We start from the raw sequence: 62,987 nt of genomic DNA, 5'->3' as shown, positions 1-62,987 counted from the left end.
AGAGCAGGGGAGGCGGTTTCTCCGAGCTAAAGTGCTCCCTCGACTGGGTCTTTAAACTGACGCAAGGTAGGACTGGGCTTAAAACAGGGGGATGCAGGTTGCTTACTCACAAGCAATTTATAGTGTGCTGAGTTTACTGTAGAATAAGCAGATTAAAGAGACATTTCAGAGGAGACAATGGGAGGATGGATGTCTTGAGGAGACATTTTTCTTCAGCCAACAGGGTGACATAAGCGAATCGTGGAAATACACCCTCACAATAGTACCTACAAAATGAAGCATGGTTTGGTAGATCACTAGAATAGACTAGGCTATTTCAGTTGGAAGGGACCTACAAGGATCATCTAGTCCAACTGCCTGACCACAAGTCAAAGCATATTTTTAAGGGTATTGTCCAAAAGTCTTGGACAGGCTTGGGGCATTGACCATCTCTATGAAGCCTGTTCCACTGTTTGACCGCCCTCTCGGTAAAGAAATGCTTCCTAGCATCCAGTGTAAGCCTCCCTGAGCGCAGCTTTGAACCATTTCCATGCGTCCTGTCACTGGACCCCAGGGGGAAGAGCTCAGCACCCCCCTCTCCACATCCCCTTCTCAGGAAGCTGTAGAGGGCAAGGAGGTCGCCCCTCATCCTCCTTCTTTCCAAACTAGACAAACCCAGAGACCTCAGCCACTCCTCACAGGAGATGTGTTCCAGCCCTTTCACCAGCTTTGTTGCCCTGCTCTGGATGCAGCCAAGGACCTTCACATCCTTCTCAAATTGTGGGGCCCAGAGCTGCACACAGTACTTGGGGTGAAGCTGCACCAACACTGAATACAACTGGATAATTGCCTCTTTTGACTGTCTGGTGATGCTGTGCTTGATGCCCCCCAGGATGCTGTTTGCCCTCCTGGCTGCCAGGGCACACTCCTGGCTCATATTGAGCCTGTTGTTGACCAGCACCCCCAGATCCCTTTCTGCAGGGCCGCTCTCCACCCGCTCCTCTCCCAATCTGTACTTGTGCCTGGCGTTACTCTGTCCCAGGTACAGAATCCAGCATTTTGACCTGTTAAATTTCATCCTATTAATCGTAGCCCAGTGCTCCAATCTATCTAGATCTCTCTGCAAGTCCTCCTGCCCCTCAAGAGAGTCAGCAGCACCTCCCAGTTTGGAATCATCATCAGACTTGCTAATGGTGCATTCAACCCCTGCATCGTATATTGAACAGAACTGGCCCCAGAGCTGAACCCTGAGGAATACTGCTGGTGACCAGTTGCCAGCCACTTGTAGTCACATTCACTACAGCACTTCAAGCCCTGCCTTTCAGCCAGTTCTCCGCACAGCGCACTGTGAACCTGCTCATCCCACAGCTGGACAACTTGTCCAGAAGGATGCTATGGGGGACAGCGTCAAAATCCTTACTAAAATCCAGAAAAAGACACATCCGCCACCTTCCTCATCCACTAGGCCAGTGACCTTGTCATAGAAGAGTATCAAATTAGTTAAACAAGACTTTCCCTTTGTGAACCCAATGCATTAGATCATCAAGTCATTGTTTTGTAGAGCACAAATGAATGAGCTTCTTTGGTAGATATGAGCACTTCTTCGTCAGAAACACTGGGGTGACAGTTGTCGATAAGGTTCTGAAGAGGAGCTTGACTGATGTTTCAGACAGAAGAGGCTGGCTGAACTATCTGAACTGGAAATAATATGTAGGTCTCATAGAGATGTGTAATTGAAAATTATGTCTATATGATGATTTTCAGTAGAGGGGAGGTTGGATTTTTCTTTCTGTTTTAAGTTTGCATTATAAAATGCACCATGTATTTTTCTTTGAATGGTATTAAGTTGCTCATGGCATATTAATTGCTCATACTAGATTTATTCTTGTTTAGGCACTGTCATTCAGGTTATGTTTTCATATGTTTAACATTGTGATTTGACTGTATTGTCACATTGTGTGTTTCTTACCAATGTTATTTGCCTAAAATTTTTATGCAACAAAAAAAAAGGCGCTTACAAAATTTCATTGCATTTTGGAGCCATAACTGAGGAAATAGCAAGTTATTACTTTCACTGCTGCTGTTACCAACTTGGTGGACAGCTTACCTAAGTTTCTATGCAGAACAGATGAATATCAGTTTCTCTTTTGCTTCTTGAGAAAGCTATAAGTAGCAATGAGAGACAGTTCTAGGCTGTATGATTGAAAAGGATCACCAGAAAGATTATTTTATTACATGCTCTTACTTTTACAATATAAAAATGAAAGTTCATAGTGGCTAGTTATAGATCATGTTTGAGTATAATATGAAATTCTTAGACAAGGTAAAAATTTGTAGGGTAGTGTTTTCCAGAATGTCTTTGCCGATTTATTATGATAATGATGTAGAAGCCTTTGAACAAAATGGATTTAAAAAAACAAAAGGAAGGAAAAAAAAAGAATGTTTTAGAGGAGATAGATTGGATGTTCATATGTAGTCTTTCACCTAGTACAAGACCATATAGTCATTCAGTGGTATTTAAAAAAGCAATGGATCTGAACTCAAATGAGAAAGTAACTATACAGTTGATTTGTGTAACTAAGTGGCATGGAACGTAAGTGGGACAAAAATTTAATGGGATTCAAAAATGTAACTTTTTTCAAAGTTTGAAAAGAGACAAGCAATTACAGAATCTCTAGGTATTTAGAAAAAAAACAAAGAGCCTTAATCTAGATCCGCAAGGTATGTTGTTTATATGAAAACAAAGCAATCTCAACCGGAAAGAGTCTAGTGTAGCAGAAGAAATACATCTTTTTTTCTGATACAGTCCTATAATGGTATGACATATTCTTTTGTCCTTCGTCCTGGTGGGGTGATAATCATACAAAAACTTTTCACAGTGGCTCACTCAGGGTTTTTCTCTTACAGAAAACAGAAGTAATTGAAGAAGCTTTTCCTGGGTGAGTATAATATTAGTTTATTTGTGCAAGACTTTCTGTCTCAATGTATTTTTCTACTTGTGCTCTCTCATTGGGCACTGTAATAACTAATGTTCTTATTTGTATTAGAATGTTTATGGACACTCCTGAAGATGAGAGAACCAAACTGATCAGCTGCCTGGGTGCTTTTAGACAGTTCTGGAGCAGTCTTTCCCAGGTTAACATTTAATTTGTTGCTTACGTGTACTTTGTGTACTTTTTAATATAATGATAACTTGTCTAGTAGCCAAACAGTTGAGCTTTAAGGTCTGTGTCCAGTCATATTCAGAATCAGGTTTCAGATATGATACTGGAAGGAATATAAGAAGACTTTGCAAGAAAAAAGACTAGTTTTGACATTTATAATGTTATATAATTGTTCAGTAGAGGTTGGTGTGAAGTGCAAACAAAGATAAGCAAATGCCAGTATGACAGTAAAGAAATAAACAAAAAAAGGTAGTTTATTACAGGATTTCTGTTAGAAGTGAATTAGTAGGAAAAAAGATAAGAAAATAGATGTTTATATTCAAAAACTACCTTCCAAAAGTTAGATACCTTTAGGTAGTCTTCTGTTATTGGAGAGCTGGTCGTCTTTGTTTTTACTGAATTTGATTGTAACTGTGAAAAAGAAAGTAATATAGAACAGTTCTGTTCACTTCAGTTGGACAACTGGATTTCTTCAAAGTAAGATCGAAAGACTTGTAGGTAAAACTGTATGTTGGACGACTGGATAACTTTTGCCACTCACAATTCTGTTCTTCTGTTAGTTTCATTTCTTTATGGTAGGATACTATATGAATTTTACAGTTTGTTTCACTACCTGTAAATACTTTCTTTCTTCTCTTTACTGCTTTTTCAGGAATCCCATGAACAGTGTGTCCAGTGGATTGTAAGATTCATTCATAGCCAACACAGTCCTAAAAGAATTTCATTTCTTTATGACTGTTTAGCAATGGCAGTAGAAACTGGACTTTTGCCACCCAGGTAGGCTATGTCGGAGTGAATTGATAAAAAGGATACATGGAAGTTGTAATATTGGAGGGTATTTTACAATGATGTTGTAAAATTATTGCTGGAGAACACGTACTTATTACCTGTCATTCATTCTTGTATTGTATCCTTCTGCTAGGATGGTTTGTGAATCTCTGATAAACTCCGATACACTTGAATGGGAAAGGACACAGTTGTGGGCATTAACATTTAAATTGGTCCGGAAGATTATTGGAGGTGTAGACTACAAGGTATCTTCCACCTATTCCTTTCTTTGTGCTAATACATGTTATTTTCAGGCTTTGTTTTTATGAGTTTGTGTCAGAGACATCCAATGTCTCAAAGTCTGCTTTGATTATGAAAAAAAATAAATTCAGTGAGGCCACTTCTAATGCATCTTCATAGTTGAGCTTTACCTTAATAGATAATTCTGTATGAAGGATGTAACTCTTCCTGCCGTTTTCTCTGTTACACAGTCATCTTTCATCCTTCTTTCGTTTAAAAGCTAAATTGCAGTTGCAGAAGTGGTACACATGGGAAGGAAATACTATCAAGCATTAAGACTGAAGTTCTGTCATCTGCTCTGACCCCTGTTGCTACGTAGGAAAAGATCCTGAAAGCTGAGTCTTTGGCGGGGTACAGCTCTTAACAGGAGGAGTAGGAACCATGCATGTCTTGCAGAGAATCACCTCACCAGCACTGGCGAGTGTGTTAGAGCAAAAACCATAAAATACAGCATTGTTCTTTGGTCAACTTGCACAAGTCATTGTGAGATGGATGTCTCTAGATGCACATCAAAATTTCAACGGTTATTTTCTCAACTGGGGTATCCTGAGATTGAGAAGTTCTGTAAGGAGTTTAATGTCATTAATATTCACATTCTCAGTAGCAATGTGTCTTCTGACACTTAGCAACAAACAACTAATTTGTCTGTCAAAATATTGTCTGACTGTATTGATTGTGTAATCTTTCTGCCAGAAATAAAGAATGTCTGGGAATGATAATTTTGTGTGCTTTCTTTTAGGGTGTGCGTGATCTCTTGAAAGTGATCCTAGAGAAAATCTTAACAATTCCAAACACTGTGAGTTCAGCTGTTGTACAGCAGCTTTTAGCAGCAAGAGAGGTAACTGTCTGGATTTTGTATGTTGTCACCATAGAGGAAGATAAGGCTCATTCTGCTGTTATTACTGAGTTTCTGATAGCTGGGATGGCTCTCTTTGAGAGTTGTGACAGTTCAAAAGCAAAGACTTACTCTTTGTGCGCTAATTCTTTGCTGTAATTGCATTTTATACAGTAAACCAAGAGCTTTTGGGGGATACTGTAGATAAGCACTAATATCCCTAACAGGAGAGTCAGACCCAGTGTTTGACTTGCCTAATGGAAGATGTATGAGATACAATATTGAGATTATGTTTTGCCACTTGACAGGATTAGCACAAAGGACACAGGCACCAAATTAAAAAAAAAAAGTAAACTTATTTTTACTTATGTTTGAAGTAATAAAATAATGAGGAAAATAATACAGTGAAAATGAATTAAAGCAAGATAAGGTAAAGCAGCAAAATAATAAGGGAACTACTATAGCAAGCATAAATGCACCGAATCATTGCTACATAGAGTTAGCGATAGTGATTAAGAAAGATACATCACCAATTGCCCTATTAATATGTTACCACCATCCAGATCCGCAGTCGCTGGGGAGCCTGTTTAAAGCAAAGGATTTGGAGAGTCCTTCCTGACAATTAGGAAATCTCTATACAATGCATCCACTGTATAGATGAGGCTTACAAATTTCCCTGCAAACGGTCCCCACTTTTATACAGTTAAATAAACAACTTTCTATCTTAAGCTGCAAAAAACATCTGGTGTAGTTTTTTTTTCCCTGTTAACTTTTTCCCGCGCTTGGCCAGAGCCCGAAAAAAAGAAGTAGAGGTAACTGGTTATCTTTGATTATGCGTCTCTAAACAAAGCCCGTCACCACACTGCTACCTTCTGTCACGTAGAGGTCTGTTTGAAGGTTTGAGATAGGTTTATCTCTCTTTGGCAAGTGGGGCTACTGTTACACAACTATTATCTTACAGCAAGCGTTACAGCAATTCTCTATAAGGGTTACAACAAAAGCTTTTATAAATTGGCATATATTCATAAGGTTATACATTGCATATGTGATCAATATTATACATATTAGGTATATTGTTAGGTTGTGGGGTTCTTCTAGAGGTCAACTTTGGTTCAGGGCCTTACTGCTCAGGCCCTAGTATTTCAGATTAATTTCTTTATTCTTTTCCTAGTGAATAAAAATAATAGTTGTTTTCAATACTTTGTAGGCAGACACAGAAGCATAGTTTTACTTGGGCTTAAACAGTCCAACTTACACTTGTGCAATTTAAAATGGGTTTTAAGTTAATGCAGTACTATCAGAATACAACTTAAGAAAAAGTATTTTAATTTTATCTATTTTCACGGACTACCTCAGACCAGTAGACAGACTACACCTTTGTTTAACTTTTCCAAAGTCTTTTACACTAATGTATTTTTTTATTTGTAGGTGGTAGCCTACATTTTGGAAAGAAATGCTTGTTTGTTACCTGCCTACTTTGCAGTTACAGAGATCAGAAAACTGTATCCTGAAGGAAAACTTTCCCATTGGGTAATGATATGATCATCAATGATAATGATATGAATCATGTAATCCGGAGTTTTGTTCCACACAAAACAAAATTACTTTTATCTTTTTAAAACAAAGTTTAAATGGAGATTTAAAATCTTCTGTTCAACAGTAAGCTCTATGTTTAGGCATGTAAATTAAGATACAGGCTTGGTGTGATTGAAGCAGCAGCTTCCTGTGCTCTTGCATGAAATTGATTACATAGTTTTGACATATAGCCTGATGTCCAAAACTCCTGAAGCACTGAGTGGGTTTTGTTGAATACCTTTGGAAATGCAGGTCATCCTTACCTACCAGTTTGTGCTTTCTCTACAGCTTCAAGATAAGAAAAATCGCTTTGAATAGCTGACCAGTGTTTTCTTTTTGTTTAAATTCAGTTATGCAAAAATGTTTGGGGCTCTGGTGCAATGTAAATGGTCATTGTTTCCAAAAAGAATGTAATGTTGATCCAGTTTTTAATTTTGTATTCTGTTAAAATAACTAGTGTCAGGAAAAGGATAAAATCCCGACACCCTTGAATTAGTGGGAAAACTGTTACTGGCTTCATTTAAGCCAAAATTTAAACCAGAGTTTACTAATCTCGGTCCTTTGTCTTTGTGGAATTTTTATTCAGAGGCAAACAGAGGTTTGTTATGAACAGAAATTCTAAAGTTTCTCTTTAATCATCTGTTACTAAATGCTGTGCACTGAAGTAGTATAGTATGCACAGGAGAAACAGTTATTACATAAACTCTTATTTGAGTGCAAACTGAAAAGAGTGCTTCCTGGCCCATCTTTATAAGGTCATGTTTTTCCTTATGTGGTTTTAGGTTCTGGATGATTTTTCTGACTTGTTGAAATGTGTAGGAAACAAGTTACTTTAGTAGATTCCTGTGTATTATATTAAAATGTGTGAACTAAATTTAAGTCTTATATATTCTTTATCAGTATCTGGAACTTAAACCCTTAACTTTAATTTTTTTTTTCTCCTCTTCTCACTCAGTTACTAGGTAATTTAGTATCTGATTTTGTGGATACCTTCAGACCTACAGCAAGAATAAATTCCATTTGTGGTAAGAATGACTTCATGAATGACTTAAAAATAAATTAATTTATTCTGAACTGTTTTGTTTCTTATAACCTTTTGGGGCATATATTCATTTAGGCAAAATTATTCCGAGCTTATGTTTATGTAGTATTATTACTCTTATCAGTTTGTTCTCAAACTTCTTCAGCTTTTGCTTTGAAGGGAAAAATTCATGTCAGTGAGATCAAAATAATTTTTTGCTACAATCTAGTGGTGGAAGTGTACTACTTGTTGCATGGCCATATAAGTTCTAACTACAGCAGACGTTAAGAAAACAATAGGTTTGCTATGCTGAAGGATTTTGAGTTGATACAGATCCACTGGTGTGTTGGTCACGGAGAGTTTTCTGACTTCAGCTTTCATTGGAGCTTTTGTAGCTGCTCAGCTGTATCCCAGTTGTTGTAGGCTTCTGTGTGAACATTTCCTAGCTCAGATGAGTACTGGCTCTTTTTCCGCGAGAGAAAAACTTGCCTTTATTTATTGATAGAAATCTGAAGATTAAAATTTGTCTGGTTTAATTGTGATGCCTGTTGCATCTTTCTTCAAAAAGATAAAAATGTCTTCTGTTTGCTTTGAGAATTAAGTAGCTTAGTAACAGCTGCGTTATTTCTTAGGTCTGAGCAAGGTTTGTTGCAGCTGAGCTTCTTCAGTGCAGAGACTAAGAATGTAAATTCATCTGTAATGCTCCAAAGTATTTTGTGTTTCAGAAGCATGGAGTTACTCTTCTACTGAAAGTGTGGCGTAGCTTTTGTGCTTATGACTTGCAGGGATCACACACAAATTTTTACAATCTTTTATGTGCAAATGACTTGTATAGATATGGTTGAAAGAAGGAAAGAAATATTTATTTACTTCTTGTTCTATTTGATAATAATATGGCCAGTTTGGACAGCAGAGCTCATGGAATTTGAACTGACAGTGAGATTTAGGTCAAAGTTGGAGTACCTAAATTTAGATGCTGATATACAGGTGTGCTTTGTTTAAGCAACTGAAATAAATCCCAAGTGTCTAATCTACACTATTAACACGTCTAAATTTACCCTACAAAACCTCTTCATGTGTGATCAGCTGAATCATTTTGGCCTACGCTGACTGAATTGAAGATCTCTATTGACTATAATTGGAGTACAGACACTTGTGTTTGACTAGTTAACTGAACAAAGTCCCGCCCACAGTTTGTCGTACAGGGTGAATGAACAAAAATCAAAAGACTGGGTTATATACTTAGATTAGTAATACCATTTTCATTGTGGAAAGGGTCAGTGTACCAAAATGTAATCCTTAGGTCAAGCAATAGCAATGGAACAGTCTTCTGGTAACTAAAAGGGCGGGTTTAGATTAATATTTGCAAATACTTCTGTTTTCAGGGTACCCAGTCTGATTAAGTGCAGGTTTTACTCCTTAAATATTTTATGAGTTAAAAAATAGTTAGAAAGATAAAAACTTTAAACAGTGGAAATTTAAGGAGGGCATAAAAGCGGCTGAGGCCAGTTTTTGCATTGGAATGATTAAACAATAGGCCAGTGTCACTGTTTTAGAGCTTATGTTTCATTGCATGTAGGTCGCTGTAGTCTTCTTCCTGTGGTAAATAACTCGGGTGCCATGTGTAACTCATGGAAGTTGGATCCTACAACCCTTCGTTTTCCTTTGAAAGGTCTCTTACCATATGATAAGGTAAGCCTTATTAAGCTTCTTAAACATGTTATATTCAATAAATATAAAGGTTTTATATCGTTAGGGTGAAAAATAATATCAACTGTGAATATTGAATTGTTCCAGTTGGGCTGACATTGAAGATGTAGATATTTTCACCGTGTTATGTATTTCAGTGATTTCAGGCTATATGTGGAGGACCTTTAGTGTGTGGTATAACTGCTGCCTGGGATGCTGGAGAACATGAGATGTTTGATGTGCTTTGTGGGTGTGTGTATGTGAGAGAGCAAGTGAGAGCAAAGAATTAATTGGAAAATTAGTTTAGCAGTGGGAAGATGAAAGAGAACAGGAAAGTATTTCTTCTTTTCTGTGTGCTTTGTTATTCCATATCAAAGCTAATTTTACAGTTAAGTTAGCTTACTTAAAACTCTGAGTGTGAAATAGTGGTATACTGAAAGAATTTTATAACTGTAAAGGACCAGGACAAAAATCCATGTTGTACAGCTTCCCGTTCCCTGTATCCTAGGTGTCGAAGGAAGGATATAAAGATAGTATGTCTAATTACATATATAGTGTTCATACTCTACAGCCATTACCCTTTTGGGTCTTTCCTAAGACAGATTTGGTTTCTGTATATTTAGTAAACCTTCCTCTTCCAAATATTTGTTCAGTCTCCTCTTGGGCCTGTGTAAGCTTTTAGCGTGCTCAACATCCCTTTGACAAGGAGTTCAACCTTTCAACTTCATGTTGCATGAGGAATCAGCTCCTTCTGTTTGTTTTGAACCTAGCTTCAGATAACATTTTTCTTTAAAGTGATTCTGGTATTTGAAGATGCAGTGAGCAATTTTTCCATATCTGCTTTCTTCATGCTACTCATGATTTTTATGGATCTTGGATGTGTGTTTCCTCAGTTCTCTTACCTGGATTCCTTTGAGTTCTTGACAGTCTTCCAGTATTTCAAGGCTGTTTCAAAAAATGTGCCATCCTTTTATTGGTTGAAGAATGTTTTACTACTTGGTCCCCATAAAATCTGTCACTTCTTAAAAGCTGTGATTATTTCCTCCTTTTTTTTGGGTATCAGAGAGCAAAAATATTTGCCAGATAATACATACCTGCAGAAATTAAACATTAATTCATGCGTTGTTTAACTCAGTTAAATGTAAATTCAGCATTAAACATAATCTTGAGGCAACGTACCTTTGTATGTGATTGCTTTTCTTTTCCCCCCAAGGATCTGTTTGAACCTCAGACTGCTTTGTTGAGATATGTGCTGGAACAACCGTATTCAAGGGATATGGTCTGCAATATGCTAGGTCTGAATAAGCAGGTACTGTACTGTGCTGTAACACATGATTTAATTCTGCATAGAATCTGCACTATTCTTTTTCTCTTTTCTTTGCTATAGCTAACTAAGCAAAACAGTTTAGGTCCAGAGAGTGAATATTTTTTTTTTTTAATTTTCATTTTTTATGCAATCATATTAGGTTAATTGGACGCTGTTGTTCCTATCATTTGTATATTGCTTTACGAATGTTAAATTGAAAAGTAGAGATTTAAAATATGATTTTTTTTTTGCATTGCTTTTTTTTCCTATAAGGCCAGCCTCAAGTACACCTTTGACAGACAGTAGGAGACTACTGGCTTGAACAATAAACACGGTTATTGTTCATTATTTTTAAAGCATTGTTGTACTCTGTTATATTGGCATGTTATAGTACTAGAATAGTGAAAAGCTGAGGTTTGTTTTGTTACATTTTTTCTTTTTATACCTTAGAATGGGAGGGCTTAGTCTGACTTGGGGATCCTTGAGGCTGGCCTCATAGTCACTGTTTTGTCTTTTCTTTTTTTCTTCCTTTATTTTTGTTCTGTCCTGTCTTGTCCTGCCCATCCTCCAATGCTCTAGACCTTGAACATTGCTCAGGTATGTTCACAACCTTACTGTTGTATTGTGACTAACGATACGCTGGCCGCTTTGTAGCCACTGATTCCAGTTAGAGAATACGTGTACAGTCAGGGCTTGAAATTGGCAGGACCATTAGTCAAGGGCAAATTCTCACTACAGATCTCTAGAGACAGAGAGATGTAGCATAAAGCTGACAGTCAGTTGTACTTTGGTCCTAAAATTTTGATTTGAATGGACTGCTACCATTTCCCTTAACCAGTCATAAGAACTTTGCTGGAATTTTCAGATGAGGAGAGATTCTTAGTTCAAAGTCTCTTTCCTTATGCAGGTGGAAAAACATCCACTGCACTTGATTGTAAAATTCTAAAGCTGTAAACACATCATTGTTTATTAAAAAAAAAAAGCTTTACTAGTGGAATTTTCTTATCTTAGGAAGCCTCTGTAACAAACTTCCCAACAGGCAATTATAATATTCTCCAAGCTAGGTGAAGGAAAGGTAGTGCAGAATAATATGGGAAAAGTAGTTCCTTAAAATTTGACTACTTGTTTAAATAAATAAGTAAATGCCTGATCAAATCAACCAAGTGGACGTCTGCTTGAAATTTGAAATTGTGGGTATTATATTTATTGTTGATCCCTTGTTAAAATAATCAATTCCACACCTACTTTAAAAAACATTGTTTAAGATTTATAAAATAGCGTTACTGTTTGCAATACTATAGTGAAGGTTGTGTCAGTGTTTCCATTTAAGAAACTTTTTTCAGATTTGTAACTTGACTATAAAATTTACATGATCCTGAAACCTTGTGTATATTTCCCATTGTAACTGAAATACACCAGTGCTCTTTCTGGATTGGGACTGTGTTTTGAATGCGCAGATTCCTACATCTTGGCAAACAGTACTCTGTGTTGTATAGAACAATCTTTCGTATTTGAGACTTAAAGCAGCTGAAGTGTTAAATCTTGGAAACAAGCTGCTAGGTTTAGTGTTGAAATGAGTAGCATTTGTATTCTGTGTCTATTTCTGTGTCTACATTCAGTTAATAAATCAAATTATTCCTCTATGCGTCTTGTAGATGGTAAATAATACAAGATCTAGACCAAAAAGTATATCGAACCCATTTTATTCTTGTAACTATCGATGGTCTGTGCCTTCAGGTCAAAAAACCTTGATGTTAAAAATGCTGGGTTTTAACTCTTACTTTACTGTCCTCTAAAAGTAATTGAAGAAAATTTAAACAAAATAATGAAATATATTGAAGTACACTCCTTAAAATTTATTTAGTAGTATAGGAATTGCTACACAAAGTTTCAACCTGTTGTGAATTTTTATGGCCAAGGAACAAACTTGAAGAATGTAGTTTATAAAGGAAATGCTGACAGAACATAAACTATAGCTGTGGTACTACAGTTACACCAGCATAAAGATATTTGGGCTGTTGAAAATTTGAGAGTTAAAAATACAAATACAGAGTAGGGTTGTGTAGTGGTATAGAACAGGAAATAATGTTCCATTTAAACATTATTGTACTCTGTTTAAAACTGTGGAAAACATTAAAATTTTACTCGCTTTTAGGTACTAATTAACTTCATGTCATAGTTGAATTTAATGTAGCCACCTGACAAAAAATGATAGCATGCTTTTCAGAAGTTGTGTAACTGTCGATGCTTTCAGTTAAATGGCTGATAATTTTGTATTTTATTGTTAGAACTGAACTAACCTGCAGAAATGGATTGTCAGTATAATAGAAGACACTTAGAAATGCAAATAGTGCCAAGTTTGTTTCAAAATAAATGCAGAAACACCTCAAAGCAATGATCATTATTTATTTATGATCATTTATTTATGTGAAGCTGCTTGTATGCCCTGTCAACTATTTACACAGATCCACTTGCAGGATTGGAGCCTTCATTTGAATCTTTTTGGCATCACAAACTAGGTATGGTTCAGCCAAATTTGTCCCTAGTTCTCAAATATTCTTGAAGATAAACAATGAAATTTTCTGGTTCATTCTTAACTAAGTAGATTTATGTTAGAAAACTGTTCACACAAGCCATTTCTGAGTTGTGGGGGCAGGGAGGGGATGGAAAGTACAAATCCAGCTGTCCTGTTACCCTCGCAGAGAGAAAAATGAAGGTAAAATTGGGTATGTTTGGGTTCATATGTTCCTTTTAGGATTCTAAGTTTTGCTGTGAATTTTTTTTGTGGGATGAGGTTTTCTATTACCTTTATCAAGTATATGGCTTTAAGTTCAGATGTAGTAATACAGAATTAAAAACGTTGCTTCTGTCGGAGTCTAAGGATTTTTATTTTTTGCTACTGTGTACTTCTGTGTGGGATAGTACCTTCTCTTGTATACCTGTTTAAACTGGTCTATAGGAAGTAGAGATTTAAATTATATTTTATCATGTATGTTATCATGGTTTATGGTTGGACTCCATGATCTTAAGGGTCTTTTCCAACTTAAATGATTCTATGATTCTGTGGCAATTTATACTCTGTTAGCTGGGGTGATAATCCCAACACTTAATTATCTTTTAAATAATTTGTTGAGGTATGTAACAATCTGTTTTCTGGAAAATGATTAACAGTTCAAAGTGTCTTAATACACTGATGCCAAATTAAGATTCAGTTTAGAGATCCTACAGTTTTCTCTTAAAATTGAGCTGTAGTAATAAGGACATGAAGTCACTTTGAATGTTCTGATTTGTAGCTTTACCTTCTCTGTATGTACAGAACTGTGTGAAGAATAAAATGCCATTTTTGCTTGCATAGTTGCAGTCAGGATTGTATTGCAGTCCTCTAAACAACTGAAAACTTTGTTAAACTTTGATTTCTCTGGATTGGGGAGTATTTGAAAGAGGAGGTAATTTTCAGGTGTCTTGCTACTGTAATGTTATACAAACTTAATTAGCAGCTATTTTATTAATGATTTTGCTCTTTAAGTAGTATATTTGCCTGGTCACTAACCTAAACCAGCAGTGGTGATCTGCAACTTTGAGTAGGAAATTATCTATGCCATATACTCTGTTCAAGTGAATGTGTAGTTGTATTCTCTCCTAGCTACAGACCAGGATAGTTTGCTTGGGGAAGATGTTTATTTCGTGTTTGTCCATGCATTGTGTAAACAGAATCATTAAGTGAAGGGAATGACATAATGCAATATTCAAAAATTGACTGTGCTTTCCCTTTTATTTTTAAGATATTGTAGGTTGATGCTGGGGCCTTACTATTCAATATTATTAGTGTGAACACGGCAAAGTATTCTAATTAAGGGGTGTGACTATTTTTTCTGTATTTCTAATTGTAAGATTGTGTGTTGAGAACACTTAAGTGCGTCTTCCTTATTGAAACTTAAATGAGGAAAACTTGAGAATTCCCACTGAACTTGGTAGAAGTAGAATCAGGCATAATACAAACAACAAGCTTTAAGGTTTTGTGTGTTGGTAGCATACAGTTTTGGAAAATAGAAGTGGGGGGTGCTATAGTTCTGTCTTCTGTTAACTACTTCAGGCATTTAACTTACGTATTTTGAATTGGACTTTTGGAGACATCATTTACTCTTGCAGGGAGCTTGGGCTCTGTGGTTTGGTCTTCTGAATCAATTTCTTAAGTGTAGGTATTTCTTAAACATTTTTGAGCTTAAACTATTTGAAAACTATAATATCTTGCAGCTAGCCTTACTGACTTCTTAAAATACTTTTCTTCTAGGGAACACTTTTAATGTTATCCTCCCTTCCCTTCCCCCACAAAAAAAAAAGCAACCTAAAAAAAACCCAAACCCAATTGAAGCTTTGATCCACTTACAAGTACCACTAGTTCATCAGAGGGCTGGTCTCGAGAAATTTTAGAATCGAGTTGTCATGGTACTGCTTTTTCCTCCCTGTATTGCTTTATGGTTTAATAATGTTTTAAATGAGATTATGTATTTGTCAGGGCAAAATGGAGAATATATGTTTATGTAACCAAATTACAAAAAATTGAATAATGTTTTCTTTAAGAAAAAAGCATATTGGTTTTGAATGCTATGTTTTTCTGCATATAATCCAAAACAGTGGGGTTTGGGGGTGGTTATTTGTTTGTTTTTGTTTTGTTTAAGACCTACCAAAACATTAATCCCTACTTATTGGTGAGGGAAATCAGCTCTCCCTTATATTTTTATTTGTCTCAGTGTATACTGAGATGTTCTTTCAGTTATAAGTAATTAATAAAACAAGGCCCCAATCCTGCAAATTTTTATGCAGCACAGTATTTTATTTCTGAGTGTTCCAAAACTATAGACACAAAATTTGTGCAAAAATATATATTCGATTAAAATAAAGAAAAAAAATCCTGAAAATTAAATTAATGAAGATAGACTGTGAAGTATTGCTCTATTTATTATTGAAAATTGTTCTTAAAGCAATAAAAGCATGATTTTCAGAATGAGTGAGTTTGTTTTTTTAATTTCTTGGCTCCTAAACTTTTCCCAAATTTAGAATTATTCAGAATAGTGAAAATTCCTACTGGAAATTCTGGCTTTCTTTTTTAACAGTAATATTTTCCTGTTGTATTCTTTGAATAACTTTATTCTAAATGAATACAGCCTAACATGATTAGGCTTTTGGACATTAACACAGTGCTTAGCAAATTATTAAATTTCAAGCCCTGTACATAGTAGTTTGCATGCTGGATTATAAACTAGTCTGTAGTGTTGTCTGTTGCACCCTGCTCTGCTTCATAATTAGTTGCTTTGGGAGGGGGAAAAAAATGGACCACAAAAACCCCAAAGTATTCTCAACTGGTGGTGTCAATACTGCTTTGTGTAAACCTGTAACATGGTTGATCTGTGATAATGGCATTGCGTACTGGAAGAGAAGGTGAAACAGTAATTGATGCTTTCCATTTTAGTTGGAGGTTTGTGTTAAGCATGCTTCAGGAAAGCACAGCTAGAATTGTAGCTTTCTGCAGTTTTGAGCTGGCGAAGAGCATGCAACAGGGGATGCTGTTCACTATATTTTGTCAACTTTTCCCATTCTTGCATTTTCTTTTTAATTGACAAGAATATGTATTTTTTTTTCATGGCAAAAGACTACCATCGATGAAGGTAGAACAAGCATCTCCTTTCAGCATCTCTCTTTCCTTTTATTAATTTCATTTATTAATTAAAAAGGGGTTTTTAGGCTGCCTGGCTAGTAAGTCAAAGAACTCACCTAAGGCATCCCTAAAATGTTTTATGAGTATTTGGGCAATCTCTTTAAACTTTTTCATGTACAACTTTTGCCTCTAGAAGGGGATACTGCATTTTCATAATTAGTGTTCGAGCAGCTCAGTTCCTTTTCTTTTGTATCATTGAAGTAATAATGTTTTCTTTAAGGCTGCATTATGTTACAGGCATCAGGTGTTGCGGGGGGAGGAGAAAAAAGAAAAAAAAAGAAAAAAAAAGTGACCATTCCTGAATAGAGATTGTAATGAAACAAACAGAGGTTAGATTATTTCTGAAGTGCTAGCACTATCTGAAATAAGTTAAATTCCACACAGCTTTTTGTCTTTAGTAATAGGACTTTGTACGAATGTAACTGTGTGAAGGCAGGGTAATTAAAGGTTGTTGCACTAAAGAACTCGTGATATGTGATGTTATACTTGATGGTCTTAAAATGGAAATTTATAAGCTGAGTTCCAAACCACTGGTAGTCATTCTGCTTTACATATATCTGTACTAACTTATGTATCTTGATCACTATTAAAAGTCATGAGGGGAAGGTGTCTATTTTAAATGATGTTTGCATCACTCAGTGTGGAGATTGTGGCAGTCTAACATCTAAAGAGCTCATCACTGTGATATGTAATTTCTGTTTATAATATGTAGAACTTTTATCACATTAATTTTCAAGTCTTTTTGATCTTGTCTTGTACCAGGTGGTGCTGTGTCAGTAGGGCAGCACCTAAGTATAGGGGTGTTAACCAGATGTTAATTCTGCTGATAGCTGTAGGTTGTAGGTGAGCCCAAAATGAGAGTGAAAAAGAGAGCGGTCATTAAACACCTGTATAGTGTATTGAGATGTTTCCTCTGAGTTGGTGGTATAATTGATATATCTTTTCCTTTATGTTGATCCCTACTTTTGAAATGGACTTAAAGGAGAAAAGAGGAAAAAAAAAAACACCGACAAACCATCAAAAACCACCAAAACAAACAAAAGAACCCCCACCAGTGTGTTAAAAGAATGGACTTTTTCTGTGAATGCAAGATCACAGAAATAACATTCTGTGTGAATTTATTTAAAAAAAAAAAAAAACCAAACAAAAACCCCAGATGTTATTTGTGCATTGATGATCTATGTTTTGAATCTGAGTAGGGAATTATGTAACGTGATAAAATGAAAAATCATCATGACCTGTAACATAGTGCAGCTTTAATACACTGGCTTATCCTTAACTTGAGTTCAGACATTTCATGCTTCCCAGCCTTCTGTCAAACTGCTGTACTGTAACTGCAACTGTACAAGCTCTGAAGTTAATGGCAAGGCTTTTGGAATACTGTATCTGATCTCTGCCTTACAGCACAAGCAGCGCTGCCCTGTGCTGGAGGACCAGCTGGTGGATCTTGTGGTGTATGCCATGGAACGGTCTGAAACTGAAGAAAAGTTTGATGATGGTGGAACCAGTCAGCTTCTGTGGCAGCATCTCTCCAGCCAGCTCATTTTCTTTGTGCTATTTCAGTTTGCAAGTTTTCCTCATATGGTCCTGTCACTCCATCAAAAGGTAAATTGTTTGTATCACTCCCACATAGTAAGAGAGTTTTTAAAAACAAAACAAGTTTAAAAAAAAAAGGTCACTTACCCCTGCAAGAAGCACCTTATGTGTTTGATTGTTGTGCTCTGTAGAAGTAAGTGAAATTTCTCAAGTCATGTTACTGTGAGCTAGGTCTATTTCTAGTGTGTTCTGTTACAGAATGTTGCATTACGTTTGGATTCAGAGTGTGCTAGTAAGTAGAATAAGGAGATAAACTGGCATAATTCAGAAGATCCGAGTAATGTGCTGTTGCATTCAATTTGCAACCAAGCTTCACAGTGAACGCCCTGTTCAGTTTGTGAACTAAAGAAACATGCCATGTAAATGGATGCAAGAGCTTATAGTTTGTTTGTCTGATCAATCTAATCAAAGTAATTTAATCAAAGATCATTTGTCCAATTACAGTGATATTGGCAATCACAGTTCAAAGTTATTTTTACTTCTTAATAATAATTCTGTTAAAACTGATAGACTTTCTAGTATTTACACTTTTCCTGGTGCTCAGTGCCTTTCTGAATTCTAAGGAGGGTGGTGCCAGTCCTCCGTAAGAAAGGAGAGGAGGGGTTACAGTAAGTCAGCAACATCCTGAGATCTTTGCTGAGAGAAAGTATGGTGTCAATGGTAAGAAAGGGACGTGCTTTCTCCTCACTGTAGGAATACCTTGTGAGTTATTTAAATACAGTTTCTAACATGTGCTACACATTGCTCCATCTTCATTTGTCCACATCAAAATATACTATGTACGTCATGTTTTACTTGTGATGTATTCTAGTTCTCTGCCTTTTTTGGTATCTTTGAAATTAGTTTTGCCAAGATTGCATTCCTTTAATTACTGTTAATGAACCATTGAAACAATGGGCACCTTACGACACAATTGCACAAATCTAATTTGAAGCTAAAGCAAGCTAGATAAGAGTACAGGTTAAGAGCAGAATACTGGCTATTAGAGAATTGCCAGTACGGATAAAGAAGTTAAAAAACAGAAAAGTAAATCCAGACAGGTCCAGATGAAACAAGCCCAGGTTGTTCTGGTTCAGGGACTTTTTTTATAGATAGAGTTAATATAAAACCTGTAGCCTGATGCTAGCAGTGACAATACTGTCTTTGGCTACAGGGCTAAAAGGTGACAATTTAAGTCTAATATTGAAGAGTTGCTAATTTTTCAAAACAGTGATCCTCAAGAGCTAAATACATTTTGAATCTTACCATTGATTGTCATGGACCTCCTAGAGTCTGTTTCTGTGTTACAGCAAATGTACCTGTTTGCCGTCTTTCTGAAAACACAATGTACATTTCTAGCTAAGTGCTGCTATAAAATTCCCAGTAATCTCTGCTGGAACTGTTTTACTCTGCCCTTCTACTTTTATAGGAATTTTTGCAGTGATTTTTCTTCTGCATGCAGTATTTGTCTGTTACTGAGTGTTTTTGACAGTTGGCAGGCCGTGGTCTCATTAAAGGAAGAGACCATCTCATGTGGGTGCTACTCCAGTTCATCTCTGGCAGCATCCAGAAGAATGCCCTGGCTGACTTCCTCCCAGTTATGAAGCTTTTTGACCTACTGTATCCTGAGAAAGAAGTAAGTCCTCTCTCCCAAATTAAGAGTTTTATTTGTAATTCAACTTGAGACCTTCATGTGTCAATGTTACTATCATTCTTGAGTCGGTGTTACAGCAGCATGCTGCATAGTTGGAGAGAGGTGTTTCATATGAAAATTTTAGTTATTTCCTAACTATGTTTTTCCAGTAACCACTTCTGTGCAGTGTTTTTAGGGGCAAAAAAGACTTCCGTTAACTCATCTCTTCCTTGACTTTGTTTTGATTAAGGTTTTGAGGAATTAAAAGTTCTGAGGATACTATTAAGGAATAATGTGGAATTTTATTGTTACATCTGGGCTGTAACAGAATAATACACTGAGAGACACATTCAGGTGCAAAGAACTGAACAAGACACTTCAAATTTGTTTTGTATTAACGGTTTCTTAAAATGAATTCTGTGGTAGAAACCTAGTCTTGCTTTGTGTATTCCTCTAGAAGGAAGGTTCCTAAGGAAGGGGGAGTTAGGGGAAGTTCTTAAACTTACATCATGAGAGCGTTGTCAACATGGATTCCTGGTTGCTTGCTCTTATCGTAGTGCCTTCTATTTTGGGTCAGTAGATATGTTAACACAAATGTGTGGTGTACCAAACTGATACATGGCATTTTTTCCACCTCTTAAGGTAGATTGGACCCACAGAAATTCTTCAGTACAATTTGGTTCATGAGCTCACAATTGCTTTTGTCAGCACAAAATATGGAAAGACTGATATTTACTTTACCTGTAGTGATGGGCTCTGAGTTACACTTGTTTAAAGCGTTTGTGGGACTAGGACATTTCTGAGGATTCAATTTCACAAGCAGTTCAAATGTTATCTACAACTGTTGCTCTTAAGAGCATCTGTCTTACTCTCCCCTTGATTATGCATTGCTGCTGTCGCACCTGCGCTATCAGTGGTGCTAGTGAAGTAGTAACTCTACCAAAGGGAAGGAAATGTGGATATCGGCAAAAGGAGAGAGCCAGAGTGCCTTTTCCAATGTAAATAATATACCTGAGTCTGTAGCCAAACCTTTTGAATTTTGGGGTGTATCTGTTCCTTTTCATAGGAAGTGTATTAATCTTTAAGTATAATGGTGATGCTAGACAAGTTAGACTTTTTTTTCAGAAAATGTTGGTGAACCACTGAGTACCTACTATGGAAGCACAAAGAATAACTGATTTCTGAATAATGTATAAATGAAAGGCTGAAAGTAAAAGTACATGCTTTGTAACTATGTCTTGAATTTGTGTACACTAGCCATGAACTTCCATTTACTGAGGGCTTAAATTGTTTGTTTTGGGGTTTTTTTTAGAATAATTACTGAGGTCTAGGTCTCTTCCAGAGCTCTTGATTTAAAATTGCAGACACAGATGAGGGTAGAATCTCTTCTTTAAAAATGTTGCTTATGGTGTTGCAAGTCAGAAAAAGAAAAACTTGACCTTGTGACTGCTGGCTATCTGTACACTCATACATGCAACATGCCACTTTCTTGTATTCTTTCTTTAGTGTATTCCTGTACCTGATATTAACAAACCCCAGTCAACTCATGCTTTTGCAATGACCTGTATTTGGATTCATCTGAATCGGAAGGCCCATAGTGACAACTCCAAGTTACAGATTCCCATTCCTCATTCTCTTAAACTTCACCATGAGTGAGTTTTGGGGGTTTTGTTGTGTTTTGATTTGTCTCTTGATATAATGGAATAGGAAGCTCCAAGTCTGTATTCAGAATGTGTTGTGTGATGGGATGCTGTATAAGGGTTATCAAAGGAATGAAGCACGACTAAGAAAGCTCAAAGTCAAAATATGCTATTGTCATACAGCTAACGGAAATAATATATTACATCTAAGATTAAGAAATCTAATTTAGTGATGGAGAATCTGAAAGTAAATTGATTATTTCATTTTATTATACTGTGGTTTGGAAAGTCTGGATAAGCAGTACATTGGGTTAAGTTTTGTTTGGAAAGTTGATTTTTAAAGTGTATTTTTGTCCTGAGGTGTTTCTCTGATGCAGGTAAATTGTAACACAGTGAAACTGTCTCATAAGATGTAGTTGTTTTGATGTGATGCAATTAATAAATATTTTGGTTTTTTCTACTATTTTTTCAATGGATTTTTGACTGGGGTTATTGTGGCTGTAATCCTGGAATGCATATGTATTCTTCTGCTTGTTTTTTTCTACTTAATGTTTAATCTCTTTGGCACACAGGTTTTTGCAACAGAGTTTAAGAAATAAAAGCTTACAGATGAATGACTACAAGATTGCATTGTTGTGCAATGCTTATTCAACCAATTCAGAGTGTTTCACTTTGCCAATGGGTGTACTAGTAGAGACTATTTATGGAAATGGCAACATGAGGATACCTCTTCCAGGGACTAACTGCATGGCATCAGTGTCTATTACTCCATTGCCGATGAACCTCTTGGACTCACTCACAGTTCATGCCAAAATGAGGTACAGTATTCAGCTAGCTTTTTTTTTAACACATGTAGATCTGTGAGTAACTACATCTGGAAAGCTTTCCTGTGTCTGGACACATCATTTATAGATCTGTTTATTTACTTAATACATTTCTTAACTTTCAAGACCTTGTTTTTGATTGAAAATACTTTCTCTCTTTCCTCAGTCTTATTCATAGCATAGCTACCAGGGTCATTAAGTTGGCTCATGCAAAATCTAGTGTGGCCTTGGCTCCTGCTCTTGTGGAAACTTATAGTCGCCTGTTGGTTTATATGGAAATAGAGTCCTTGGGCATCAAAGGCTTTATCAGTAAGAAAGAAAACTTCTTCTTTCCCCCTTCCTTTTGTTCGGTAGCATTTTCTTTTATTGGCAACTAGAAACCATAGTAAAAATGAAAATGTAATAATGCATCATGTTGAATGCATGTCTAAATTATTTTAATATAAAAGAAATTGTAATAGTTATCCTAGTGCTGCAGTAAATTTCAGGTGAATGTGCTGCTGTCCCTTTACGCCATCACTTGTATGGTCAGTACATTCCTAGTTATCCTGCATTGTGCAAAAATATGCCTAATGGGAAAACATAAGCAGTTATTTAATTAGATGCAAACTTACTTAATTGCACTCGTAAAATAATGTGCATATCTGCTGTACACGTTAATTCAAAAGATTATTGAACTCTACCCATTTACAGCATCTTCAAACAGTTCTTGCACATGCACTCTTTGGAGATAATACCATTTTCAAATAAAATGTCTGACTTGCAGCCTAATGTAACAGTCTATCCACAGTGTACTCTGTAGTTGTATTTTAAAGTGTAACCACTTGGAAAACTTACTTTATGAACTCTTTTTCATAAGGTCAGCTCCTGCCAACAGTGTTCAAATCTCATGCGTGGGGAATTTTGCACACTCTGCTAGAAATGTTTAGCTATCGGATGCACCACATCCAGCCTCATTACAGAGTCCAGCTGCTCAGCCATCTTCATTCCTTGGCTGCTGTGCCACAGACTAATCAGAACCAGCTTCATCTGTGGTGAGTGGTGGTTACCATATTTACCCATAATCTCAGATTCCTCCCTCATATGTCGAAAGCTGTGTAGGAACTGCGTTTAAATGGGACATAAGTACTTCCCAGTCTTGGTTGTGTGGCTAAACTGTTTTGTGGTATTTCAGCAGGTCATGTTTCAGAAATACAGTTAGATGTTAGTAGTAGTACTCTGCAGAGTTGCATGAGGCAGCCACTTGTCAAAACAGGCATGAAAAAGGCAGTTGCATGAGACAGTAATGGGTCAAAACACAGGAGTGCACACCATAACCGTCTTGTCAGGAAGTGTTGGAAAACTGTTGAGTTTTTTGCGCTGGAGATAAAGGGCAATGCCTGCTACTTGTAGTCACAGTGATTGACTTGTCTGCTAGTGAAACTGCACTTGCTTACTCCTGTAGAGGATGTTTAATTCCATTGCAAGAGTTAAGTTGGTTCCATGTAATTCTTTAGTGAAGTTAATTTTCAGTAAGATCAGAGAAATGGTCTGATTCATTCTGCAGCTGTAAAGGAGTTGGCACAAAGCTATGGTGGCTATACGTGAACCCAAGTGAAGAAAAAAATGTCACTTCTATTGTATGGCGTGTGTCTTATGTCAGCATAAGCCACACGTAAAACAATGGCTATTTTGAATACAAGAAAGATGGAAGAGCTGGTTAAGGAAGCTCTAGAGTTGATATGCAGATAATTCTAGGGAAAAGCTTTGAGTTTAACTTACTGTTAACAAAGTTGAAGGGTATGAAATTCAGTTTGTATGTAGAATCTGGGATTTGCTGTAGAAAAGTTGAGGAAGTGTCCATTCAGTCTTTGAGTAGAACACATCTTGTTGGGGGTATGTGAGGGAGACAGAGCAACCTCATTATTGTTACCTGTTCATATAATGGAAGTCTAATTACACAGTGATTTTTTAGTCCAAATTGAAATTGCTTACTTATCCTTTATCAAGAATAAAGAGAACAAGTGAAGACAAGTTTCTCCATAAATTCAAGATGTCGCTCTTTTTATTCACCTAAATCTTGTTTTGTCATCTCAGTCTGTGAAATATGGATGATAATCAGTTGCTTTTGATAAGCAGTGCCTGCAACTGGATTGGAGTAAACTAAACTATGCCTTTGACATTTCAAAGACACAATGCTATAAAAGTCTTGTGAATTAATTCAAACTACCTGGCGTGAAAAGCGCTTCCAACTAGAGCACTGGAAAATAAAGCAATTCTGCTTCATTTCTTTAATAAGGACAATTTAATGCTGTCTGCTTCAAGGTGATAGTGAGCTTTGAAACTTTGCATGCATTATTCATGCCTTTTTATTCTGGGTTTGCATATATTTATTTATATATGTATCCGTGTTTAGATGAAGATGTTTAAAAGATAACAAAAGGGGGTGGCTCTAAATTGGAGAGACCTGAGGCTCTTTTTTCAGGGGCTTGGCACCTGTAATTTTCACAAAATAAACTTTTCAGAGCTTTATTTGAAAATAAAGTATTTAAATAGTTGATAACAGACTTATTAAACAGTGGAAAAAGCAGACTTTTCCAAAAGGTTAAGAACATCACTTTCAGAACAAATTTTTTAGTGTTATTTGAAGCAGAAAATGGAGGAAAATTAGGTATTTTTGGAATCTTAGAAGCAGCAGTATAAGCATTATTTGCTAACTGTATTGTTTCCTTCTTTCAGTGTTGAGAGTACTGCTCTAAGGCTAATCACAGCTTTGGGCAGCTCGGAAGTCCAACCACAGTTTACACGATTCCTCAGTGATCCCAAAACAGTTCTTTCAGCAGAATCAGAAGAACTCAACAGGGCTTTGATCTTAACTCTAGCAAGGGCAACTCATGTGACAGGTAGTAGCACTACTGTGAGATGACATTTATATGAAAGCTGTAGTCAAGCCACTTCTCTAAAATACTGTTGGAAATGACCCAGTCATAAAACATATACCATACATTTTTGGTTTTGAAAAAGGTATAATTTTATTTTCCAACTACTTGTTTTTAGGAAAAAAGCTGTTGTTAAAACAGTAGTGAAATAAGACATTGTTCAAAACTTTATTTTTTTACAGAGATACAGTGGTTTTTTTCCTGTTTTATTTTCAGTTTCATTATTTTAAATTTAAATGTTTGGATTGATTACTGGTACATGCCATTTAAAAAAAAACAAAACCTGGAATGTTCACAGCAAGTATGTTGCTCATGGTGAAGCCACCCCCTCTACAGGTTACCTGTAAGAAAAAGTACTGTGTGTTTTGGGTTTGCTTTCCTGCAGAAGGGAGAGTGGGAAGCTTTTATTTTGTGTTTTAATGTTTTAACAATGTGCAATGACATTGCAGGGTCAGGTTTTTATTAGCTTTGTGGAGGATGTTTTCTCTATCTACTTTTTAGTGGTTCTAGTCTGGAGACTCACTGGAGAGTTAAAACAACTGATTTCAGGAAAAACTGGTGGAGGTGATTTGAAAGGGAAAGGGTTTATTTGTGTTAGGTGTTGGGGTTTTTTGTTTGTTTGGTTGGTTTGGGTTTTTTTTAGGATGGTTTGGGTTGGAAGGGACCTTAGAGATGATCTAGTTCCAACCCCCCTGCTATGGGCAGGGACACCCTCCACTAGGCCAGGTTGCTCAAAGCCTCATCCAGCCTGGCCTTGAACACCTCCAGGGATGGGGCATCCACAACTTCCCTGGGCAACCTGTTCCAGTGCTTCACCACCCTCACAGTAAAGAATTTCTTCCTAATATCTAATCTAAATCTGCCCTCTTCCAGTTTAAATGTCCCTGGCTAGAATTAATTCTGTCTGGGTTTTAGCTTTCCTAACCTGATCCCTAGCTGCTTGAACAGCCTCTTTGTATACCTCCCAGCCAACCTGTTCTCGCTTCCACTCCCTGAATATTTTCTTTTTGTGCCGGAGTGAATCCAGGAGCTCCTTGTTCATCCATGGAGGCCTCCTGGCATTCTTGCCTGACTTCCCCTTTCTTGGGATGCACTTCTCCTGTGCTTGGAAGAGATGGCCCTTGAATACTGACCAGTATTTTTTAACCTTTGCTCAGCCTTTAATGTTAAATCAACACTGGAGTTGGAGCGATGAGGCTTGTATTTTATTTCTGCAGCTTAATTGGGAAGGGTACTGCTGAGCAGCCTTTTTAAAGCAATGTAAGATGGTAATTTCATCATCATTATCTTCCTCAGGATTTTTTTAAAGTCTAATCAGTTGATCAGCAAAAGCTTGTCTTACTGTTGTTACAGGAAATTAAATATAAAATCTTAAAAATCAAGATTGCTTTATTTTTAGCTCAAAATCTAAAAATAATTTGTTATTGTTAATAGCATAAAAAAAGATAATATCCAGCTTGTTCTGTGGAGTAAAAAAGATTCAAAGAAAGGAGATGGGAAAAGTTGATCAAAAAGGAAACTGTGTTGAACTAGCAAAGCCTTGATGCATGTGACTACAAAAGGGATACCAATAAGACATGTTTTTTCTCTGAAAATCTAATATCATCAATACGTTTTCTAGACTTTTTCACAGGCTCTGATTCAATTCAGGGAACTTGGTGCAAGGATATATTGCAGACTATCATGAGTTTTACTCCACATAACTGGGCATCGCATACACTAAGCTGTTTTCCAGCTCCTCTGCAGGTAATAGTTTCAAACTGATTGTTTTATAGTTGGAAATACAGCTAATTTACTCTCTTGACAAGATCCTTTGCCTTTTGCTAGTTGGTGAGATTCTTCCCCTGTCCAGACTACATTAATCTCAAGTCCCTGAACAATCCAGCATGAGTGTAACATTCTTATTTCTTCAGAAATGTATTAGCTTCTCCTAGTGTATTCGTAGAGTCATAGAATGTTTTGGGTTGGAAGGGACCTTAAAGGTTATTGAGTTCCAACTCCCCTGCTATGGGCAGGGACACCTCCCACTAGACCAGATTGCTCAAAGCCTCATCCAACCTGGCCTTGAACACCTCCAGGAATGGGGCATCCACAATTTCTCTGGGCAACCTCACCACCCTCACAGTAAAGAATTTCTTCCTAATATCTAGTCTAAATCTTCCCTCTTCCAGTTTAAGTCCGTTAGCCCTCATCCTGTTGCTAGATGTCCTTGTAAAAAGTTCCTCCCCATCTCTCCTGTAGCCCCTTTTAGTTACTCGAAGGCTGCTCTAAGGTCTTCCTGGAGCCTTCTCTTCTCCAGGCTGAACAACCCGAACTCTCTCAGCCTGTCCTCATATGCGAGGTGTTCCAGCCCTCTGACCATCTTAGTGGCCCCCCTCTGAACTTGCTACAACAGGTCCAGGTCTTTTTTTATGTTGGGGGCCCCAGAGCTGGACACAGTACTCTAGGTGGGGTCACACGAGAGCAGAGTAGAGGGGGAGAATCACCTCCCTCCACCTGCTGGTCACGCTTTTTTTGATGCAGGTTACTGTTCGCTTTCTGGGCTGCAAGCGTGCATTGCTGGGTCATGTTGAGCTTCTCATCTACCAATACCCCCAAGTCCTTCTCCTCAGGGCTGTTCTCAGTCCACTCCCCTCCCACTCTGTATTTGTGCTTGGGGTTGCCCTGACCCATGTGTAGGACCTTGCATTTGGCCTTGTTGAACTTCATGAGGTTTGTACACGTCCACCTCTCAAGCCTGTCCAGGTCCCTCTGGATGGCATCCCTTCTCTCCAGCATGTCAGCTGCACCACACGTGGTACCATTGGCAAACTTGCTGAGGTTGCACTCAATCCCACTGTCTGTGTCTCTGACAAAGATGTTAAACAACACTGGTCCCAGATTCTAAGGCCAAGTTTGTCCAACTGGTACTTCCAGTGGAAGGTAAATTAGATCCTTTAAAAATAACAAAGTAAAATGAAAAAAAAAAAAAAAAGTTGGAGAAGCCTTTTTTCTTGTGGTAGTTTGTCACATAGCTTTGTTAGTGACAAACCCTTACTGTGGTGTCACGGTGAAACAACAGCCCTACCTAGTAGGTTTGTATTGTGCAAGGAAGTAGGAACTCATAAGGTGCTAAGTCAGGCAGAAGTTTGCCTGTTCAGATGTTTTACTCTAGGCTCTCAGTCACAGCAAAGCCTACTGTATTCCAGGTATTCTTCAAGCAGAATAACGTACCCCAGGAAAGCCGTTTTAACTTGAAAAAGAATGTGGAAGAAGAATATCGAAAGTGGAAGTCTATGACCAATGAGAATGATATAATCACACACTTTTCTATGCAAGGTTCACCCCCACTTTTCCTTTGTCTCCTATGGAAGATGTTGTTGGACACTGATCACATTAATCAAATCGGCTACAGGTGAGCTTAAAAGATGTGTTATTTCAAAGTTATTGCAGCAGCATTCTCAGTTCTGAGGACATAGGCCTTGTGCATTAACAGCTTCATTTGTACTTTTTTGTTAATTCAGAGCATGCAAAGCATGGAAAAAAGGAGTGGAGTTAGGTATTAGCACGGATATAACCATGATTGTGCAGTGTTTAAGATTGGTGGCACTACACAGTGGTCATACAATGCATATTCTTCCTGGTAAGGATGTGAGGTGTTTGAATTAAGCAGTTTGCTTGTAGTGGCAGTGTTTCAAGCAATCTGAAATAGTAAACAGAAAATTTGTTTTTCAAAATATTGCATTAAGTTGAAAATTTATTATAGCAGTGGTGGTCCTACATTTTTTTTTTACTTTTCTCAGTAGTAACAGCATCAGCTACAGCTGTGAAAAATAGATTATTTATTTTCAGTCCTTGTTAGGTCTGTTGAAACAATATGATAGTATGTGTTACTCTTCTGTGCAATGAGGAAATACTGGTATTTTAATGCTGTGGTTGTATTAAAACACATACTACAGGAAAATAAAGTTGAGTTGCAGAAGATTGTCCTAAGGGGTGTGTAACTGAAAATGCATAACTAAAGCGTGGGTTCTAGGCAGAATACTATACATAGGACTTGGTGAACTTGAAGCATTTCCTTGCTCTGGGGTTTTCTTAAGTTCATTTAATAAAGGGAGGGATTTTGTCTTTTTTTTTAAAGACAATTGTATTAAAACCCACTAACTCTTATAAAATAGACCAGTTAAAATAGCATTAAGAACAGTAACAATTGCTTGTTGCCTTTTCTTTTCTTCTCTTCTTCCCTGCTAGAGTGTTAGAAAGAATTGGGGCCAGAGCTCTGGTGGCACATGTCAGGACATTTGCAGATTTCTTGGTGTATGAATTCTCTACCTCTGCAGGAGGCCAGCAGCTCAATAAATGTATTGAGATTCTCAATGACATGGTGTGGAAATACAACATTGTAACACTGGATAGGTTGATACTGTGTTTGGTAAGTATTACCTTAGAAGATAAGATGCCTGTTCTTCATGCAGAGTCTGGTTTCTGACTCACTTTTGCAGGAGCAATCTTTAAAAAAATGCGTTGGTTTTAAGTAGTGACTATTTGCTAACCCAGTAATCAAGTAAAATAATAGATTGCTTCTGTAACCAACATAAAACTTGAAGTCTTACAGTTCTCTGAATCTTCAGAGGAAGCTTTTCTTGGTTGTTTAGTGGCAACCATTGAATTGGTATTATTAAATGTTGTTATTAGTCCTTTAGGTCTCTGACCTCAGAGCTATGCAATTATTTCTGCAGCCTGAAAAGAGAGAAGGCATACGGCATGCCGTGATTCGGAGGCAAATGGAAAATCCTGTACCCATTAGAGTATGCTTGCTTTGTTTAGAATTCAGCCTGTTTCATCAGAAAAGTAAGACAAATGGCATAAATGTCTTTCCAGGCTATGCTACAAAAAAATAAAGCAGAACTCACCTAGAGAAAATTATATTTTTCTTCAGTAATTATCCTTTACTTTATATTTTGAAATCTCATCTTAGTGTAAAGCTGGATGTTTTAACTTTAGTTTGGTTTTCAAACTGAAGTCCAAACCTGTCAGAGTGGCCGGAAATTCAAAGCAATGTCATTAATAGGTTATTTTCAATAAGAGACCTAACAGCTAAAAGACGGCTAGAATTTTTGGTGAACGTGCTGTCACTGGGGAGTTTGTAAGACTTTCTGCTGATGGAATTAAAAAATGTGTTGGCTACTTTTCACAGGAGGTGATTGAACCTGCCTCCATTCTTTATCTTCACTTTAAAAACAGAGTTGAAAGACCGTATGTTCAGTGTGAATTTGTGTGCAGATGTACCATGTGCAGCCAAATTTGCTAGCCAATGTTTAGGGGTTATAGAGCAGACAACAGTGTCAACTGTAATTTCATGTTTTCTGATCCATTTTGTTTAAGGCTATGCGTAGTCATGAAGGAAATGAAGCTCAAGTCTGTTACTTCATAATTCAGTTACTCTTACTGAAGCCTAATGATTTCAGAAACAGAGTGAGTGATTTTGTGAAGGAGAATTCTCCGGAGCACTGGCTGCAGAATGACTGGCATACTAAGCATATGAGTTATCACAAGGTATCAAAACTAATAACATTATTTTGTTGTAGTACTTTCTGTGGAGTTGAGATCAGCCAGAGAGTCTTTTGTCCTGTAAATGACAGGAGAGCTTTGTCAGTTTTTTGAGTTACTTTGTAAGTCGTAATTTATTTGGGCTAGTATAAAAAAAAATAAATTACTTTTTCTGTAATAACTTTAAGATTATAATACAGTGATATTGAAAGGTAGAAGCAGCTGAAGAGTTGGTTGGAGATTCATTCTTGCTCATCAAAATCCAATTATTTTAAAATAGTGGTTTTACTGAAATTCGTTTAGAACACAATTATTGTGCGTCGGGGAGAAGGTATTTCCTTCTGGTGTTTTATGACTGTAACAATAGTTAAACCTAAGTATTTTCCTAGTTATTAAAGCTTCTTTCATCTCCTGTGTGGCAAGAACATGGTATCCTGATATGTTAGGGAAGAGAATTGCTGAGATTTTAATGCTGCTGTAAACATAGTAGCTTCTGCTGACTATAAAGGGTGTATCAATGAAGTGTTCTGTGAAAAGATAAATCAACACTGAGGTGAAATAGATACAAACAAACTCTTGTGTAGCTAAACACGTACAATCTAGTTCTGATCTGGAAGCTATTTGGTCTGTATTAGCCATCTGCTTTAGCCATACAGTGTCTTAACAGTGCCTAAAAGTGTAAGGGTAGCAGGGAAGCAAATTGTATTGGCCTGGGAAGTGCTCTGGCATGGCTGCACAGTTACTAGACCCAGTCTGGCGTATAAAAATTTCAGTCACAGCATTCAGCTGTACTCATCTGGTATTTGAGTACACTCCAGTTCTTTCCCAGGGAGTTATTACATACATGTTATTTCTAGTGTTCTGATTCAGTATATAATGCAGGAACTTTCCATAGTGCTGATTTCCCCAGGCTTTCTCTTGAATTACTTGACAAGGGACACAGAAGCAGTGACTGCTTTCAGCTTTGCCTTGGGATGCTTTGTGTTCTCTAATGCCCACTTTGAGTGCTGGTGAGACTTTGTTTTGTTTAGTTTTTTTCTGAAAACATTATCTACTGGTCTGATAGCTAAACCATTTCGCTCCGAGTTGAATTTTCTTCAGTAAGCTTTACAGTGAAATCGTATCACTGCATTCATATGTGATAATGAGGGTTACGAAGTGTCTTTTAAAGCAATGTGGATGCTGAATGCTTAATGCACTGCTTTCAAGGAAAGAGCTTTTGATTTTGTTGTATTTCTTTCCCTCCAGAAATATCCTGAAAAGCTGTATTTTGAAGGCTTGGCAGAGCAAGTCAATCCCCCAGTTCAGATCCAGCCCCAGTACCTACCAATTTATTTTGGAAATGTATGCCTGCGCTTTCTGCCAGTGTTTGATATTGTAATCCATAGATTTCTGGAATTGCTTCCAGTGTCCAAATCACTAGAAACTTTACTGGATCATCTGGGAGGTTTATACAAATTCCATGGTAAGTTATCTGTGAATACCAACTTTTATTCATGTTGAGATCATTCTGTTCTCCTTCATCTCCTCCCTTCATAATTTTCATCTGCTAGTAGGTCAGTGTTTTAATCCTTTCCTATTCTGTAAGCCCTGTGTACATTTCCACAGGGAAGTACAATCCCTGTTTAGTGAATTTCAGCCTACTATCAGTGAACTTGCTTTATTCAGGTAGCTCTTGCTAATTCATGCTTCCATCGCACCTTTCTGTTTCATTCCCTTCTAGTAGTAAGTACTTGGACCTGTGTCCTAACAAACTTTCTGTTACCAAGACTGAAACAGCTAAAAAGCAGTTCCTGTCTCTATCCTTGCTTAAGATTCAAATTACTTAACCTGTTTTTTTTTAACACTTTTATAACTGCACTTTTATAGTAAGATTTCATATAGATGTCACTGCTGTGTTGTGCCCAAACAATTTACAATATTCTTTCTTTACTGTGGCTTCATACCTGGATTCTTTCTATTTAATACTTTTTATATGAAGGAATGATTTAGAGGGTTTACTTACAAATATATTAGTATTATCATTAAATATGAACTGTTAGTAATACTGACTTTCTTTGTTTGACTTACACCCTTCTGGACTCAGATTAAAGTGTATGTACAAGACAAAGGAATCAGTGTTGCAGAGTATAGTGAAATAACGTGAATCAATTCCATGTGCACCGTTTATAAATACATACAACTTAGTCTTGTAGAGCTCTTGATCTTCATTTTATATTTGCCACCATAAACAGAATCCCGATGCGAGACGTTACTTCTGTTTTTTTTGTTTTCCTTTTCTTGGCAGACCGTCCAGTGACTTACCTGTACAACACTCTTCACTATTACGAGAGGCATCTCAGAGAGCGCACAAACCTCAAAAGAAAACTTGTTCATGCCATAATTGGCTCTCTCAAAGATAATCGCCCACTAGGCTGGTGTCTAAGTGATACTTATCTCAAATGTGCTATGAATGCCCAAGACAATCCATGGATTCCTGATGACACTTACTATTGCAAGCTCATTAGAAGACTAGTAGACAATATCCTTCTTACAGTTCGAATTAAGTAGGCTGTGTCAATGTCTTATAGCTTAATTTCATCAAAATATAAATTTCTGTCTATTCAGATATGAGTTAAAGCTTGGAGGCTTTGTTTAGCTGTATATATCAGTCTGAACTCGTATTAGATTACTTCCTTGTACTTTTTTTTTGTTATTCTATGCGGGGACTGTGCTGCCCTAGCGAAAACATCTTGAAACATATGGTGAAAACAAAATTGAGTACAGCTGGATAAATATTTGACTATTTAAATACAAATACTGATGTTTATGCATTCGGAATTAAATTCTAATTGCCACATAAAATCAGCTTGATACAAAGCATATAGAAAATGAGGATAGTTTTTTCTAATGCCATCGTCAATATTACTAAGAATAAAATATTGTTAGCAGTGCCACATTTAAGATGGTATATAACAAGCTGTGCCTAGTTGAAGATCAGTATATGTGCTGTTAGCAACTGCTGAGAATCTGGTTTTTAGGAGGGAAAAACTGGAAGTTACATTTTAAACACAAACCTACATCTTCTTAATTGCTGCCTTTTATTAGTTTTTACAGTTATGACTACACTTGATTTAAATTGCTGTGGAAATAGCTGGTGAACCCATGCAGCTGTGTTCTAAAGAATAGCGCTAGTAACGTCTCCTTGGATGTTGTCTTCTTTCTGGGTCAGATTCGTGGGAGTTGACCAGTTTTCTGGATGTTATGTGACTACCTTCACTCCTTTTCCCAAACTTGCCTTTCTTTTATGTGTGACTTGAAAGTTTAGTAGGTCTCTCTAAAGAGAGCTAAAATTATATAAAACCCTGCTTTTGGGCAAATGTTAACAGTATGTTTGGAGATCTTTTCTATGTGTAGCTCAAATGAGTTAGTCTTGGTTGTGAAAGTGGAATATTTTCAGAGACTAATCAAGTGCTTGTTTTCCATAAACTGTCACCCTAGAAGTCTGCTAGAAGATCTTATACTGAAGCAAATTAATGGTTTCAGATTATGCAGAGTAGAAAATTCTTGTTATTTTCATTTTGTTGTCTTGGAAGCAGATGGTGAATAAGATGGTTGGTGTTGCTTTGTCCCACCTCTTAATCAGAGAAATTTATCCTCTGCCTGGGCTTGTGTGTGTAGTGTATTTGTAGCTATGCATTCATGTAGTCCTTCAGTGACTGCATATCATTTCCTTACATTCATGATTTTGTCCCTGTCTTATTTTTATGAAATGTGATTGTTTTATATGTTCTCATAACTTGCCTTATAATTCAATTCAACTTAGTATGTGTGGTGTATATGTATTTTTTAAGCAGTATGCTGCTTACGCTAGCCTGTGTTGGGGTAGCTTTTTTTTCCTTAATCGTTGTCACCTATGGCAGGCAAATCACCTGGTCCATTTCCAAATTGTGACTGGAGATTCAATGAGTTCCCTAACCCAGCTGCCCATGCTCTCCATGTTACCTGTGTCGAGCTCATGGCTCTGGCTGTTCCAGGGAAGGATGTGGGCAATGCACTACTGAATGTTGTGCTGAAGAGGTATGTTGGCTCTTTGAAAATGTTTTTCACAATATATAATACATAATTAGAGATTGGTAAGGTAGTTTATGATACTAATTTTCTTAGGTTTTTATAAATTTTTATTTAAGTATAAATACTGTAGGTTTTATATATAAAGTATTTTTAGAAGACAAGGCTATAGGGATCAAGCAGAAAAATAATGTGTTGGATATCTGCGCTGCAGTGGATTGTGTGTGCTTCAGGAACAGTTGATTCAGCACGGTCCCCTTAAGAGAGAGAGAGAAGGCCTCACACAGGCTAAGAACTTATTCAGTGGGTTCAATGGCAGAGAGGCTGGAAAAAGTCTGTTATTCTTTCAGCTGTGCTAGGAGGAGGACATTTCATCAGTTAATGTCACAGGATCTTTGAATGCAAGGGAAGTGGCAGGAAGCATTGTCAGGACTCTGAATCCTCCTGGTGCTCATGTAAAATCAGAGGTGCTTTGAAACTAAGTGGTGTGCCAAGGCTATCCTTTTGTCATGATGCATTGAGTTTGACCCATAGCTCTGTTTCTTGCTCAGCCACTGTGAAAAGAACTGAAGTGAAAGAAAGGACCTAGTATTCTTGCAGTGATTCAGATGCCATCTTTGAGCAATGATGAACTTGAATTATTTTACTTCAGCCTCATTCAGCTTTGTAATGTATTATTGTTAGCTCTATTTGGGGCACATGGAGGGAAGGAGTCAATAAACAGACAAGCAACCTTTAAGCACTGAAACCTATTTAGCAGGAAGAACAGTGTGATAACAGCCTTTGAAGATAACATGCTCTTAATCCAAAATCATGCCTGAACAAAGTTTTGCAGGCAACGTGACAATGGCATTTATACCATCTCTAATCTGTCTTAAACACCTGTATGTGTTTTTATAGTTCTTTCAACTTGAGAAATACTCTTTGCATAAGTACACCTTGTCTTTAAGTGCACCAGAAGCACAAATTGCAGTTGTGAATTTCAGAGCTTTAGTTTTCTTCTTCTCTGTCTCTAGTCAGCCCCTGGTGCCAAGAGAGAATATCACAGCCTGGATGAACGCTATTGGACTAATTATCACAGCCTTACCAGTGAGTGAATATGTTGTATTTTAAAATTAAAAATTTATTCTTCCACATAAGGTTTTTCATCTTTCTAGAGTATGTTGTGAAAACTTACAGCAAACATCTGTAGATTCCTCAGAGAGAGCTATTCGGAAGGCTGCTAGCATGTTTGAGAAACATCTACTCCTCTAGCATGGAAAAATTAACCAGGCTTTCTGTTTTTCTATTATGTTTTGAGGCTAGGATGAAAAGAAGTAAAGCACTCCTATTTAAAAACATAGTTAAATGCCATGTGTGTAGTATTGAGAACTGGAGCTATTAAATAAGATCTGTAAGGGTTCTGGTGCAAAGCTAATTTTCTGTTAGTGCTTATATTTGCACATCCTGTATCTCTTAAACCGTGTAAATGAGATGTGCCTAAGACTGCAAAAGTGAATGTGTGCAGTATTAGAGGTTGTGTATCAGTAGAAACTTTTATCATCTGAAGATAATGACTCTTGGTACCTGACCAGAACTGTCTGAATAATTTTGATCTTGCTTACCTGTTGCTTGTATGTGCAAAAGTTATCCTCTCCTTGTGACTTCTCTTCTCCAACAAAATTGTTTCTCTTCTTGGAAGAAAGCCAACAGGGATTTAATCCTTATTATTTTTGTAATGCTTCTTACTGTTCTTCCTGGTCCGTCTCCTTACATCTTCATCTCTATTCTTTTACTTTTGTACCTTTTATTGTTTCCTGTTTCCATCTTGGATTTTTGGTCTGTTTGTGCCTGCACTCAGAAAACTCAGAAAATTCTGTTTCCTTCCATTAAGGCTTTATGCCTCTGCTCTGTTTCTTTTGGAGACCTTTATATGAGCTAACTAAATAATTGCATTAATGAAATATGTCTTGATAATACCACACCCTTGAGTGTGCCACACCCACTAACATGTATGCTTTCTGTTTTGAGCTTCTTAATTTTCATGTTTGTCAGACAGGGTTATAAACTACCATGTAGCTGAAAACATTTTAGAAATGCAATAATACTAGAAAGAGTTGAGGAAGCATTGTCTTAGATGGTGTTCATTTCAGAAACAATTCCAACTTTTTGTTTTTTTCAGGAGCCATACTGGATTGTTCTTCATGATCGCATTGTGAGTGTTATCAACAGTCCCAGCTTGACATCAGAGACAGAATGGGTTGGTTACCCATTCCAGCTGTTTGACTTCACAGCATGTCACCAGTCTTACTCTGAGATGAGTTGTAGCTACACTTTGGCTTTGGCACATGCTGTCTGGCATCATTCTAGCATTGGACAGCTTTCTCTCATTCCTAAGTAGGTGTAATGATGTTTGATGATTTGTCTTTTAAATTCCATGCATATTGTAGATAACAAAGCTGTACTTGTAGCACTTACACCAGCGAATATGTACAGGGGAGCTCCAAAACTCACCAGTTAGATCACAAGTTTTATTCTAGCTGCCTCTTCCGCCGACATAATTATTATCTGTAAGCTTTGGGGCTTTCATCCTAGAGTGTGACTGCCTTTAATGAGGCTTTTTTATCTTGGTTAGCTTTTATGCCTTTATTGATTTCAATTTTTCTTAAACCATTGACTGTAGCATATTCCTAAAGCATCAACTGTAATCAGTAAATGTATCCTTAATTCTAGCAAGTACCCTCTACTGCAAGTTGAGATGCTTTGCTGACTGAAGGATGTGGTCGTGGTCCATTTAATCATTAAAGGAAGGAAGAATACCACTTCATTAAAAAGTTGATTAGACTTTCCACTGTGCCATGTTAATGAGAACACTAACAGACTTCACTTGCTAAGTCTTACAATTTTGAAAAAAATTAAGTTGGTATGATGTATTCCTCTTAATTCATCCTGAACCTTGATTTAAAGCTACTGTTAAAATGTCAGAGAACAGCTTTTTGACTGGGTGTCATTCTGCTAAGTTTAGAATTCATAGAATCATAGAATCATAGAATCATAGAATGGCCTGGGTTGAAAAGGACCATAGTGATCATCTAGTTTCAACCCCCCCCGCCATATGCAGGGCCGCCAGTCACTAAACCAGGCTGCTCAGAGCCACATCCAGCCTGGCCTTGAATGCCTCCAGGGATGAGGCATCCACGACCTCCCTGGGCAACCTGTTCCAGTGTGCCACCACCCTTTGGGTGAAAAGCTTTCTCCTAATCTCTAACCTAAACCTCCCCTGTCTTAGTTTAAAACCATTCCCCCTTGTCCTATCACTATCCTTGTTGCCTGTTCTAGTCCATTGACAATACCTGGAAGTGTTCTCTAGAGCTTCACTGAAAAAAACTATATTTGAAATAACTAATATTTGCAGAGCTACACAGTATTTTCTGAAATGAAGTCCCAAATCTGTGAGAGAGGATGTGATGTTGTAGCTAGATTTTGGGGTAGGGGAAAGAAGGAAAAAGCATAAATTCCAGTTGAAGTAGTAAGAATCTTAAAATATTACAGGTTCCTCACAGAAGTGTTGATACCCATAGTGAAAACAGAGTTCCAGTTACTCTATGTTTACCACCTTGTTGGTCCTTTTCTACAACGGTTCCAGCAGGAGAGGACACGATGCATGATAGAGGTAAACTTGGTCTGCTTTATACAGTGTATATTATTTTAGCTTTGCAATTATACTACAAAGCAGAATCTGATAGAGATCTTTTATAAACATTCAGAATTAAATTCTATACAAATTAAACAGTATTTTGAAGGATCTGAATTGCTGAGTTGGTATTCAGCTACCCAGTTAATTGAAATCTTGTCAGCTTGGTTCAGGATAAAACACCTAGCACTTCGTTTATTTATTTGTTTGTTTAAAAAAGAAATGTAACTCCAGAAATGGCAAGCAATACATGGTTTCTTTGGCTCTCAAACTGCATGTAAAATACGGATCAGACTTAACTGCCTGTATTAAAAGCTTCTGTGCAGGGGAAGGAAGTATGCAAGAGCTGAATTGTGAGGATGGAGGAGCACAAGCTGTTTCTTACATTCACGTCAATGTAGGGGAAGAAGAGAGATGGAGCTGGTTGGTAGGCAGATGAGCTTAAAAGCAGAAGGTAGTAGAGACCCTTCTAGAAAGAAGAGCTTAACCTGAGAATCCTAAGTCTTTGTACTATCTCTCCTGTTGTTAGATATACACAAAACCTGTATGTCAAGTGTGCATCTTGTCACCTTGTAGAGTCTGACAATAGTAACATATAGGTCTGCCACCACTACTGATTACTTTTCCATCCCCAGTTTCCAGTGCCTGTGCTGGGGACTTCACTCTTAACCTTCTTAGGTCCCCATTAGTTCCTGTGCTGCAACTCTCCCTGCCCCTCCCACCCCGCCCCCAGTTCTTTCTAAACTACTCAGTTTGCATACATGGTTTTGTGAAGAAGTCAAAAGGTGTAGGGATGCATACATAGTGGGAGAAGAGTTTTGTAATTTCTGCTCCCATGTTTTTGGATATACCATGAACACAGGATACTGTAAAGAAACCATATCAGGAAGTTAAGTAATCATATGGCAGTGTTTCTGTATACTTGTTTACATATTTCCTTCAGTTTTACCCCTGAGTTGCAGCCTTTTAAGTATACTTTGGAAGTATGAAACAAAAAATACATACATAATTCTTTAGGAATGCTTTTTTCCTTTTTTTTTTTTTTTTTTTTTCCTTAGGGCTACAATACAAATAACTCCAAAAAGTTTTTTCATAAAGCAGTGCTTAAGTAAAAGTACTGGAGAGTAATAAAGTACTGTTTAGGCATGGATCAGTATAATTTTATAGATTCCTGTATAATACTATAAATAGCTAGTAAATTCTGCTTTGCCTGGCTTCTTCCTCTGTCAGGAAGGAAGTTTTTTCTGTGCCTGCATTCTCTGTATTGAACTAAAATACAAGAAAAGTTAAATAGCTGTCATCTTTCCATGCTTCATAACATTCTCATGCCACTCCTTTCTATTGCAAGCACTTGATTTCAGTGTGAAGAAATAGTGAGGAGTTGCTGCTTTCAGAGTAGGCAGTAACTATCATCTGACTTAAATGACGAAGCACAAAGTTCAAGTTTCACATTGCCATCTTTAAATGGTCGTAGGTGCACATATGTTGGCATACAACACTTCCTCAATAAGTGTATTCAAACTCTGTAGTTGTAAACTCTGCAGAAAATGCTTGAACCGCTAAAATGCACTGTATGTATTCGCTGAAGATCTTGCTGGAATCTAGATACAAGCTGAATGCAGTAAGCTGGAATGTCTTCTCTCTAGAAGACTCAAATCTTGTGCTAAACTTTTCATAGTGATTTACTAAGGTCTAGTTTTGCAAATTTTGTAGGTGTTTAGTCAAACCATATTGCAGTCAATGATATTTAAGCACTAATTATGTAGCATGTACCAAAGTACCATCTTTGCACTCACTGGAAGTTAACTTGGGAAAATGTGATCATTTAGTTAAGCACAATGGGATGAGTTAGACGTGCCCATTTGTCCTTATAAGAAAGTAAATAATTAGGAATCACAGATACTTAAAAAGCAGTACATATGTTTATTACACTGTTTAACTATATTTCTACTTTAAAGCATTTTAAAACCTGATTACATATGGGGTGCTTTTTGTGTATGTGGAAACAGATTGGAGTGGCATTTTATGAAATGCTCCTGAATGCAGATCGGTACACCTCCCACCTGAACTACATGGATCCTATATGTGACTTTTTGTATCATATGAAGTATATGTTTACAGGTGACAGTGTGAAGGACCAAGTAAGTAAACACTAGATATTGGTACTTTAATTACCTTTCTTCCCATATACTAATTTAATCTTTTTATGAATTATTTTCATAAGTAGCAGTTCAACAAAATGACTAGCCTCTATATGCAAATTAGGAAGTTGGTACACTTCTACATATTTAAAAGCTTCAGATGCAGAGAGCAGGTATCTCAGATTTCAAGATCAATTTCTGTATTCTGAAATTTAAGATATAGTTTGAGGGTTCTTTAGGTACTATTATTAAAGCAATCCCTAGAAGTAAAGCTGTTGGATTAATAACTTTTCTTCATTTCAATCCATATCTTTTAAAGTTTTACCTAATTTCTGATTCATTAGTGTAACTTGACATGTGACAAAAGCAAGAATGCATCCATGTTCAGTGAAAAATTGCTCACCCAATTTTAAGTTTAGTTTATAACAGTATGCACTTTTAAAAGTGTCAGTTGTGTGAATTGTTTTGCAAAGCTTTGGTGTACAACTGTTACACCAGGGAGGGTTTTTTTTAAGGTTAGTTATCAGAAGAGGTCCAAAAGTTAACATGGTATATAAAATGTTAACATAAACACCACTATTTACTATATCTTTTTCCTTTTTTCCTTGTGCTTGTGTGATGTTTGTGTACAGTAGTGACATATGTCAAGATACTCTTGTTTTACCAAATGCATTTCTGTCTTTTTTTTTTTTTTTTTTTTTAACAGGTTGAGAAAATAATTTGTAATTTAAGACCAGCTTTGAAACTTCGGTTACGCTTCATAACACACATCAGTAAAATGGAACCAGCTGCTGTTCCACAACAACCTCTCAGTAATAGGTCACCAGCACAACAGCCTAGCCAAGTGCCTGTTAATGTTGCCTTGCCAGTAACACAGTGAAATGAAGTGTTCAGTTGGCCTTGATGTGAAGGCTTCCTTCTGTTTCTGATCAAGGTGAAACATCCAATCTGAAGTCTGGTATGCTGTATAAAAGGAAAGAGAACCACATACAGATTTCTACTTTGTTTTATTTTGCATAATGAAGCTGTCTAACTGTGTGCTAGTTATGAGACGCTAGATGAGGTATATGTCATCTTTCTCTGAAAGCACTGAGGAAAGATTCTCTGCAAGCAAATACATTGATTTCCGAAGAGTTTACAATATCCTGCTTCCTATCCTGGTTTGAGTCATCTGGATTTTTCCTTTCTTTCTGTCTGTAATATGAAAGGACACTCAATGTATGTAGCCTGGTAGAAAATGGCCTCCTTAAATTTGTGTTCTGCCTTATTAAAATTTTGTATTGTTTTTGTCCAACAGAACTTAAATTCTTTCTGTCTTTTGGGCAAATTAAACCTTCATACAGAAACGCAGAGAGATTGTAACCATTGTATTGAGTTACTATAACATGTTTCCAAAGACTAAGAATGAGCCTTTGAAAATATCTGTAAATTTTGTATGTACAGTTTACATACAGATGAGCCATGGGTTTGATCTAGCATCAGTTACTGGACTGTTAGATTACTGCCCAGAGGCTGTCTCTAATGACTCTATTGGAATTCTGCATATTTGGTTCAATCTGCTGGTTCATGTTTTATGTTTCCTATTGGGGAAATGGTGTAGTTTTTGTTAAGTCAATCCCATGAATTTTATTAATATCTTCATATATTTTAGATTTGTATAATATTCTACTTTCAGTGTTAATGTACTGTGTTCAGCACATTTTGATAACAGAATTGAAAGGCTCAATGTTTTGTAAATACATTGTTTGACGAACTTTTTTTAATTAAAAAAAAACACTTAAAGACTATATTAGTATTGGTAGGATTATTTGTTTTCCATACTCATTACCTTAAAAATAAGGATTGACCATAGTTAGTATACTTCCATGTCCCAAGTTCTCTGTCAGCGTTACAATAATGCTGCTTTTAACCTGTTGCAAATAGAGTCCAGATTCCTAAGATCAGGTCTGATTTCTCTCTCTCTGTAAAAATTTAACAGGTATGAAAAGGAGTTGTTGATTCAGTGGGTGGAAGGTTTTTTTGTCTGTTTATTTTTGAAGGCCAGCAAACCTGGATTGCTGAAAACTGCTGTCATTTGTATTGTACTTGGATTCTAGATTCTTCCAAGTGTAATCTGAGTAACAGAGAACTCTGAGTGCTCTTCAGTGATTTTGTGGTCTGATAGAAAAACATTTGCCTATTGTATGCTGTATGTTTGGTTTAAAAGGTCTTGTATTTTATTGCAGAGTCAAGTGACTCTAATACCATGCAGCTTGATTTTCCTAACAAGATGAACATAGTTGGTCTTCAAAAATCCAGTGGACCATTCTCTACAGGCCTTCACATGGGCTTTCTGGGGCAGACCTGAGAAGCAAAATTCTAGTCGTGGGTTTTCAAACTTCTGTCAACAGCGATACTGTCTCAAGACTTCTCTTCCTTAACAGTTTTTGGAGCACAGGAACAGAAAAGCCTGTAGAAATAGCATGTCATGGCTATTCTGCATGCATGTTCTAACTGAGCTAACACTAATACCACAAGCATCTTACTGAATTGTCTTGTTTCATATTGAAATAGGTTTGGTGCATGATGTGGGACTCAAAGTTTCCCTTTTAATATTCAAACTAGCATCTGTTTTTGGGCACTGGCATTTCAGAGATAGTATCGAGGAATTTGGATAACTTGTCTTCAGAAGCAAATCATGAAAGCTGTTGGAATGCTTTAAAACTTTGGGAATTTTTAGTTTTGCTTTGTTTTTCTCCTTTCTCTTGTAGGTCTGGAAAATTTAATTCTTTAGTGCTATGGGCTGCAACAGTGGTGTACATAAAACAGCTCCCTCATTCTGCTGTGTATTTTTACAACGCATGCAGTTACATTAAGAGGCTGACTGCGGTATGCTGGCCTTGTGCTGTGTGGAGGTGATTTGCCACAGCTGGGCTGGCACTAACAAATAGTTGAAAAACTTGTGTTTCACCAGTACTGGACTACACTTGACCTTTTGACTTCGAGCTCAAAGGCTGTATATCCCACTACCAGTGCTACAAATCGGGACCCTGTGAGCCCTCTCTTAACCTAGTAGAATTACCTAGTAGAATTAGTGATCTACATGGTTTATGTATTACAGAATGCAAATAGAAGACTGTCTCTTCCTCTGAGCATGCACAGTTGTTCTCTGCAAAACTCACTAGGTTTCTGAAGGCCCTAAATCCTCACTAGTTGGAATAAGGTATCTCTTCTGCTAAAGTCTACACTTGGATCTTCAACAGCGCTGGTCTAAAAACTAATTCTTAACGATGGTTTCTTTGAGTTAAATAACTTACCATTCAAAACCCAGATAACCAAATCCCCTTTCTAAAGTACTAGCACAGCAAGAACAAATGCCGGTGCAATTTCAGACATACATTTGTAATTGATTATGGCTGTCATATGGCTGGTTTTTAAAATTCAAAATACTGTGTTTGGCCCTCTGCTGGAACTCACAGCAGTTGTGAGTAGTGATGGGAAACTCAAGTCTGAGGTTTTGGCTTTTGGGTTTTTTTGTATTCCAAATTACAGGTAACCAGAATGGAGCGGACACGATAGTACCAGTCTTCCCCCACCTCATCTGACTTTAGTAGAGAATATTTATTTAGTAAGATTTGAACAGGCTGAGTCAACAGATAGCTAGAAAAAATTTAATTCCCTCTTTAACCACCAGAGGGAGATTTCTTAAAATATTAATCTGAGCTTCAGCTGATCATGTGTATAATGCAACATCCTTAACACTCAGGTCTTCCTTGGATTTACCACCACATACAAGATTGAACAATTTATAAGCCATATTAAACTGTCGTCCTTGATGTTTAAAATATGCTTTGTTGTTTCTCTTCCTCATAAAAAAGTTTGCTGGAAGACTCTAGAGCTATGGGGTTTGCAAAATCTTCCAAACAAATACAAAGATTTTTAATCTTTCGAAATGGTCACAGTTGTTTTTTTTTTTTTTAAAGCCAATCACTTGATGCATGCAACAGTTACCAGAGTTGATGAGAGATTTTTGTACTTAATCACCTTAAAAAATAAGCAATAGATAAGAACAGTGTATCTGACACCGATTTTCAGCACTAAGACTTTTTAGGACATAAATGAATTCTTGTGGCTTGGCAGACTATACCTGAAATAAGGCAGCCTTTTCTGAAGGTGCACCAAATGAGAATAATACCATTGTAAATGGCAGCTTTAAGTGTTGAATTAATTTATTCCTGTGGCTCTCCACAAGATGGGCTTACTGCCACCGTACCTACTGCTGAAGGTAATCTTACGATAGTGAATGAGTATTTGAATTAAATGATCATGCAATATTTAACTTGCAGTACCTCCTGCAACTCCAAAAGGGGATGAATGGTTTTTGGCTTCCACTGTGTCTTTGTCACTTCAGCAAATACAGGTGCAGTAAGGCACAACCTTCTTTTTCTGGTTTAGGATCCAGAAACCCAGCAGGAAGATGTTCCTGTCCAACCCCCGTGTTTTTTCACTTACGCATCTGCTATTAACAGTGGTCAGAGAGACATCACTGTGTTTCTCCATCCTTTCTTTTAATCATTTGAATTGAAATAGAGGTCTTGGTTTGTGGGGGAGTTTTTTGTCTTTTTTTTTTTTTTCTTTCCCCTCCTTCATCCCCCCATATCTTTATCTGCATAAGCTCTTCTGAATTGTGCTGTTTGGGTCTGGTCCTTCACCTCATTACATGTTTCACACAGAGACCATTCTGTGACTTGGTGGTGTACCTTTGATGTCAGATTTAATAGGAGTGAGTTGTTTTAAAGATAAGTGGGCACCTTCTAATGTTTTTCTCCTGAAATGTGAGAAAATCCTGTCTGTGGCCTGATGAGAGGAAGGAGGTGGGTTCCTGTCAGCCATCAAAGGCAAGAGGATCTGTAGTTCTTCCCTAACCCTGTTTTGGCACTGAGCAGGCCCAGGCTCCTTTACAGTTTAATATTTAATTAAAAAGCCGAAATGCTCCCACATCTAATTGCACCCCTGTCAGTGCTGCATGGGAAATTTTTAAAGCAACCCACATGCCTTTGAAGCAAAAGACTGAGCTGCAAAGAAGGAGAGACTGAGGGAGGCCGTGCGGGCACAGGGAAAAAACCCAACATTATTAAATAGTTCCTAGGTGTATAATTTCATCCACAATGTGCAAGGCTTTGCTCCTTTCATATCTTTGTTCTATAAATAAATTGAAAGTTTGACATTCCAGATTTAAGGTGGGACTCCATTAGTGATTTTTGCTTATGAGAAGAGCTACATAAACTAAAATAAAGCTTTGCTTGGGTCAGAATTGTTTATTGTGGTGAAGACTTGAAGGGATGAGATTTATGATTGGAAAGTGAAAGCAGAAAATACTGATGCAATAGCAAATTGCAGGGTGACATTAGGATTCAAGAAAGAAATTTGAAAAGAAAAAAAAGAAATATTTCACTGTGGTAAAGCTGCTTCTTTTTATTAGAGTTTTATCTCTAAGCCCTAGCTGGGGACTTAAACACAGCTGTGGTGCTGTAAGCCTAGAAATGCAAAGTGATCCTCTTTCACTGTAGGCTGAGCAGAGTCAGATCAGCCTGCACATCAACTAGAGCCGTTCTCACTGCCCCTCAGATGCAATTTCATCACATGTAGGAACCAAGATTCATATGCTTTATATTTACATGGTCCCCATGAGCCTGGATTTTGGGCACCTCCACCTCTTCAATGCATGTCTATAATGCTGGGGGGGCTGGGAGGAAATACCATTCTGTCTGTGGTGCTGGGAGGGCGTAGGCTAAGGCTTGCAGTGCACTCCCTGGAAAACAAATCATAAAACAAGGCTGCAGGTGACCTCACTTTTGGTTTAGCCATTAGAGGGTCCACTCATCCTCCACAGTACCGGGCATGAGGCACAAGGCAGATGAATGAGAGTGAATCCGTTAGTTTGTTAGTGTTATATTAAAAAGGCAATATGGAAGGCGAGTAATGTTGGGGTCCCTCTGGAGCTGAAGGAGAGGTGATTTTGAGCCTCTGCAGTTTGGTTCTTGCTCTGGGAAGGACCCTGCCACTTTCTGTTTGCTGCTCATGGAGTCAAGGGAGACTGGCAGGCCAAGCTGGGTGCTGCGTGCTGGATTGTGTGAATACCATCCAGTCTAGTGCTGATAGGATAGTGATCTCTAGGACATGTTAAATACAGCAAAACAAGCGAGGAGAGGATGTACAAGTGTCAATGAGTTCCATGATTCACATCATTACAGATAGATAATTGATGGCTACAAACAGTGAAAAATGAATGGACAGAGAACAGTCGACAGCCCTGTATAACACTTGTACTTGCAGAGTCCTGTTGCACACTAATGGGAAGAATGTATCTATCTTGACTTTTCCTTTTTTTTTTTTTAATGAAGCACATTGTGTAAAATTGTATAAAATACAATTAGCATGTTCAGTGTGGAATGACAGCATAGCTTTGTCTGTATGATTGCGCTGGACTTGAGAAATTCAGTGTTGATTCCCCCTGCAGCTAAAACTCAGGCATGCCATTATTTATTAAATAGTGTCAAAGTGAAGAGCACAAAACAAGGTCCTGAATGAGCCAGTCCCTGCACTGAAGAACTTACAACCTATAAATGAAGGTGGGTGGAAACAAAAATCGTATAGTTGAGAAAAAAAAAAATCAGTTCTCCTGTGAGTGCTGCAAATGCAGGATATGTGTGTGTGATGTCTTTGAATGACTTAGTGGAGGTGTCTGGCAAATGGTGAAGGGCCTTAAGAGGTGAGGATGAGATCAACAGATGGGAATGGAAACAGTTTATGTTCTCAGAAGGGTTGTAAGGTTGAATTCTAGGAGAAAATCCTCATAGACTCCTTCCCTTCTTGATGCTGTTTCTACTGAGATGCAATTTAGCAAAAAGGAGACCTGGCTGTAGCTCATCACATCGGTGTCTTTTCTGTTGTTTTTTATATTTTCAAGCCCCAGCTGACCCAGCCTTTAAGGGCCCTTACAGGAGTAAACCCCCTCTTTTTTGTTTGCTTTCTTTAAAAGGGTAGATGAAATGATTAAAGGAGTACAAATTGACCCCACGCACAAGCAGTAAAGGTAAATTGTTGTCTGCCTTCAGCTAGCGTGTAGCCTCTTTTGTCAATGGCTTGACCCAGCCTTTAAGGGCCCTTACAGGAGTAAACCCCCTCTTTTTTGTTTGCTTTCTTTAAAAGGGTAGATGAAATTATTAAAGGAGTACAAATTGACCCCACGCACAGCAGTAGATTGTTGTCTGCCTTCAGCTAGCATGTAGCCTCTTTTGATCAATGGCTCTGACTATGGATGTAAAGAGGAAAGATGGAAAATGTATCCTGTCTACCACTGCAGAATTAGCATTGCTCTGGGAGCAAAAGCCATATTAAGATACATGATAAAAAAGAGTTCAGCAGCAATACTGTCTTCCACCTCTCCCTTCCCACCTATTCTACTTGATCTTGTCCCCACTGACTCCTCTCCTCCCTAAATGCAGAATTGCCCTGTGAAAATAAAAATGACTTTTCCCCTATGGGAGCAGCTCCCAGCTCGGAGCTGGTGTGGGAGAGGCTGGGAAGGCACCAGGGCCCTGGGGACATTCAGCATCATTAGCATCTCCCAGCCTCCATGCTGCAGGTAGCTGATGCAACTTGTGGTGAATGCATTAGTGGAGGGCTGTCAGCATGAAATTAAGTCTTAAGTGTTGAACGAGTACTACTTAGTAGCTTGAGAAGTAAATCAGTGATGGGGGAAGCTCTGTGACGTTGGAAAGACTGATTTGGGGTACAGTCCTCGCCTAACTAAGCCATGGCACAGACTGTTGGTTGTTGCTGGTTGAATCACAAAGGACCAAGCCCATACCAGTAACAGGTCTTAGGCCTCGGTATGCCCACACTTTGGAAGTACAGGTCACACAGCAGTCGTGTCACCTCCTCTTTGGTGGCTTTGTGCCCACTTCCACCAGAAGAGCTTGGCTGGAGAATCAGAATTTTCCAGAGAAATGCTTTAAGGGCTCGCATTGTTCAGACAGCTTGAGTGCAGACGCTTAGAGCAGGTAAAGACTGGGCCTTTATAGTCCCTTTACTACCTCTGATCTCAGATTGAGACCTGTGATGCCTTGGAGTATCCTGGCCCTCCTGAGGACAGGATGGAGAGGATTTCACCTCTCCTGTTACCTCCTGGCGGGTGGCCTGCCCCAGCTTGTCCTTTGGAGGGCCCTCACCCTGGGAGCAGGGAGGAGGGTGCTGGGGGCTCGCATGTTGCATGTCAAGCTGAATTTTGACCGTGTGCAAATCAACACCCACAATAAACCTTTCACCTCTATAATTAAAGGAACAACTGAGAGAAGTCTGAACACAGCGCCCAGATGTTGGCATTACGGTATGCTGTCCTGTGGGCCTCAAATTTAACCTGTCAGAAGCACTGTATGTGCTGTATCTAGTTGAAGAAGTAGCCTCAGCTAAGTTTATTTTATTATGTTAAGGCAGCTGTGTGCCAGAGTCTCTACTCTTCAAGATAGCATTAGGATGAGTAAAGTTCAGATGCAAGAGAACAACTACCACAGTAATTTCATTTTAACTCTCCCCTTTTTCTTAATAAAAAGGCACCTTTTAATATTTTAAGACTTAGTTCTACACATTTTATTATCTGGTTTGGAGATCTGCAAAGTTTGGGGTTTGGAGAAACAGGCGAAAAGAGGAGAGTGAGATCATAGAATCATAGAACGGTTTGGGTTGGAAGGGACTTTAAAGATCATCTAGTTCCAACCCCCCTGCTATGGGCAGGGACACCTCCCACTAGACCAGGTTGCTCAAAGCCTCATCCAGCCTGGCCTTGAACACCTCCAGGGATGGGGCATCCACAGCTTCTCTGGGCAACCTGTTCCAATGTCTCACCACCCTCACAGTGAAAAATTCCTTCCTAACATCCAATCTAAATCTACCCTCTTCCAGCTTGAAGCTGCTACCCCTCATCCTGTCACTACACTCCCTGATGAAGAGTGCCTGAGTCACTGCTGAGGGGCCCATTCACTCCGAACACTAAACAAAATTCATTTCTGATTTTCCCCAAATAACTTCTGTGTTAAGTTCAGAAGAAAGATGACAGCTGTCAATCCTGAAATCAACATTTATGAAAACTCCTTTTCTTCCCCTGTGGAAAAATATGGCTAAGAGTTTTCCATATTTTCCACAAAGCCCCTTTTATTGCACAAAAGGAATGAAAGGCCTTGAAGAAAGGTCACAGTCAGTGGCAACTTTGTCATTCATAGCCCCACATGCTCTGAGCAAGAGAGTTTCTGTATTGGTCTGATGAAAGCCAGTGATGCTGCTTACCTGTCCCTTTGAAAGATGAGTTCCAATTATTCCAGCTCATGGCTTCAACTTGATACTTATTATGTCGGGTTGCTTTCCTTTTGGGGAGTTGCACCCCACAGGGCTGGTCCTTCCCCTTGGATGATGGATTCTAACTTGTTTTCCTGGCAGAAAACAGCCTTCCCTCATCTGCAACAGGGGTGAAGTTACTGTACGGAGGAGATTTTTCTTTCCACCCACAGGAAAAAGCACATACACAAACCCAGCAGCAGTTACTGGTTTCTTGTCCTTGAGCCTCTGGCATGGGGGTAATTGTTATACAGTTTTCTTAGACTCTTAATTTGCAGTCTTTCATGTGACTAGAATGCCACTTTAGCAGTTTTTAATAAATGCGTGTTTCCATGATGTACAATGCTGGGCAGCACCTCTTGGGTATCTTTGGAGGACAAAGCTTTCACAGAACACATCCCATCTCATGTTGCTATTTATAATTTCGGTCAATTTCTTTTTTTTTTTTTTTCCCCCAACAGTTTCATTTTACTGTAGACAAAGGCATTTGCTTTAAAAGGATGGATAACCCTTGACTGATAGTAACTCTGTCCCCTCTGCACTCTGGTGACTATTTCAAATCTCTTTGAGATTTCCTTGGGTTTTTTCCCTATCTTTTTTTTTTTCTTTTTTTTACTCAGCATCTTCTGAAGGAAAAAACAAACAACTCAAGGCCAGAGGATTTTCATGATTCCCCACAGTGCATTGCCACATTGCAGAGAAAAATTTTAAAATCCTGTGCTTCAGTATTTGTGAGAAACTCTACCCCAGATGCAGGGCACAACTGAGCAAGCACATATGGGGAGGGCCGTGCAGTCTGGGTACAACGAGGCACCTTTCCACACCTGCCTTCCCCAAGCTCCAGCACATTTGGCTTCTGCAGCCCTCAGCTTTCTTCTCTCTCACCCGTTGAGCAAATGGAGATATTTCAGACCAGCCCATGAAGGGTGGCCCCATCATGAACCACTGCAATGCAGTTTCTTGATTTTCTGCAGTTTCCATGCTGGCATTATCCCATTTCTGTCGCTTTTCCATGCTCGCCTCTCACTGCTGTCATCACAGCTTTCGGCTGCAGAACCTCAGTGACCACCGGCCGCAACTTCCACTGGATTCAGCCTCCCTCAGTTCTGAGCTCCTCACCCCTGCGAGCACGTGAAGCATCCAAGAGCTGAGCATGAGTGTCGCAAATGGAAGTAACCATTTGGTGAAGACACAGGACTTTTTGTTTTTAAAAGAGAACAAGAGAAATTATAATAAGAAAATAATGAGCACATTCACTATAATTTCTCATTATTATTTTCAGAGGAAATCTAAAAAAGCCCTTGAAAATTCTGGAAAATGCAATGAACCGTATCTGCACACAGCTTTGATAGAAATTTATCTATTTAGGGTTTTTTTTCCCTTAGCGACCCTAACACATGAGCGTGATTAGGATATTTGCCACCTGCAAAGGAATGTTAGTATGTAATTTTATTTTCCATAGCTTTCTGAGAGATGGGCTGTCACATCAACTGTGGCAATGATCCAACCTCCCAGCCTGCAGAGTTTTACTGAGCTTGTTGATGGTGCTTTCACCTCTCTCAGAAGTAGTTTGGGCGACCACTTTCTTGTCTTCAAAATGAACACTCTAGACAAAATGAAAATAACAGGGTGGTATCATTATATTTGTTTTTTCTCTTGCTGCATGAAATCAACACTCGAGAATATGTTGGCTTAGTAACGTTTCCAGCCAGTGTGCAAGCGGAACCTGCAGTACTGCAAGCTGTGAAACAGATTTTTATATACACATTCCTCATCTGGGTCTTATTTACATTAGAAACGTGTAACTGTATGTAGTTACACGGAAGCTGTCACACACAGAAGGCTTTTCTAGTGTTGTATCCCAAAATACCAGTACAGCCCTCAGCAGGTGCCTGCTCTAGGCACGTTCCCAATGGTTCGGCTCATGCAGGCCTTAACACGGAGAGGTTGCTCAGGCGTATTCCCTCGGATCCTCTGTCAAACCTCGGTGAAGCCCAGGGGAACCTCGTCATCACTTCACTGGGATTTGGGTCTGGGGTTTGGCCTTCTTCTGGGACTAGCACATGTCCCTCAACCACCGGGTTTCCCCAGAGGGGTTGTTCAGCAGCCGGCTGCAAGCAAGTGATGGCCCAAAGCAGGTTATGTGACACGAATGCTCCATTTAAAACTTTTGAAATGTGCATCACATCAGCTCTAAACATTTAACTGGTGTGTGTGTATACACTTATTTTTTCAGATGAAGACATTGGAACATCAGGTGCTCAGCTAACTTGAAGAAAATGCAGGATGGATAGCTGTATGAATTAAAAATAGAGATGGTCCTCTGGACCTCCTGCTTCTGAAGTGGCATCCTGTGTCAACCCTGTCAGAGAAAAGAAAGCCCTTCAAACTGGATGGGACACCATAAAAGTCCAATTTCTGTGATCCATCAGCAAACTATTTCTTCTGCTCCAGTAGATGACAAGCTGACAAAGGTTGTTTTAAAGAACATTTTTGACTTGCTTAATAAATTATAAAAGGTAGCATGCAAATAGCATATTTCATTTGCAGTGACATAAGTCCTAAACAGATTTTTCAGTAGTGTTATGAATTATATAAAGTGATTTATAGTTTTCCTTGGCATCAGTTGTCTGTCTTTCTCCCTGAAATTAGACAGAAAAGTAGGACAGCATTAAAAAAGCATTAGGATGAAACATTACAGAGTGGGAGTATTTGAGAAATTAAAATATAAGATGCTGACATACCACCAAGGAATGATGGGCTAGTGGCTGGTGTCCAAGAAGGGACTGCAAGAACCTAGATTCGTTCTTCTCTGACACAGTCTTCCCAAGTGACTGTGATGGTTTTGGCTGGTAAAGAGTTATTTTTCTTCATAGTAGCTAGTATGGGGCTGTGTTTTGGATTTGTGCTGAAAACAGTGTTGATAATTCAGGGATGGTTTAGTTACTGATGAGCAGCACTCACACAGAGCCAAGGCCTTTTCTGCTTCTCACACCACCCCACCAGTGAGCAGGCTGGGGGTGCACGAGAAGCTGGGAGCAGACACAGCTGGGACAGCTGACCCCAGCTGACCAAAGGGATATTCCATATCATATGGTGTCATGCTCAGCATATAGAGCTGGGGAAAGAAGAAGGAAGAGGAGGGGATGTTTGGAGTGATGGTGTTTGTCTTCCCAAGTCACCGTTAGGCGTGATGGAGCCCCGTTTTCCTGGAGATGGCTGAGCACCTGCCTACCCGTGGGAAGTAGTGAACAAATTCCTTGTCTTGCTTTGCTTGTGTGTGTGGCTTTTGCTTTACTTGTTAAACTCTCTTTATCTCAACCAAGGAGTTCTCTCACTTTTACCCTTCCAGTTCCCTCCTCCATCCCACCAGGGGGGAACAAGTGCACGGCTATGTGGGGCTTAGTGCCAGCTGGGGTTAAACCATGGCAGTTCTTTCATTTGATCTAGCACATTCCAGTCAAACCTGTCATCCTTTTTGGTGCCCAATGTGGGGCTTAAATTGTTCAAGATAACAACAGGTTATCCTGATGCTTCCAGTGCAAGGCAATCCAGACAAATAGGTGATAGCAGGAAAACAGCCCTGCCCTTTGTGGTCAGGAGGAGGTTTTCATGGAATAAAATGAAATATAAGATGTTTCTCTGGCCCCGATAGGTCCCAAGATCAAGGAAAGCAGAGCCCTACTGAGATGTGGGCAATGCAGGCTTTCACTCAGAAATGTATGTAAATCCAGTTACCGTAAGTTCATACATACAGATCCTAAGCTTGCAATGGTGTGCCTAAGTTAATGCCCTACAGCTAATCTTATTGCCTTCAGCACCTCAGATTCATATATTGAGTTTATGCAGCCGTAACCAGGAACCAGAAGTGACAGTCATAACAGTGACAGCAAACTTCAAACACTTCAGGCAGTTAGAGCTTGTGTTTTTCCCACATGCAAACATTCAAGACCACAGTGACCTGAAAAACTTCTCTTCTGATCCCATGAAGAGGTGGAGCTTTATTTCCCCAGTGTTTTCAAATTGCCTTCTCATCACACTGTTACCAGTTATTCAGCAGCTGGTATCAATGGGAACTTTTTGTGTCAGAAACTGTGTTGCGGAGGCACTTTCTCTTCCATCATGTTAGCTCTCCTCCTCCTCCTTCCCTCCTCTCCCCCTCTCCCTTTCATAACAAAGACATTTCCACTATTTTTCTGAACATCCAGAAGAAGAACTTGTTTGATGAGTGCAGCAGAGCATTGCCAAAAGTTCCTGCTTTCAAATCAGCAGCTGTTTGTATCAGCAGGCAGTGAAGGGGAAAACAGTTTGGATGTGTCATGCAAACTTTGGTGTGGAGGTTCAGGAGTATGCGAAGGAAGACAGATAACATACCAGTAATTTATAAGTCCCAGTAGTGACACAGAAAAATTACACTCAGCTTTGCTATTGCCCTCAGTTTTCAAGTGAGATATTAAACTATCTTTCAACTTCAACTGATGCTCACACTAAACATGATCATTTTACAGTGACCAAATTCCCTACATATTTGGTGTGTTTGTCTATTGTGTCTCATCACATATGAGGTCTAAAGCTCCCTGGGACAGAAACTCTCTTTCTTATTGCATCTATTCTCAGTAACTTATAAAAGCTTTAATTCCTCTCAGCAGGGCTTTTAGGTACATATTTGGTGTGTTTGTCTATTGTGTCTCATCACATATGAGGTCTAAAGCTCCCTGGGACAGAAACTCTCTTTCTTATTGCATCTATTCTCAGTAACTTATAAAACAGAGCTTTAATTCCTCTCAGCAGCGCTTTTAGGCATAACTATGCTGCAGCATGAAGTGATCTGAAGTCCCAGACCCTTAAAGATGTAGAAATCTGCAGATTCAGACATTTATTTTTCCTTGAGATGTCTATGAAGTGCCTCTCAAGAGCTTGGCTTGTCCTGCTGGGAATGCTGAGAGTCCTCTGCTGTTCATCTTTTTGGCTCAGGTCCTTGAAACCAAATAAAAAAAATACCAATTTAGAAGAATCATTTATAACTTCCTGAGGAGTGGGGACTAAATGCAGGGATTTATAGTATCATTACAACCTTCATCACAATTATAGTGCTGCTACTTCAGTAAAAATTCCTGATTTCCAAGGGAGCTGGATTTTGCCTCACTAAGAATATTTTAAAAGAATGAAACTGGCTGGGTACATGCTCCATTTCAGAATGCATGCTCTTTCAAAGTGTTGTACCCTTGTCATATCTCCCAGCAGATGATAGATAGCAATTTAGTACTGTTCTCATTTTATACATTCCAAAGATCACTCATCCAGGCTGGGTGTTCACCTTTACACTGAGTAGTGCTGTACCCGTAATAAGACTTGATGTGATAGTGCTCCAAAACCACATGGAATTGATTTTAGCAGAGTAGAAGTGCTGCAAGCTACTCAGTAATATACAGAATTGTAATTTTGTGCATTAGAGTAATGATGAGAGAATAAAAATCTCCACAAAAGTAAGAAATGCAAGCCTGGAGTTTGCTCAGACAACCCAATTACAAAGGAGGAAAGTCAGATGCAAGTATTGAATAGCAAACTGTGACACAAATGCAAATGCTATATTAACCATAAGAAAGTGTGTCACATGCAAGATTTTATACTCATTGGTTGTTTTTCTTGGTTTTAGTTTAGCAATAAAGATCAGTGATGTTCCTTCATTATTTGTCAGCTGGGGAAAGACTATTATAATTTTTCCAAATTCTGAAATGCTGTGATAGCACAGTAGGGGATTCACGAGAACTTTGATCAGGACATAAAATTGCAAGGAAATTAAAAAACAAAAAAAACCCCCAAAAAAACCAAAACAGAAAAGCAGGAGGTGGCTCTTTGTAATTGTGGATTAAAATGAAAAAGAAAGGAAGGTAAGATGCACTCCAGGCTTTTCTCACTGTGCAGAGACCTTTCTCACAGCAGCTGTGGGCCAGGAGAGCAAAGTGAGCAGAGCAGACCTTGCAGTGCACTGGAGATGCGGTGGGTTACTCTGCAGCCCACCTGAGCAGTGTCTGGTCTGGGGAGCCTAAATAATTTATCAGGCTCAATGGGCTGCTAGCAGGCAGAAACATGCCTTCAGGGGACACAGGTAATGGGATAGGCCATGCCTACCAGTCTCCTCAGGCTCAAACAAACATGGTAAGATGGCACCAGGGGACCTGGGGTGAGGGGCCACCCCCGGGAAGTCTAAGAGCCGCGTTTGATGCTGGCTGCCCCCACTGCTGTTCATTGCAGATACAAGCTGCCTCTGAGCAGCAGGATGAAACACCGTGTCACACATGCTAGTGCAGGATGGGCAAATATGCTCTGCAGCAAACACAGAGGCAGTGTCTGTTCGTGGCCCTATGACCTGCTGCACGTAGGGTCGGTCAATGACCACACAGCACATCATTGCCTAGTCCTGCCGAGCAGCGTAGCTGTGGTGCCACACTCAGCCCATGCTGTGTGAGTTTAACCTAGGACATCTTCCCTGCAATATCCCCTCTATGAACCAAGAACAACTACCTTTCACTCTAAAAATACAATATGGCTTTACCAGGAGCCTTTTCTGCTACAGTGCCACTGCTACATTTCCCATTTCTGCAAATGCCTTAATTCCCTGTCAACAGAAAGCAGTGGAAGGCAGATCATGGAAAAACTTTTGGAGGGCAAGAGAAATTTCTGGTTTTTGAAGACCCTGTGGTAATATAGCAGGCCACAAGACAGTGCCAGAATACCAAAAGCCATCTCTGGAAGGATTGTTTTTTCCCCACCACCAGATGGACCAAAGTCAGAGTTTTTAATGTACGCATCTATCAGGGGGAAAAAAAAATCGTAATATTAATGATTAATTAAAATCATAATCTTAATGATTAATTAAAAAAATCATAATCTGAAATCCTATTTAAAAATATGATAATTGTATTTAAATAATTTGATAACTACATATTTAATAGGCAATATTTAATAATTCAATGTATGACAATTATTTAATATAGAAATATAAAATCCTTTTTAATTATGTATTCTACAGTGTTGCTGTGCAGAACGGAAGTATGAATAGATAAACACATGTTTATGCTTTATTTATATATTTATGTATTTTTGAATATATTAATACTGGACCAAAGAGTAAAGTATTTCTCTGTGTCCTCTGGTCCAGGACTGCTGCTGGCTCATCACAGAAACAGAAACTTAGAGTCAGACTCTAAGAAACAGTAAAACAAAACACGTTCCTTTCCTTAGCGTATCCTCACAGCATTCATAATCTGCAGTTTAAGAATTGGCTGTTGAAAGTTTTGTTCACAGGGTTCAGTATAGTAATGATTAATGAGTCTTTTCCAGTTGCTCTCTAAATGTATGTGTACATCATATATACACATTTATCTAGCCCTCAGTGCTATAGCGTACTAACACCTCAGAAACAGCCCCAGATGCACCTCGGAAAACTCATCTATAAATGGGTCAGTTGTGCTTGTACTGTTTCCATGGGCAATATAGATCTGTAAATTGTCTCAGCAGTAAAAAAAAAAAAAAAAAAAAAGGCATATGGAGACAAAGTCTTGTTCTGAAAATGTCAAAATGCTTCATGTTAATGCTGTTGGACTAGAATGGTTTGATGTTTCATTCAAAACAACAGGATTTGGTGTGGAAAGGAAGAAAAATTAGAAAACAAAACTGAAAGGAATTTAATTAAGCACAACGTATTTTCTTTTATTTGAATGAATCATTGAATTGTTTAGGTTGTTTTCATCTGAGAGGATACTATTTATTTTGGCTTAATTAAAGCTGTTTGTTTCCAAGAGTGGGGAGGGGACAGGGTAGTTCCTGCTGTTCACCAGTGGACCTAAACCCCTGCATTTGTACACCTGGTCCACGCTCACTCTGAGCCCTTTGTCAAACCCTTCAAAAAAAAAAAAGACCGGTTTTGGCCTCCTGGCCCTCTGGATCCCAATACCTTCCTGTGGTCCCTCCCATCACTTTGGCTCTGCCCCACTTCCCATGAGTCTTGTGTCTCACCAGCATCTCCCCCACCTCTCGCCTTTGGCTAACAGGGAATTGCAAACGTGGCATGTGTCCTTGAACTGAAAAGTTTATTTTAGCAAGTTTGTTTGCACAAAACTCATTCTTTAACAATGGTTTCTGTGCATTTCCTTCATCAGAGAAAGGTTGAACCCTCATAAACCTGCCTGGGGAGGTAATTTCACCATGCAATGTTTTCTGTGACGCAACATTTTTTCAGTAGGGGCCTTTGGCTTTGTCAAGGAGGAGTAGGGCAACAAAAGCACTGGTACCAATTCAGCTTTGAAAAAAATGTGAGTAGGAAACTGCCTTATTTTTATCCTTGAATAATTTAAATCACAAAGAGCAAATTATGTCAACAAGCAGCTACCTAGTGAGTTAATAAGCTGTGAATTTTGTCAGTGGTGCACAGCATCTAAATGGCAAGTCTCATAGGAAGACAACGGCTTCACTGTGAAAGATTTTGTGCTACAGATTAGGGGAGGTGGATCATCTTGCATTAAGGCGCTAGGTCAAAACTGGAAGGAGACAGCTTACATTGTTTACTCTTTCTCTGAAACTGTGATCTTGTCTCATACACCTCTGTTCTACAAAGGTGCTGTAAGGAGGGATGCCTTGCATGTGTGATCAGATATTGTACGAGGACTATAAATTAAACTGAGTAAAACTTGTAACTTCAGCTAATTGCCGTAGCAAATTCAAGTGGGTCTTCCTGTAATCTTTCCTTGCACCTTCTACTCCAGAAAAAAAAAAAAAAAAAAAAGAAAACAGGAATTCTAGTTGATGTGCTGATATTCTTCTGAAGCTGAGAGGTTAAACTACCTTTTTAGTTCCTTGCAGGAGAAACATTCATCAGCGTTTAACTTGATCTGTTTTCACTACACTTCTTTTACCCTTACGTTAGCTACATAGAGAGCTTCTGTCTTCATTGTTGCCAAGGTAAAGACCCAGTCTGATAACTAATGAAGTTCATAGGACTCCTTCCACTGACTCTGATAGGGGATAGTGATTGAAACAAAACAAATCCTCAAAAGTTTCTGTATCCTACAGCCCAGTGTCCTTACTCATAGGCAATCTGTCTTTCTGCCTCAGCTTGAGGTCAAAAGAAGGAGGTTTCAGTGGGAGAAAACTTGTATGAGAAGCCCAGCACAAAGTGTCCAAAATACAGAAGCAGAGGGTAAAAGCAAGAGTAAAATCTGAAATAAAACCCAATAACAAGCAGTATTCAGAACAGCAAATTTATGGGGGCAAAGTAAATAGAGTCTGAAATTAATCCAGCCTGTTATAAGATGCAGGATTTACTTTTCATGCTGGATTTACTTTTGTGGCCTTAGAGTTCGATTTTAAATGGCTTGGAAAATGCAAGAAAAGGAAAGAACCGCAACAGTCAGCATTTATACCTGGCGTGCTTTGTGAGTACACTGGAAATGCACTTCTCTTAAATCCTTGTGCATGCCTTACAAAGAAAAAAAAAAAAGATGAGTGTGTTTCTCAAATTGTTTTATTTATGTCCTCCTTCCAGAGGAACAGTAAGTTGCAGTTCTTCTACCCTCAGATCTCAGATCTGGAGTTACAAATGAAATTATTCCTACCTCAAATCTCCCAAGTGCCTCGAAGGGACAGAGCCTGGGGAACACCAGAGCAGTGCTATGGCTACCATTTATTTGCATTTTCTCCTTGACACTGGGTGTCTCTGTACTTTCAGTGTTGAATGTGAGTCCGCTTTTGCCTTCTGCTATCAATGATTTCTTGCCAATCTACCTATAGAAATAATAGCAAGCAAACCAAATGGTAAAAATTCAGCCAGCTCTTCACTGATTCGTGTTTTTCCCCTGTCTACCTTGATGGAGAGACAAGGTGTCAGTATCTGCCAGTTGTCCCCACCACATTCTGCTAGAGGAAGAAAAACTAAAAAATGACAGGAAGATTATCCGTCTGAAAGCAACATTCTTCTCATCTTTACAGAAGATAAATTATTGTAAAAATACTTAAACTGTAGTCAAACCTGAGAGTATCAAGATCAGGAAAGCCTAGTTCAAGCCATCAAAGTCTGATAATACCAATATGTAAATTGATAATTCCTCAAAATTTTCTACTGTAGCCTATTTCCTTCTCATGCCTATATAATCTTTAGATAAATTATTCAACTGAGAAGTTTTCATTTCCATTCTATAGAGGGCTAGACTCCATTCTAATTGTGTAACTCTTCCCCTCTGCAGATGAGAAGAAAATGCAGAGGAATGTTATATTTATCCAGAACAAATATTAATAGTTCATGGTGAATTTGGTATGGTGGTTGCAACAGAAAGGTATCTGGGTAAAAGAGCTCACCTTTTGTTGAGAATGCTTTCACTGCTTAACATCTACTCTGTGAATTATGCTTGATAGGAGACAGGAGGTTGGTTTCATTTTGACACCAGCAGTGACTGCTAACGCACTGATTAACTAAAAGCAATGGCATCATTACAGAGTGAGTCATTAGCATCCTCAGAGAAAAGCATTAATGAGGAGGGAAAAAACCCAATTACGTAGAAAAAAGCACAAAGCATATGATGGAGTATTCTAATTTGTTCAAAAATAGTTACTGCTTCCCTGCTCCTATAATTAAGGTTTTATAAATTTAGGGTGGGAACAGATGAGAGCATGAAGCTTTGTATGTCTGCATCAGCTCAGGCAGAGCTCATAACCCTGAAGAGAGACCCCAGTGGCTCACAAGCACCACGGCCACTTTCAGAGGGAGAAGTCCCTTCATGGTACAGGCTGTGGGAGAAATTAGTACCAGCTTTCTCTGTACTGATGCCTACTTTTGTATCAGCTTTTTGTAGCATGCACATATGGACAATGAGCAGACCTCAAAAGTCTGACAGTTGAATCATGCTCAGTATAGTTCCTTCTGTAGGCTCCTAACAACAACGTTAAGAAACAGGCAAAAGAGGCAAAATCCTATGCCTCTGCATGTAAATAAGAATGGGCATTGGAGTATACCAGGAATTCAGCCATAGTGTATTGATTTACCAACACCATTTTGAGTATATCTGTGTTAAAATTACCTCCAGAAAATCCTCAGGCAAAAAGCCACTGAAATTAATGATGAACCCAATATATTACAATTAATAAGGTCTGTATCAGGCTCAAAGATAATTTTTTTTTTTCCCCCCCAGAAAGTCTGGATTGACATTGTGAGGTTCTCTGCAGGAGCACTGTACAGAAGTTCAGAAATACAAATTTTCCTGGTTAATTCCACTGAGCATATTTAAGAGAAATAATGACCTTGTCTGGATTGTCCTTTTGTATGTGTGGACACTGAAAATGACTTGTGTGTTCAACATATTGTCCAGAGAGGGATCATAACCGTGAGTAAGCAAAAATTGAAGGCCCATCCCCATCAGGTTCTGTGTGTCTTGAATCACAGATTCAGAAAATCACAGAATAGTTTAGGTAGGAAAGGATCTCTGGAGGCCCCATCTACTCTGACCTCATGCTCAGAGCAGGTCTAGTCAGACCACCTCTCTCAGGGATGTGTCCAATCAGGTCTCCAAGGACAGAAGTTCCCCAACCTCACAGGGCCCTATTCTGGTATCGGACTACACTCATGGCAAAAAAAGCTTTTCCTAACATCCAACAGGAATTTCTCATGTCTTCCGTCTTCTCAGATCCTCTGATCAGGCAGCTGCAGACAGCCATAACATCTCTCTTGAGCCTTCTTTTCTTCATAGACTTTTAAAGACAAGTACAGTGCATTGAACCATTCAACTCCTACAGCTTCAGGCTCCACACTGCTGCCTAATATCAACAACATCGTTTTTGTGGGTAGCCAGACTCTGACATTACTCATTTCTACCCACTTTTCTCCTCTGTTTGTACCAGGTACCCTGTCTCTTTCAGAAATACTATTTTAAGGTAATAATGACTTTTAATCTCGTTGCTGGCATACCTCCCTCTACCCACAGGAAAGCATAGCACCAACTGAGACAAGCACAGAAAAACTGCGTCAGCTATTCTATTCCTATATTCCTCTGTGATGGCACATGCAGGGTTGACCTCTCCAGAAAGAATCCCATGAACAAACGTGGGATTTGAGCTCAGCACTTTAGGTCCAGATTTAAGAAGCCTAAAATCCATGTAAATACCCAGGTCAAGAGTTTCCTATTGTCTCACTCTGGGCCAGGGCAAATATTAGGCATAGGGATTTGGCTGAAAATAAGGTGTGTTTTAGGATTTTGGCGTTCCTGTGGCTAGGGCTTGTTATGACTGTCCTTTTCTGCTCAGTGTTGGTCCACACATTTTAGCAGCCAGAAATGGGAATGATTTGGGTAAAATCTCAAAATTCCTGTATATTAACTACCATGCTATGTGAGTCCACATGTGTTGAAATCTCAGCACTGAGGATGTATTACAATATTTTTTGAGGATGCAACACAAAACAAAAATGAGAGAAAAATAGGAAGAACAACAGAATAGTTGGAGCCTTGCACCTGTGGAATCTGCTCATTATTTTGCATTCTCTTTACTAAACAACAGCTGGAGCCAAACAGTTGGATAGCCTAACAATTTCCTCACTGATCTTATAATACAAATAAATTTTTACTCATTATTATATTCCAGTGTAATACTTTAATACCAATTTCGAGGTGGTTTGCAGGTGAGTCCAGGCAAAGGTCTTTTTTAGGACATGTGTGGGCTTGGTTATTGAAGGTAGCAGAGTAACATGGCAAGTAGGATTCACGGAGACTACCCAGGTGGGGCCTTAAAGCAGCATTGCTGGTGCCAGAACAACACAGAATCCAATCATCACTCCAATGCTTCAGGACTGGGTCAACACAGCTGAACTGAGTGGCTGCAGCATGTGAGTACAGCAGCAACTGGGGGACCTCCAGGCTTCACTGTGTAGGTTAGGTATACCTTAGTGTCTTCTTCCTAGTGCTAGCATTGCAATTACACGACAAGTGGCTAAATTTTTTTGTGTCTCTGTGAATTGCCAGACTAAATTTTGAGACTTTTCCCTGTCCTTCAGCTGAGGTTTTACATAACTCAGCATCACAAGGGCTGATGATTTGAGGATGCTGAAGGAATGTGTTAGGTCAAACCCCTCCTGAAGTTCTCTTAGGCTTTCATATCTGATCCAACATCCAGACCCATGCGGGTCTCATGAGCCTTTTGGAAAGCAGCAGTATCATACATTTAAGAACAGCTCTGTGTTAAGAAGCCAGGTCAGCAGAGATGGGCACCTACAATTATTCCTGGACAACAGACATTG

The 62,987-nt window shown here is 38.4% G+C and overlaps 1 protein-coding gene across 2 annotated transcripts; it reads left to right on the top strand.

Moving 5' to 3' along the window:
* Nucleotides 1-2,892: 2,892 nt before the first annotated feature.
* Nucleotides 2,893-41,339, top strand: MED23 (mediator complex subunit 23). Of its 2 annotated transcripts, XM_010077576.1 has the most exons (29): nt 2,893-2,918; nt 3,027-3,114; nt 3,796-3,920; nt 4,066-4,177; nt 4,951-5,049; nt 6,475-6,576; nt 7,577-7,646; nt 9,222-9,334; nt 10,545-10,640; nt 11,217-11,234; nt 17,758-17,958; nt 19,421-19,564; nt 21,068-21,213; nt 21,774-22,019; nt 22,192-22,334; nt 22,885-23,059; nt 24,744-24,907; nt 26,565-26,689; nt 28,132-28,337; nt 29,174-29,354; nt 30,308-30,478; nt 31,721-31,937; nt 32,760-32,993; nt 34,366-34,531; nt 35,539-35,611; nt 36,684-36,898; nt 38,054-38,174; nt 40,205-40,336; nt 41,043-41,339. In XM_010077576.1, exons 2-29 carry the CDS (start codon nt 3,028-3,030, stop codon nt 41,214-41,216), a joined length of 4,056 nt encoding a protein of 1,351 aa, XP_010075878.1. In that variant the 5' UTR covers nt 2,893-2,918; nt 3,027; the 3' UTR covers nt 41,217-41,339. The 2 variants fall into 2 exon arrangements, with proteins under 2 accessions (XP_010075878.1, XP_010075879.1); XM_010077577.1 differs by lacking the exon at nt 11,217-11,234.
* The last annotated feature ends 21,648 nt before the right edge of the window (nt 41,340-62,987 follow it).

This window comes from Pterocles gutturalis, unplaced genomic scaffold (assembly GCF_000699245.1).
Source record: "Pterocles gutturalis isolate BGI_N339 unplaced genomic scaffold, ASM69924v1 scaffold1923, whole genome shotgun sequence".
Classification (NCBI taxonomy): domain Eukaryota; kingdom Metazoa; phylum Chordata; class Aves; order Pterocliformes; family Pteroclidae; genus Pterocles; species Pterocles gutturalis.
Note: the sequence above shows the minus strand (reverse complement) of the source record. Positions and strands in the feature narration are given on the sequence as shown.

Coding starts and splice junctions, on each gene's coding strand:
- MED23 (XM_010077576.1), top strand. CDS start 3,028: ATGTTTATGGACACTCCTGAAGATGAGAGAACCAAACTGATCAGCTGC. Junction 28,338..29,173: donor ATTAATCAAATCGGCTACAG/GTGAGCTTAAAA, acceptor CTTCCCTGCTAG/AGTGTTAGAAAGAATTGGGG. Junction 36,899..38,053: donor CAGCTTTCTCTCATTCCTAA/GTAGGTGTAATG, acceptor AAAATATTACAG/GTTCCTCACAGAAGTGTTGA.